Source organism: Henckelia pumila, unplaced genomic scaffold (assembly GCF_033568475.1).
Source record: "Henckelia pumila isolate YLH828 unplaced genomic scaffold, ASM3356847v2 CTG_461:::fragment_3, whole genome shotgun sequence".
Lineage (NCBI taxonomy): Eukaryota > Viridiplantae > Streptophyta > Magnoliopsida > Lamiales > Gesneriaceae > Henckelia > Henckelia pumila.
In genome coordinates, this window is record NW_027331831.1 from 2,980,001 (window position 1) to 3,040,948 (window position 60,948).

At 33.7% G+C, this 60,948-nt stretch overlaps 9 protein-coding genes across 18 annotated transcripts; 4 read left to right on the top strand and 5 right to left on the bottom strand.

Moving 5' to 3' along the window:
• Positions 1-1,010: 1,010 nt before the first annotated feature.
• Positions 1,011-10,381, bottom strand: LOC140872194 (potassium transporter 26-like). 2 transcript variants are annotated; one of them, XM_073274982.1, is made up of 7 exons: positions 9,723-10,380; positions 3,614-4,100; positions 3,135-3,185; positions 2,779-3,039; positions 2,592-2,644; positions 2,091-2,460; positions 1,011-1,985 (listed from the first exon to the last, which is right to left on the bottom strand). In XM_073274982.1, exons 1-7 carry the CDS (start codon positions 9,900-9,902, stop codon positions 1,159-1,161), a joined length of 2,229 nt encoding a protein of 742 aa, XP_073131083.1. In that variant the 5' UTR covers positions 9,903-10,380; the 3' UTR covers positions 1,011-1,158. The 2 variants fall into 2 exon arrangements, with proteins under 2 accessions (XP_073131083.1, XP_073131084.1); XM_073274983.1 differs by lacking the exon at positions 3,135-3,185 and having other exon boundaries at positions 9,723-10,381.
• Positions 10,382-13,081: 2,700 nt separating this feature from the next.
• Positions 13,082-15,845, bottom strand: LOC140871739 (low affinity inorganic phosphate transporter 4-like). The gene is made up of 2 exons (XM_073274418.1): positions 14,173-15,845; positions 13,082-13,647 (listed from the first exon to the last, which is right to left on the bottom strand). Exons 1-2 carry the CDS (start codon positions 15,477-15,479, stop codon positions 13,347-13,349), a joined length of 1,608 nt encoding a protein of 535 aa, XP_073130519.1. The 5' UTR covers positions 15,480-15,845; the 3' UTR covers positions 13,082-13,346.
• Positions 15,846-17,469: 1,624 nt separating this feature from the next.
• LOC140871986 (uncharacterized) lies at positions 17,470-20,379 on the bottom strand. 5 transcript variants are annotated; one of them, XM_073274729.1, is made up of 4 exons: positions 20,323-20,379; positions 19,309-19,962; positions 18,017-19,097; positions 17,470-17,883 (listed from the first exon to the last, which is right to left on the bottom strand). In XM_073274729.1, the coding sequence occupies exons 2-4, from the start codon at positions 19,916-19,918 to the stop codon at positions 17,679-17,681; spliced, it is 1,896 nt and encodes a 631-aa protein (XP_073130830.1). In that variant the 5' UTR covers positions 19,919-19,962; positions 20,323-20,379; the 3' UTR covers positions 17,470-17,678. The 5 variants fall into 5 exon arrangements, with proteins under 5 accessions (XP_073130830.1, XP_073130826.1, XP_073130829.1 ...); XM_073274725.1 differs by having other exon boundaries at positions 18,017-19,100; XM_073274728.1 differs by having other exon boundaries at positions 18,017-19,100; positions 19,309-19,934; positions 20,323-20,366.
• A 7,086-nt stretch (positions 20,380-27,465) lies between these two features.
• Positions 27,466-33,655, top strand: LOC140871393 (dihydrofolate synthetase). Of its 3 annotated transcripts, none has more exons than XM_073273891.1 (10): positions 27,466-27,864; positions 28,174-28,271; positions 28,417-28,546; positions 28,634-28,696; positions 28,954-29,115; positions 29,826-30,017; positions 30,157-30,256; positions 30,545-30,676; positions 30,982-31,113; positions 31,808-33,655. In XM_073273891.1, exons 1-10 carry the CDS (start codon positions 27,586-27,588, stop codon positions 32,140-32,142), a joined length of 1,623 nt encoding a protein of 540 aa, XP_073129992.1. In that variant the 5' UTR covers positions 27,466-27,585; the 3' UTR covers positions 32,143-33,655. The 3 variants fall into 3 exon arrangements, with proteins under 3 accessions (XP_073129992.1, XP_073129991.1, XP_073129993.1); XM_073273890.1 differs by having other exon boundaries at positions 28,396-28,546; positions 31,808-33,654; XM_073273892.1 differs by lacking the exon at positions 28,634-28,696 and having other exon boundaries at positions 28,396-28,546.
• LOC140871395 (transcription factor SPEECHLESS-like) lies at positions 32,029-35,357 on the top strand. 3 transcript variants are annotated; one of them, XM_073273893.1, is made up of 4 exons: positions 32,029-32,163; positions 33,683-34,016; positions 34,120-34,605; positions 35,184-35,357. In XM_073273893.1, exons 2-4 carry the CDS (start codon positions 33,795-33,797, stop codon positions 35,247-35,249), a joined length of 774 nt encoding a protein of 257 aa, XP_073129994.1. In that variant the 5' UTR covers positions 32,029-32,163; positions 33,683-33,794; the 3' UTR covers positions 35,250-35,357. The 3 variants fall into 3 exon arrangements, with proteins under 3 accessions (XP_073129994.1, XP_073129996.1, XP_073129995.1); XM_073273895.1 differs by having other exon boundaries at positions 33,683-33,998; XM_073273894.1 differs by having other exon boundaries at positions 32,040-32,163; positions 33,704-34,016.
• Positions 35,358-37,310: 1,953 nt separating this feature from the next.
• Positions 37,311-40,655, top strand: LOC140871265 (RNA polymerase sigma factor sigE, chloroplastic/mitochondrial-like). Its single transcript, XM_073273696.1, has 6 exons — positions 37,311-37,437; positions 37,750-38,519; positions 38,672-38,818; positions 38,985-39,221; positions 39,549-39,812; positions 40,235-40,655. Exons 2-6 carry the CDS (start codon positions 37,812-37,814, stop codon positions 40,433-40,435), a joined length of 1,557 nt encoding a protein of 518 aa, XP_073129797.1. The 5' UTR covers positions 37,311-37,437; positions 37,750-37,811; the 3' UTR covers positions 40,436-40,655.
• A 1,724-nt stretch (positions 40,656-42,379) lies between these two features.
• Positions 42,380-50,087, top strand: LOC140871264 (ATP-dependent zinc metalloprotease FTSH 11, chloroplastic/mitochondrial). Its single transcript, XM_073273695.1, has 17 exons — positions 42,380-43,181; positions 43,925-44,078; positions 44,797-44,889; positions 45,020-45,108; positions 45,348-45,471; positions 45,715-45,834; positions 45,936-45,986; positions 46,138-46,199; positions 46,490-46,547; positions 46,804-46,929; positions 47,013-47,093; positions 47,437-47,566; positions 47,816-47,964; positions 48,570-48,851; positions 49,198-49,287; positions 49,375-49,428; positions 49,523-50,087. Exons 1-17 carry the CDS (start codon positions 42,601-42,603, stop codon positions 49,685-49,687), a joined length of 2,409 nt encoding a protein of 802 aa, XP_073129796.1. The 5' UTR covers positions 42,380-42,600; the 3' UTR covers positions 49,688-50,087.
• Positions 50,088-51,381: 1,294 nt separating this feature from the next.
• Positions 51,382-54,131, bottom strand: LOC140871801 (protein phosphatase 2C 51-like). Its single transcript, XM_073274521.1, has 3 exons — positions 53,319-54,131; positions 52,811-52,916; positions 51,382-51,927 (listed from the first exon to the last, which is right to left on the bottom strand). Exons 1-3 carry the CDS (start codon positions 54,072-54,074, stop codon positions 51,566-51,568), a joined length of 1,224 nt encoding a protein of 407 aa, XP_073130622.1. The 5' UTR covers positions 54,075-54,131; the 3' UTR covers positions 51,382-51,565.
• Positions 54,132-57,263: 3,132 nt separating this feature from the next.
• Positions 57,264-58,977, bottom strand: LOC140871906 (uncharacterized). The gene is made up of 4 exons (XM_073274650.1): positions 58,008-58,977; positions 57,847-57,867; positions 57,722-57,751; positions 57,264-57,619 (listed from the first exon to the last, which is right to left on the bottom strand). Exons 1-4 carry the CDS (start codon positions 58,795-58,797, stop codon positions 57,462-57,464), a joined length of 999 nt encoding a protein of 332 aa, XP_073130751.1. The 5' UTR covers positions 58,798-58,977; the 3' UTR covers positions 57,264-57,461.
• Positions 58,978-60,948: the final 1,971 nt, after the last annotated feature.

Genomic DNA, 60,948 nt, shown 5'->3' on the forward strand with positions numbered 1-60,948 from the left:
ATTGACTAGTGTCTTGTTGCACGCGTTGCGTGCTAAATAATTCGTTTTTTTATAATAAAATTATATTCTAATTAAATTATCAAATAAAATGATTGTATTACATATTAAATACAAAAATTGAGAGGAAAAATGAAAGATAGAGTTAAATGAAAAAAAGATATGGTGTGTGTTTTTCTTTTATATATATATATATATATATATATATATATATATATATATATATATATATATATATATCTTTAATTTATATTTTGTGGACATACATAATATAGTAGTAATAGATAAGTTTTGAGGAGTGCTTATGTCAAATTATTGGCGCCGGTACTGATCAGGAAACATGTATGACTCGAACTATCGAAATTTAATTAATCAATTGATTATGAAACCTAATATATATATAATCGATTGATAAATTAATTTAATCATAAGAGAACAAGATTATCAAACGTCACTTTAATGGAATAAACTGTGCTATAAGCCGACAAGTTCCATATTATATTAACCTGATAATAATTGATCATACCATAAATATTGTTTCACACCGGCCGAATTTAAACCAAATTAAGCATATGATAATGTCATGAGATTAATAAGCAATTCTTCTTTTACCACCCCCACAATTAACCATTTACAGAGTGATGAAATGACATAAACATCTTGAGCGCCGTGAATTCAAACAACGTACAAGAAAGATAAAAAAAGAAAACCCTAGTTGTTGAACTTGGAAAAGAATTTTATTTAGAAAAAAAATATTTTTTTTTGTCCATTAACTTGTCCATGTTTTGGTTTTGGTCCATTAATTTTTTAAAATTTGGTTTTCGTACGCTAACTTTTAATATTCAATGATTTTGGTCCAACTGCACACGTGTCAGCTATACGTTAGCACACGTCAGCATTTTCCGGGTGACATGTATGTCAATGTCTAGCTGACACGTATGCAGTTGGACCAAAATAACTGAAAATTAAAAGTTAGTGTACCAAAACAAAAACATGGACAAGTTAATGGAAAAAAAAATATTTCCCCTTGTATTTATCTTCATTTTACAAGTTTGATAATTATCATTCGAATACAAATAATACAATGCACCTCTTGGTGACGAACGATGATTTCTTTTTCGGCCTAACAATATTTGTTTCTGCCATGTCATAATAATGCATTTAGATTTCATAAAGCATCCCAACTTGCAGTGTTCTCTCAAGTGGGATTCCCAGTGTTGATATTGCTGATCTGCTGTTCTTCTGCAGAAATCTGTAAATATGATCTATCGTCAATCTTGCAAGAATCCCACCATCCCGATTCGCTTTAAGAATCGTCCTCCCGACAACAAACACAACCTCGTCGCGAGCTGCTGCTGACTCTGATAACATCCTTATTTCATCCGAATCATCGGCAAGTTCTTGAAGTTTTTTGGCGACCGAGGCAACATAATCAACTCCTTCCATTTCTTGAGAATCACCGTATCCAAACCGCACGGTACACCGATAAATCCCTCCATTTCCCAATTTTCCCACATTTAATCTTTCCCGAGGAGGCACAGTTTTGATTGGAAGAATTCTAATGGTAACTATTACCATTACTTCACGTACAGAGTTGGTATGTTGTATATAATGTCGAATGATTGGTGGGATACCGTTGCCGAGATCGGCGAAGAAGAAGCAAGCTCCTCTTGTCCGGTGCATGCTGTTACTCGACAAGATTTGATCCAATTCTTGGGTGGTCATCTTGTTTTTGGATTCATACTCTGTTTTTTTACTTCTTCCATAAGTCCATGATAACATGACGGCGACGAAGAACGCGGATATAGCCAAGGGTACCCATCCCCCTTGTGGGATTTTGTTTAGCAGAGATGTCATGAATATGCCTTCGATTATAATGTAAGGGAAGAAGAAACAGAGGACTAGTAGGACTCTTGTCTTCCATATGACAAGCATGACAATTGTTGTCAAGAAAGTTGTTATTATCATGACCCATATTACCACCACACCTGTAGTATACACAAATCTTTAAAGTTCACAAAGATTCTTGAATAAGGGATAATTTTTTTAAAAGAAAAAATTTAAGTACTATAATATATCCTTACTAGACTTACCATATGCATTAGCTAGCTGCACCCCACCTTTGAAACCAACAACAAGACCAACAGTGAGAAGCATCAATAAGTAGTTGATTTCTGGTGAATAAACTTGGCCTTCATGTTTTGACGAAGTGTGGATTATGTTAACGCGGGGGAAACAACCGAGGGCCAACGATTGTTTCACGATGGAGAAGCTTGCAGAGATCATAGACTGGCTTGCAACGATGGCAGCTAGTGTTGATATAACAAACATGGGCCAGTATACTCGATTCGGGAGGGAACTGTAATATGCATCAGTTATTTTCTCAGGGTTCTTAACTAAGTATGCGGTTTCGCCCGCGTATGAGAGGATCAGTGAAGGGTAAACCACCAAAGAGAAAGCCAACTGGAAAACAAGAATTAAAAATGATAGCCATTGTTTTTGGATAAATTATCCCATATTCTTCCCAGTACTACTAAACTTTGTATATATATTGATGGAGTATTACAATATATCGACTCTTTTTTGTGACCCACCTGAATTGCCCTCTTATTGAAATGGCCCAAATCAGCAAACATGGCCTCAGCTCCTGTTTCAAATTTCATGACAACTTCATTTAAACAAAGAAACTGCTAATAATAATCATACTAAGTTCAAGTTTTTATACTTTACAAATTACAAGGTTCAAAATTACTGTATATATATATATATATATATATATACCTGTGATGCCCAAGAAAACAGATCCAAGAAGATCCCATGCAATCTTCCCATTTTTCAGAAAGAATTTCACAATGTAGTGTGGTGACACAGCTTTGACAACTGAGGGACGGTGCTTTATAATATTATATACACCGATTGAAAAGTTTGTAGCAAACCAAATGAGCATAATCGGAGAGAATAAGAAGCTAACTTTGCTAGTCCCGCAACGTTGGAAGGCAAACAGAGCAATCAGAAGCACGACCGATATCCAAACAACATGATCTAACATCGGAAAAGATCGAAAACGGGCAATGTATGCGTTAGAGACCCCATCGAATAAACTATCTCAAAATTTTTAAAAACATATATATGTCCACCTTGAGTTATTTTGTTGGAGCGAGATTGAATTCCTTGGAGAGCTGAAAGAACTACGGCAAATGGGAAAATGTAATACTTTTAAGAGTCCATATGAATCAAGGAAAAACTGCAATTTTGGTCCTCTATGTTTGTAATTTTGCGATTTCGATCCTCTATATATTCATATTTCAGTTTTAGTCCTGCATGTTTCGATTTTTGACAATTTTAGTCTTTTTTTATTCGAAAATGCTTACGTGACACTATACACGTCAGCTCCACATTAGTGCTGTATTGGTGTCACATCAGCGCTACATCAGAAAAAGGACTACAATTGCCAAAAAAAAAATAAAGATATCGGACTAAAACTGAAATGTGAAAACATAAAGAACCAAAATCGCAAAGTAACAAATATACAGACTAAAAAATCAATTTTCCCTATGAATCATGCAATAAGAATTATGGGAATATTTTTTACTTAAATCGAGGATAAATTAATTACCACAAGTTGCAGGAGTGAGTGCGCCATCTCCAATAACCATACAGGTCCCGATCCAAACAAGAACAGTGAGGCAATTCTGAGCGTGTGGGCTTTTTTCAAGAAATTCTTTAGTCTTGGTGCTCAAACGGCCGCCTCCTCCTTTACCATAATTATGCACCGTGTAACTAATTAGATCCGATTCGGACCGCGTATTCCGAACCGAGAAGTTGCTGTGAAAGTTTATGTGCCTCCGGATATAGGAATACAAGGCAAACGTTCCACCTTCGCCATGATCATTTGCTTGAAGCACGATGAAAACATATTTTACGAGTACGACGATTGTTAATGTCCACATGATAAGGCTTAATGTGCCTACAAGATCATCTTCGGAGAGGTTCGTTAGATTGGTGGCGGAGAAAACATTGACAGGAGAAGTTCCCAAGTCACCATAGACTATGCCAAGAGATTGGTAAGCCAAGAGTAGGGTTTGCATGGCCGCTGGATATTCCTGCAGGAAAAAGGTCTTTTATAGTCCACCAGTATATGTTCTACTAGTCCGTATCATTTTACACCACAACACTTGTAATATCACATGTACAACAACGATATTTATAACAATTATATCGAATTACTCTAAAATGTGTTGTACAAATTTGGTTGTACATATAGCATTACTCTAAAGTAAATGTGGATGGAAAAACTAATAACAAGACCGGGATTGAAGGGAGAGAATCGATCCAATAAAGAGTCAAAAATAATAAAAAGAGAAAACGATGTGAGTCCGCGGATCCGTGATTCAAAACTACTTGTGATTTAAATTTTCTCTTGCTAGTAATTAGCGGTGGGAGAAAATACCGAATTTTCGGTATATCGAAGTTATCGTATCAAAATACTGAATTTTTGGTATATCGGATATTTCGATACGTTACGGTACGGTGCGATAAGGATACCGAATTTTTCAGTACGATAACGGCATGAAATTTGAAAATTTCGTTACATACTGATATACAGAAATAGAGTAACAATATAAAAAAATTTAAAAATATATAATATTTATAAACAATACATTTATACATTTTTTAAAATATGAGGTTTTTTTGATATAAAACGGTATATACCGATACCGTACCGAAGTTTCGGTGTACCGTAAAATTTGGATATGATCGGTATACTATTTATATGTACCGAAAATATCGAGATTTATAACATTTTCTTATTCCATAATTTTCGATACGGTACGATATACCACCCTATTAGTAATAACTACGGTGCGCATTCGATTAAAACCGAACCCAACTTTCTAAAATTAAATTATCGACAAATTAAACCGAATACATTGAAATTTACTACAAAACAGAATGAACCGGACCGAAAAATAGGTTATTTCAATAGTAAACCAAATTACCCAACTTATAGAATTTTTTTTAAAAAAAGAAAGTTTTAATTAAAAAATGTAATATAAAAATTAAATTAAATAAATTTAAATCTTATTTATTAAAATTATATATATATTTCAAGCGTATTTCTATTGTCCAATAAAATTTCATTATAAATTAGCAATATTTATATTCTAATAAACTTATTAGAAAATTTAATATGATTGCCTTTTTTTCGTTATAAAAGTTCGGTTTATCGGTTAACCAAAGTTTTATGTTAAAAACCAAAACTAAACCGAATTATTCAATATTTTTAAAACTAAAACCAAAATTTCGAATAAAAGTGAATCAATTTTTTAAATATATTTAGTTCGGTCCATTATAAAAATCTAATCAACCCAAAAATTTTCAACAAAGAATTAATTTTCAAATATCATAATTATTCAATTTTTTATTATTCTAAATCAAAAAATAACAATACAAGTCCAATAATAATTGTAACATCAATAGTACTTCTCAAATATTTCAACTAATTGATTATTTTCTCTCAAAATTCACAACAATAAAATAGATTTTTAAGGTAAAAATCTAAATATACATCTTTAGTTAATATTATCAAAATTCAAGTAATTGCAATTAAACAATCGACATCATTTTAGAATTGTCGGATTTTACCTCAAAGAAACATAATCTCAAAATTAGGGGTGGGTCGGTACGGTATATCGTACCGAAAATCGAATACCGTACCGAAAAAATCGGTATGGAATTTTTTCATATCGATACCGTATTGTATACCGAATATACCGAGTTTTCGGTATACCGAAATTTCGGTATGGCGAAAATCTATACCGTGTGCCGATACCGAATTCAAAAAAAATTCGGTATACCAGCAAAAAAATCGGTATACCGAAAATTTTCATACATATATTTTTTTAAAAAAAATATTTTTCGGTATGATACCGTACTGAAATTTTCGATAATTTTGATAATTTTTTCGGTACGATTTTTCGGTATTTCGAAATAATACTGCAATCCGCTGTGGCAAAAAGCGGACGCTGCAATATTTTGCAGCGTCCGCTCATGCTGGCAGCTCATGGGGACTTGCAATTTGCACGTCCCCATGTGCAACCTCTTTTTTTTTTTTGGTTTGTTTTTTTATAAATCAATTATATAACTAATTATATTTTATAAAATTATTATTTATTAAGTATCGGTAGGATAATGTTTTCCTCAAAAATCTGAATTTTAATTTTAATTTTCGAATTCGATGATGAGGCTGAAAAATTATTAAGAAAAGAAAACAAAAAATTTATGGTTAAAAAAATTAAATTGATTAAATAATTTTTTTTGAACATATTATTTATAAAAAAATTAGTTAATCTAAATAAACATATTTTCAATAAATGTATTTTATTTTTTTAAATATAAATTATATTTTTAACTTAAATTTGGGTAGCAAAGTTATACATATTCTGCCGTTAGAAAATTTTTTAACCCGAACTCGAGATGAAACAAAATCATCTCGGAAAATATGAACTCGAAATCGATCCAAATATATCAGAATTAATCATTTAGGTCTGTCCATATAACTAAAGGACTTGCAGAGATCCAAACGAATTAAAATAAGTCAAAAAAATTCGTTAACCAATTATTAATACAAAAAATTAAATTTCTATTAAAAATATGATATAAAATAAATTTATCGAAATTTATTTATTTAATTTAACTAATTTGTTTTATAAATATAACTGATTCCAAATAAATTTATTTAATCAATTGAAATTTTTTTAATCATAATTTTTTATTTTTGACTCTTAATAATTTTTTATGCCGTCAAATTCGAAAATTAGAATTAAAATTTAGACTTTTGATAAAAAAAATTATTATACAAATAATAAATAAATAATGGTTTTGCAAAATATTATTAATTATATAATTTATTAAAAAACAAAAACTAAAAAAAAGAAAATATTGTATATGATTACTTTGTGATCAAAAAAATTAGTTAACCTAAATAAAAATATTTAGATAAATATATTTTATATCATATTTTTAAATATAATTTTTATTGTTTTATTAAAAAATTGATTAGCGGAGTTATTGACTTATTTCAATTTGTTTGGATCTATGCAAGTCTTTTAGTTCTATGGATAGATCTAAAGAAATAATTCGAATATATTGGAGTTTATAATTTTTGAGATGATTTCGTTTCGACTCGAATTCGGGTTTAAAAATTTTCTAATAGCATTTTTGAATCAATTTGACACGAATAGATATGAATTAACTCCTCTAGATTTATCCACAGAACCGAGGGACCTCCACAAATCCAAACGAATTAAAATAAATATATAACTTTACTACCCAAATTTAAGTTAAAAATAGATTTTTTTTTAAAAAATAAAATAAATTTAATGAAAATATGTTTATTTAGATTAAATAATTTTTTTATAAATATATATGTTTAAAAAAAGTTATTTAATCAATATAATTTTTTATTTTATTTCCTTAATAATTTTTCATCCCCATCATCGAATTCAAAAATTAGAATTAAAATTCAGATTTTTTTTAAAAAAATTATATATCAGTATTTAATAAATAATAATTTTACAAAATATAATTAATTATATAATTAATTTAAAAAAAAACAACTCAAAAAAAAAAAAAAGAGGTTGCACATGAGGACGTGCAAATTGCAAATCCCCATTTACATGCGCTGCCAGCATTTGCCACGGCGGATTGCAATAGTTTTGCGATTCGTTGTGGCACACATTATTTTTTATATTATTTTATTTTTTAAAATTACAAATAAAAAAACCCCTACTCAAAATCTACAATATAAACAAAACAATATATTGGCGATAAATGAAATGTGATTTGTGAGAGTTGTTTTATTTTTAATTTTTTTAGTATGGGGTTGAAATTTTTATTTCTTTCTAAAAAAATCCATGGGTTGAAAAAAAACTTAAAATATATTTTCCTTTTTTTTTTTAAAGTGGGGTTGGAGTCCATCCTAAACCCGCCTTTATAGAATTACATATTTTGGTCCTGTAATTTGGACTTTTTTCACTTTTGAAATAGTACTTTCAGTCTCGTAATTTTTGTCTTTTTTTCACTTTTGGGTTTGTTATATTAAAATTTCATTTGTGATCTTGTAACTTGTATATTGGTTTAGTTTAATTTGTATTTGCTTTCATTTTTTTTTCTTATTTGACTGAAAGACTCATTTAACTTGTATTTGCTTCACGTTATGTCCTTTTACAACCAACAATTACAAACACGATAGATCAGATAAAAAAAATAAAAAATAAAAATAACATTCAAATTACATAACTAAAAATGAAAATTCGTTGTAACACACTTACATAAATAACAATGAAAAAAATACTTATAGAACTAAAAAAATAAATTCATTTTTAACAAGATAAAAAGTGGAAAAAACACAAATAACGAGACCAAAAATTTAGGGATCCCCAATAAAAATTTATAGTTTAGTTCTCCCGATAAAGAAATATTTAATTTTTAAACCCAAATCAAAATTATTATCCAAAGATATAGGGCCCCTTATTTTCTGCAAATTTGGCATTATCTTCCTCAGTGTTTAGTTGGAATTTTGTCATTGTGCATCACTACAAAGACATATTTGCTCTCCCCAGGCCCAATAAAATAAAGCATCTAATCAAAATCATCATTTTTTCCAAGTATATATATATATATATATATATAAACGTGGGGCTCATCATATATATATATAATTTTTTTTTTTTTGAAATGTAATATATATAATTTTTGCCTGCAATAACTATTCGATTGCAACAATTCATCTCCCATCTATTCTTTTAAGATTGAATTACTAGCTAGTTCCATAAATAAATATGTGCAACTGAAATTTTAATTCTCATGATAAAAAAACAAAGTAAATCGCAATTTTGGTTTCTTATCAGATTTCAGTGCTAGTGCAATAACTTTGTTTATTTAATAATAATTTTAGTATTTTTTTCGATGTATCACTTATGTTATTAGTGTCATATCAACGCTCAAAAAATAATACTAAATTTACCAAAAATAAAAAGATATCAAACTAAATCTGAAATTGATCAAAAATGGTAAAAAAAAAAAAAAAAAAAAAAAAAAAATCAAACATATACAAACAAAATGCAAGTCTCTCGTAAAAATACCTTACAAACAAACCCATGATCTTTGGATATCTCCGAGGGTCCCAGAAATTAAATGATCTTTCTCTAAAGGTGAGTGTGGCTATTGGGTTTACTTTCAGCATTACCAGAAACTAACTGCTGCATATTTGAATCTAATCATTCTGTTATATATAATTTAGTATATTTAAAAACGATAGCTTCGCTTTCTTATGAAATATTTCTAGTTCTTTTTCGCCGTAGCACTACTATAGAGTTTTTTTTTTATTTATAAAAATAACAATTTCCTGTTCAAACGAATTGGATTTTCACGTCAAGAAATGTTAGTGTACATGTTTAGGAAATTAAAACAGGGGCGAGAGTTTTTTCGCCGTAGAATATATATATTCATGTCAATTCAACAATACAGTAAAATTTCCAATGGCTTTAGAAAAGCGCATCTACGCTACTCCATACTTATACGATATTTACTTGTATAATATTTATATTCGCGGATAAATTAATATTCAAACTATAAACGTCAAGCAAATGTTTAACAAATATACCACTACATGATTACTTTTAAGAATAATATTCTATGTAAATAAATAAACATAAAATCACCTTTTCCACTGTACTTGTGGCCACGACGCCAATCTTCTCCCCGGGGAGTGCAAAATCGCCGCCGCTGCTAATTTCAAGCTCAATGCTTCCCATAATGCAGTTGTTTCTAATCTCAATCTCATTTGCATGCAATAAATAAATATTATATATATATACAATACTCAATAATTTATTATGCATGGAACTCTTATAAATGGTGAGCAACTTGCAGCCACATGTAGGGCCCTCAATTCTGGCCTGCCCATCAGGGCGGGTCCGGCTGGCCTAAATTGATGATGAGTTGAAAATATTTCAACTCAATTTAACTCGCAATCGTCCAACACATAAAAAATATAAAAAATTGAAAAAAAAATTAAAAATATCATGTATATAAATAATTATAAATGATATACATAAATAATTAAATTTTCAAAATTAATCAATTAAACATAAATTATAATAAATCATATAAACAATTTAAAGCATATAATCACATATAAAACATTTCAAATATTATAAATTAAATCGTTCAAAACTTATCAATCATGCATAAAATATTTAAAATATTAATTAATATAATTTAAAAAAATGTAAAAAAAAATTGACGAGCCGGCCTGGCCTTCCCACCCGTCTTGGCCCGCATCCCAAACGGGCCGCCAAAAGCATTACTCATCCAGCCTTATTTTTTGTAATAGTGAGACGGGTTGACCTAACAGATTAAACCCAAATTATCGACTCTAACCACATGATAAAAAAAAATGTATGCCCACGAGCGTGATATTCATTGGATGTATGTTCGCCTCAAATTCATGGAGATCATGCATATCACAACATCCTAAAAATTAGGAGTCAGTCAGGGAGACAACCACAATCCAAATTATGATTAAATTATATTTTATTGTAAGTAAATGGATAAAAGAATGCATGCGAGCGGTGTTGGTGTCTTAGTTTGTGTTCCACATCGGTTGGCTAAATAATTTGGGAGTTTTTTATAAAGACAAGGAAAAACCTCCCCTCTTGAGCTAGCTTTTGAGGTGAGTTAGGTCCATGTCTCATTTCTTAACGTGATATCAGAAATTTGGGTCCTTTAAAAAAATTTTGGGTATTGAGATTGCTCGTTCCAAACATGGCTGTATTTGAATCAACGTAAGTATACTCTGGAGTTAAATTTTGATGTTGGTTTGTCTGGATGCAAACCATTTGACACGCTTATGGAACAACACTTGAAATTAACCACGGCTACGTTCGATGCGATTCTTGATTCTCATTTTGTGTTGGTTGCAAATGACTCCCTTCTGCCTGACCCTTCTATATATTAGTGGTTTATTGGTCGTCTCATTTACCTCACACTTACACGGCCTGATATCTGTATGTCGTACAACATCTTAGTAAATTCATGCAAGCTCCTAAATCTTCTCACATGCATGCTGCTAAACGAGTTCTTGGTTATCTCAAGAAGTCCCCTGGTTTGGGTATTATGTTATCCACTTTTTGTGATCTGCAGTTGTATGCCTATTGTGACTCCGATTGGTCTTCTTGTCCAATAAGTCGTAAATCACTTATTGGTTACATCATCTCTCTTGGATCTTCTCCTATTTTCTGAAAAACAAAAGAAACAAAGTATTGTTTATCATTCTTTTGTCGAGGCCGAATATTGTTCCATGGCCTCTGTTGCTTGTGAAATTGTGTGGCTGCATGCATGGTTTACTTTCTGATATGGGTCTGCACTTTGATCATCCACTGTTCTTCATTGCGACAATCAAGCTGCTCTACACATCACTGCTAATCCTAATTTATTTCACGAACGGACGAGGCACATTGACATCGATTGTCATTTTATACGAGAGAATATTCGTGAAAAAATCATGATTGTCACATCTCATATTTTTACTCGATGTCAATCAGCTGATATTCTTATCAAGTCCTTGGGTGCAAACCAACATTGTTTCTTATCTTCTAGCTTGGGATGCTTAACCTTCTTCAAGCTTGAGGGGGATGTTACACAATATATTTTCTTGTAATTAGTTAAGTAAAATTTATCATGCTTAGCTGTCAATTAGTGTTACTTTACAAGGATAAACCTCCCCTCTTGAGCTAGCTTTTAAGGTGTGTTAAATTCAAGTCTCATTTTTTAACGAACGATAAGTTGGGATCTATATAAATGATAGAATTTAAATCCTTAAATATTAATCCCGGCATCTAATTATCTACTTTTCGTGAGTTTTTTTTATTTTAATCACATGCCAGTACAATTTTTTTTATTTAGAAATATAGAAATTAATAATAAATTTGTTTATACACCGTCTTAATTACTTATGTTTCTTTTTCTTTTCAAATATCTTAAATATATATATAGTTCATTTTCTAAATTAGGAAGATCTTTTCTCGGTTTTTACTAACATTTTTGTAAACTTTAGAGACCGTTTAGATTTCATAGATTTTTTTTAAAAAAATGCTTTTTTAAGCTATAATTTTGGGTTTTTGAAAAAACTTTAAATTTGACTTAAAAAGTGCTTAAATGACCATCCAAACACCTTATAAACTAAAAAACATTTTTTTAAAAAAATAAGTGCTTTTCTGGCCTGGATTTTGATACCAAACCGGGCCTAAAGCTTGGAAAAATGAAATTTTTTTAAAATAAATTAAATTTTAATAGAATTTGAATTTTGTTTGCAAAATTTATTTTTCTAATTATTTTTAAAATCTATGTGAAAAATAAAGAAGTGGATATTATATATATTGGAAAAGGAGTACCGGATATCTTATAACACTATAAAAACACTCCTTTTTTTTTTTTGTTTGGAAGTCCACTATAAAAATACTAGAGAACGTTAGACGTGAGTGTTTTTTATTACATTTTTTTAAAATCAAAATTTTGACATATATGTTTTTGGAAAAATTAATTTTTCAGACATATGAACAACTTGAGGAACGGTGGGGAATTTTATGACATTTCAATTTGTGGGAGACTAACTATGATGTCAGGGAACAGTTCCACATTAAATTAACTCCATAAATACTTGGCCAGGAAAACTGGATGAGCTGGGATCATTTATCATTATTAATTACAGCAACAGATCAATAAATATGTACGGACACATGAATAATTCAACATTTATTCTTTTTCAATATATATAATATAGAATAAAGGTCCTCCACTCCCCAACTCGGATCTGTCGATGCTACCCTATCCAGGTAGTGCCGGATAGGGTAGCAACGGCTCGGATTTGACCTGGGGCATTCGGGCCGTCCGATCTGGCTTCAGGGCAGTGCCCTGAAGCCAGCATCGACAGAACCCCCAAACTCAAAAAAAACAAAAAAAAAAATAAAAAACAACTCGTGACACTTACTGATTATTATTTTATCAAGCTCTTATTAATAGGAGGATCATTATTCATTACCAATCAAATGATTGATTCTAGGGTACATCGAATGAAATACATTTTTATGACACAGAATATTATAACCCGTTATATATTTTATCATCTAACTACAACTATTTATGGTAATAGATTTCAAATGGTGCATCATAAAATGTCCTCAACACAAACAAAACATTCTTATGTTGCAACTGATTATCATATCCATAGCAAAGCTAAACTTGACTTGCCGGTCACTTCTTGTATCATCTCGGATTTTGGTTAATCAATAATTCCTCGAATTTTCTTCCCATTTCTCCGACGGGCTAAACGGTGGTTTCGTGGTCGTATGATCCTCGTCGCCACCGTCTCCCCCGTCCTCGCCAGAGATCTCTTCTAGTGACCTCCCCTTTGTTTCGGTCACAAGAAAAGTAAAGAAAAATCCCATCAGATTTGTGATGGCCAAGAGGATCATAGCTTTCTTGATTTTAGATATATCTCCATCTTGGGTGTAATTCTGTATCCCAAACGCGCTCACCATTGCCCCAGCCTTGCCGGAGGCCGCGCTAAGTGCGTGGCAAGTGGACCTATATATGCGCAAACAAGAATGTATAAAAAAATAATTAATATCAGAAAAAAATGATATAAATTAAATATCAAAATGAAATCATAAGAATTGTAAAATTGAAGCTATTTTTCCGTAGAAAAACGGTATCACGGACTTATATTTGAGACACGAGTTGACATGATCTATACTAATCGTGAAAAATGAGACATTTTCATAGATCGGATTGTAATCTGATTGGGTGACGGTGCTTTAAGAGATTTTTTGTGTGTATACAGACATCAATTCAAACATTGAAAAGAAAGTATTGAATCACTCTTTTTATTTATTTATTTATTTATTTATTAATTATTACTAGATAGCTCGATCCAGTTTGGACAAGCCCACCTCGCATAAGCCCAGCTCGATTCACCCAGGATTTAAGGCCTTGCTTCTTGTAAAGGGCTTAGCTCGAATAGCCCAACCCATCATTTCCTGATGACTCGGTTTATATATATATATATATTTTGAAAAAATGGTAATGAAAGGTAAAGCGAAGTCAACTCACCTAACCCTTGTCGGAAAAAGCTCTGCGGGCAAGACGAAGGTTGTGCTATTCGGGCCGAAGTTCGCGAAGAAGAACGTGAGCCCATAAAGCGCTGCAAAGGCCCATTTATGTTCCGTTGTCTTCAGATAGTCGTATTTCAGGCCAATTATGAACATGAAAATCGACATCATGAAAAAGCCCACCAACTGTATGAGGAAACGCCCCACCTTTTCAATGAACGCTACCGTGAACCAGTATCCCGGGAAAGTCCCCAGCAATGCGATCACAAACATGGCACGCGATGTTTCGAACATTTCTCGGAGAGCACTGACGTCTTCAGCTTTGTTGGTGAGCCCCATGGTTGGGAAAATGTCTTTTTGCGTCAGATTTTGGCTGTAGAATGCGATGTCTAGCAGGAACCATGTCGTCGTTGTGCCGATCAGGTGTTTCCCGTGGCGTCTCACGAATTCGAATGAGAGTAAAGGGTACTCGTTTGATGCGTTGAATCGGGCTATTTTGTCGGGTTCAGCTTGGATTTCGATTTCAAGAACTCTGCCCATGTCCGAAGCTGCTTGCTTTGCGTTCCCTTCGATTATGGCCGTGTACCGTGCTGTTTCGGGCATTTTCATACGCCAGTAGAAGGTGAGGATTGCCGGAAGTGCGCCAATCATTAGCACAATTCGCCATACATAGTCGGCCTCTGGCTCAGTCGATAAAACATGTTCATCTTTAAATGATGGACCTCCATAATTGTTAAGGAAGATTCTAGACAAGATCATTGATACAAGTCCAGCAAAAATGATGCCAACTCCTTGCATCGCGAACACTGCAGCAATAAACGCCCCACGTGTTTTCTTGTTCGCGTATTCAGACATGATAGTGGCGGATAACGGATAGTCCCCGCCGATCCCAAATCCAAGCCAGAATCTAAAGAAACACAGAGTTCCCATCACAGCCTTTGGACTTGATCCAAATGATAAACCAGAACAAATGGCACAAAGGGCCATCAGAATCAAAGTGATCCCATAAACTTTTTTCCGGCCTAGCTTATCGCCTAGGTACCCGAATACTAGTTGCCCGGATAGAGTACCGACTAGCGCAACCCCAATAACCAAGTTATTGATTGGATGTGGAAGCTTTCCGGGTTTTCCCGTGGAGGAATCATAGTAGTATAAACGTCCTAAAAGTTTAGAGACAGTGGAGATGCAAAATAGGTCGTATGCATCAGTGAAGAATCCCATTCCTGCAATCACAATAGTGGTAATATGGTACCACTGTGTGCGTGCATTGTCAAGCGCATTAAGCACAGAGATGTTGTTTGAAGCCATTGCTTTTGGTGTGAGGTTTGGTTTCTTGGGCTGTTTGTCTAGTTTTGGTTTGGCTTATTTATATGTACATCATATCTTGCTTTTGAAACATTGGGAAATCAAAAGTATTCCGTTTAAACCAATGTTTTAGAACAAGAAATTGATGGATGGTTTCCTGTTTGGTATATGCTTTTGCATAGTTGAGAAATCAAGGAGATTTGGTTCCACACTTGACGATTGCATCCAATCCATGGCCGCTCAAGAGGGCACTAAAATCTGAAAATCGTTCACGGTCCACTTCTCAATATTGAAAAATGAGATTAATATCAGAAGCGAGTGTTGTTTGTTGCTGTTTTCGGAAGATTGTTGTTCTTTGGATTCGATTATTGTCTCTATCCGATATGTTTAGGCTGTCTTTAAGTTGTCATCTAATATTTTATATTTGCACCCGTAATATCCCCTTTATCATGCATTTATTCTTGATCTTGAGGCTAACGTCCCATACTCAATGATTTTGAGAAATATTTTAATTAATTATTTTACGATTAAATTTAATTGAATTCATGGAAAAAAATTGTCTTTCTATTACTATCAATTTGCACAATTTATTCTTAAAAACAAAAATATTTGCACAATTTAAGTACGAAAACTACAACAAAAAACCTAAGGATTATATCAACATATTTGACATCAAAATTCAAAACCTATAACTGAAGTTTAAAAAGGAGTAAGCATTTTGAATTCATGGAAAAAATTGTCTTTCTATTACTATCAATTTGCACAATTTATTCTTAAAAACAAAAAAATTTGCACAATTTAAGTACAAAACTACAACAAAAAACCTAAGGATTATATCAACATATTTGACATCAAAATTCAAAACCTATAACTGAAGTTTAAAAAGGAGTAAGCATTTGATTGTATATTGGTATCAGAAGTAATGATTAGTATTTAATAGTTAATATAGTATTTGATTTGATTGATTATTATAATTTATTTGATTTGATTGATTAAATTTTATATAAAAATGATAAAATATCATTTTGTTTTTTTAACAATAAATAAAATATGAATAATATTATTTACAAGGATAATATAGTAATATAAATTCAATGATGCAATTGATGTAAAATAAATAATTAATGATTTGATTGATGTAAATAAATAATTAATATATGGATAAATAATATGGCAAGAAAAGCGTGAGATTGAATAAGATAAATTATACATAGATTACTAAATCATCGTATCAAACATATAATTTTTATATACACAAAAACTCATGTAAAATCATTTCACAAATCAATTTGTGAAAATGATCTCTAATTCAATAAACTCGATAAAAATATTATTTTTTATATACATAAGATCAGGTCGATTCGTCTCACAAATGTATATCTGTGATACTGTCTCATGAGAGACAAGGTCTTTGATAAAACTACAAGCACATGATAATATAATCTGTCGCATCATCATTTTTATATATCACTTCATCATTTTTTGATGTCACGTCACCATTTTAATGAAAAATGCCTAAACTTGAAAAGAAGTGCAAGTTAGTGGGCTAAAACTATGAGTCGCCCGACCAATAAATAGGGAAAAAAATGAAAAAATATGTTCTCCCAAATATATATATTAAACTCCTTGCAGAAACCACTCTTTGTATATTGGCCTCGTAATTTTTACCCTCTAAAATACCCATGTATTATATGGTAAATTAACCTATTAGTTTAAAATCAAATTTTGGTATATTTGATGCAATGTCTATTTTCTAAATACTCCTACCTCTAATGTTGATATAAATCATTACCTTTTTTCTGATATCAGTACTGCTTTTGTGGATATGTTTTTATGTAAAATAGCCCTTAAATTAACCGTGATATTACACATCAATTTTTTTTTATATTCTTAAGTACCAATAATTTTCACAAATGTTTAATTTAGACGCGCGCAAAGTATATATTTCAACCTGTAATAAATAAATACTATACATCGATTGAAATACGTTGTTAATATATATTTTCATAATCGACCAACCTTATCCAGCATAGTAGTTGTAATTACAAGACTTGGCCGCAGCAGCAGCAGCACATTGATAGAACTAGAAAGATTCCTACAGAATGAAGATTGCTTTGTTTCAACACCATTATATTCACAGTGCAAAAAAGTTTGATGCCAACATCAGATCATCCCCGTAATATGAATATCTCCATGATGGTTTCAGCACTGCCCACTCGATTGCGGTGACTTAAAGAACGGGTCTTCTCCATTATGATAGATCGCAAATAGCTGCTTCGAGTAGTGTTTTGCTAATTCCCTGCATAGTTCATCCCCCTTGGGATTGAATTCTAGCAACTCTTCCACCGACTTCTTCACGTCACTTTGTGGTTCACCGTCAGTGAGAAACTCAGCCAAAGCGCTGCCCCTGTCAAGTCACCCAAAAGCCAAAAACAAAAAATCTCAATAACTTTATTCTCAAGTGGATAAAGTATCATAATCAGCTCGTGCATGTGTGCAGATAAAAAAGCTAGGAGCAAACAAAGGAACAGACAATATACCTGTGTGCATCACACTGGCTAAACCCTCGTCTATTGAGATTTATTGTTGCTTTGCAAGATTTCTCCTCAGATGTTTGTTGGCGATACAGAGCACACACGGCCTTCATGCATATTTCAGGATTTTTACCGAAATCAGCAAGCATATCTGCTTCAAACTCCCACTTCATTTTATGTTTACTTTCCCTTCTTAAACCAGACATAATTTCCTTGTAGTCCATGACACTATCTAATGAATCTTCAGATTCACCAGAAGTGTCCTCAGCAGAAACATCACAATCAGAATCATTAGAGCTGTTTACAATGAATCCATCCAAGCTTTCACCTTCACTACCTATGTCATCCAATTTCATTTCATCTTCACTGCCTAAGTCATCCAATTTCATTTCATCTTCATCAGACTCATTTTTCAGGGTTCCAACGATATTATTGCTGTCAATGCCTTTGTAAGTACGTTTTCTTGAGGCGCCCATCTCTGCAAAATTCAGCTGCTTGGTTATGCGTTCATCAATTTTGTCCTGGGATTCAGTATCAGACGCAGAGTTGCTGCTGAGGCTCGAATTTAAAACATGTGATCGCTGATTTTTACTTGCAAGTCTACCAATAGGAATATTATCATCACTTTCACTATCACTGGTAACAACCTTTGAAACTCTTCTCCTTTTAGGGGTCAAAAGATAGTGTTTGCTCCCATTATAGCAAGCAACCTCTTCTTCACAACCCTGTTGCTCAAGCACACTAGTACATCTAGCTTTTGATGTCAACTTATTTTCATACATAGCATTTCCCAATCCATCATCAGTAGAATTGAAGGACCCCTTCCTTCCTGTAAGATCAAGATCTTGTAGCTGAATGTCAGGGGCATCGAGATTATCATCACTGTCACTAATATCAATGTCAATAACATGAGGTCTACCACCCGGTGTTGAGGGAGAAAAACTCTTTGAGGCGCTCTTGTCTTCGGTAAAGCTCAAACACTTTCTAACTCGTCTACCATATGTCACATTGAATTCACGTTGCGGGCTATCCTTGATTTCATCAGCTCTTGTATACTTCTTAGATGGCATGTCACCTGGAGGGGTGACTGCTGCACAGGAAAAGGCACGAGAGTTTCAATAAAAATTCACGATTTTAAAGCATCAAATTGATATAAACAATTTTATATGCTGCATATCTGTTTATCATACCACCATCAATTAAAATAACACAGAAAAATCCCATTCACTCTCCAACTAATTTAAATTCATCTACATAAACTTGTCGCAAACTCATCAGCGAGCAAAGAAAAAGACTACCTGTCACATTGTCATCCTCAGTTGATTTATATTCATCAGAATTTTGCACTTGTGATGCCGGAACAGGATTTAGTACAGTTTTTCCCTTCAACCTTGCTGAATCCACATCAGGTAACTCCAAGCCCTTTTTTGACATCTCAGACAGTAATCTCTTCTGCAACTCCAATACTTGTATCTCTAGCTCTTCGCACTTCACCTTCCAACCATCAATCTCGCATTCAGCTTTCTTCTTCTCACACTCCAAAACACTATTTTCGATCACCAGCTTTGTGATCTTGTCTTCCTCATCATCCGCCAATGTCAAATCGACTACCCCATTTTCTTTATCAGTAGCTCCTCTTTCACCATTTCGAATACTCATTTCAAGATCCTCGTTGCTCTGCTTCAACACATTAACCTCGTCCTCGAATTTGAGCCTTTTAAGCTCCATAAACCCGAGTTTACCTTCAAGCTGTTCTATTACATTCTTTTTCGCCTCAATTTCCAATTCCAAGAGTTGATTTTTCTGGTTAACTTTCGTGATTTCATTTTCCATTTCTAAGCATCTCCTGCACTCTCTACAATCCCCCTTCACGCTCACTCCATCATTTACCAAGTCTTCACTATCCATCTCCTCCAAGCTCCAACTGTATCGCAAGTCAACAAAACCCTAATCTTTAAAAAAAAAAAAAAAAAAAACACACACACACACACACAGTCACACACACTTCAGAAAACAAACAAAAATATATATAATTCAAAAATAAATTATTAAACACATTACAACAAGCAAAGAACAAATGCTGCATGTAGAGCCAAAATCAAAGTTTCACTGCGCACCAAACCCGCAAATCCATTTCTCCAAAACTCAGCCAAAAATCGTGACAAATGGCAAACACATCGATTCCAAAGAAAGTTGTACAAAGCCGTAGAAGAGGTCTTTTACGATATTGATTTCAATATTCAGTGCAAGGGCTAAGTGTGCAGGAGTAACAAAATGCATTTAGAATTTGGAAAGCAGAAAGAACAACTTACGATTGACACGACTACAGAGAACAGAAGAGGGTTTCCATGGAAACTGCCCGACAACCGCTTCTCCTAAAATTTTTCTTTTGATCGATTTATTTATAATTAATAATTATTAAATAAATAAAATAAATGCTGTTAATTACTTATATGTAACGTTCAAAGAATGAATCATTACTTGCTAAATAAATAAATGACGATCAATATTCCTCCTTTTTCTAGAGTCTCGTTCAAATGTTAGTAGTGCAACATTTATAAAATAAATTGTAAATTGTAGAATAATTCTTATATCATCAAAAAAAACTCAATATAATTGAAATTTATCAAATCTCATTATACAAAATCTCACGATACAAAATAATTTTTACGATATAATTATAGTAAATATCATTGTATGATATATTAATTGTATCTTTAGCATTTTTATTTTATTTTATGAGAATTACGAGCTTCTTTTCTCTTTTCTCAAAATTTTTTTTGTAGAAAGATAGTTATCTTCAATTGAGCAGAAAGATATATTTCCTAATTTTTTGAGCAATTTTCCATTTTTTTAATAAATATCATTTGTAAAATAAATAATCATCATATATTACTACATATAAGAGGAGGGGAATTTTAGCTAATTGGTTAAACCTTTTTATATTCCAATAATATATTTCTAACTCCTCACTGCCCACTTTTCATATTTTCCTTTTTTTTTTTGGAAAAAAAAAAATCATCCAATCATATTAATCCATAACTCATAAGATAGTTGTCTTCGCACAACCTAACATTCGTACACATAATTTATACATTTTGACTGATTAATCATTTAATCCATTAGTGGGTTTTAAAAATATAAAAAGAAAACCTTATCCTAATGATGTAAGTGTTAAAATTTATTCGGATTTAATTTTGATATAAAATTACATAAAAATCATTTTAAAAAGAAATTAAAATAAAATATTTTAATCACACATAATTATGTGCATTGTCTGATTGTCTCTAGTTAAGTTATAAATTACGAGTGTTATTGTAATTTTGGCGTGCCCATACCAAAGTATTTTTATGTAAGAACATGTTATTGACATATCTATTTTTCTCTCCAAAATATCTCTTTCTCGGGACGAAATCCTCTGCTACATTTGGTGCTACAAACCGTGCTACACTTTGCTAAAAACAACCACGTTTGCAAAAATTATAAAAACTTAAATTCATTAAACAACATGGATGAACAAAATATAATTAATCATTGATAAAATGCTTGATTCACCTATTTTTCAATTAAAATAGGCAATAAATTGTGTTCCAAGCACGATAAATGAGTAAAACAATTTATTGATGATTTTTTTAATTGAAAAAATAGGTGAATCGAAAATTTTATCAATGATTAATTATATTTTGTTCATCCATATTGTTTAATGAATTTAATTTTTAATAATTTGTACAAACGAGGTTGTTTTTAGCAAAGTGTAGCCGGTTTGTAGCACCAAGTGTAGCAGAAGATTTCGTCCCATAATTTTATTATTTTGAACAAAATAAAATTCAATAAATAAAACATGAAATATTAACTTTAGAAAATAATTTAAACCTCAATTTATTAAAAAAAAATTAATTTTGTGCCCAGATTACGTGCAAAAATTTGCTAGTATGAATGATGAACCAAGTGACCAACCAAATCCAAATTTAAGTTAGAATTTGAGACGAGAAGAAATTTATAAGTTATATCTAGAAAATGTCGGCAAAAGAAAAAAAATGAAAACAAGTGGATGGCATTTGGCAGCTTGTGGCAGAGAAAAATTGTGGCAGGCCATGTGTACGTGAGAATTTTCCTTCTCCTTTAAACACCGAAGACTTGCCCTATAAATAGGTGCATCTGCTCTTCATTTCCATCATCCCATCTTCAGTTCTTTTCTCTCGTTCTAAATAGCATTTAATATTTTTGAGTGTGTTTCTATATATATTTGTGAGATAGGTTTTCTCCTGTATTAAGAGAATGAGTGTCTCTTTGGAAAAACAGAGAGAGGTTGTAATTTTCTAAATATTATAGTGGAATATTGTGGTCTTGCCCGTGGTTTTTATCCTAATAATTTTAGGGGTTTTTCACGTAAATCTTGGTGTCTATTTTATTCTTCAATTTCCATAGTTTCTATCTCGTAATGCCGCACCTGGGGCCAACAAGTGGTATCAAAGCCTTGGCATAAAATTTCTTAAAATTCTGAGTATGCTCTGTGGTTGCAGCTGTGACTGATCTTCCACATCAGAAAAGATTTTTTTTGAAGATTTTATAAGGCAGGATTCTTGTAGTCAAGATGACGGCAAAATATGAGATAGAAAAGTTCAATGGGAGCAATTTTTTGCTGTGGAAATTGAAGGTGCAAGCAATTCTGACAAAGGAGCGTTGCTTGGCAGCTATTGGAGATAAACCGGCGGACGTCACGGACGATCAAAAGTGGAATGAGATGAATCACAATGCTATTACCAATTTGCACTTGGCAATAGCGGATGAAGTTTTGTCAAGTATCTCTGAAATAAAAAGCGCAAAAGTTATTTGGAATACTTTGGCAAAACTGTACGAGGTCAAGTTACTACACAACAAAATTTTCCTAAAGAGAAAGCTTTATACTCTTCGGATGGCGGAATCCTCGTTGATGACCGAACATATCAACACACTGAATACTCTATTTTCCCGGCTCACGTCTATGGGGCATAAAATAGAGAAAAAAGAACGTGCAGAGCTTCTACTTCAAAGTCTATCAGATTCATACGATCAGCTCATCATCAATGTTACAAACAATGTTCTTTCGGATAATTTAAATTTTGACGACGTCTTAACTGCGGTTCTTGGAGAAGAGAGTCGTCGAAGGAACAAGGAAGATAGGTTGGCAACGTCGAAGCAATCAGAGGCTTTACCGATGACGAGAGGAAGATTGACGGAGCGTGACTCCAGTGGAAGCCACAGATATGGTAGATCCAAGTCAAGAAGTAAGAAGAAGAATATTTACTGCTTTAAATGTAGCGGTAAAGGGCACTTCAAGAGAGAGTGTACGAAGAGCATCGAGAAGGGATCTCAAGGAAATGTGGTCAGTACTTCAGGAAGTGGTGAAATACTATTCAGCGAAGCAGCAACAGTTGCGGAAGGCAGACACAAATTTTGTGATGCATGGATTATGGATTCAAGAGCGACGTGGCACATGACGTCAAGGGGAGAATGGTTCGATCAGTATGAACCAGTCTCAGGAGGATCTGTATTCATGAGAAATGATCATGTCTTGGAAATCGCTGGGGTCGGTACCATCAAAATAAAAATGTTTGATGACACTATTCGCACTATACAGAAGGTACGACATGTGAAGGGCCTGACAAAAAATCTTTTGTCTTTGGGGGCAATTGGATGATATTGGGTGCAAAACCCGTATCGAGAAAGGGATTATGAAGATTGTGAAAGGCGCACTTGTGGTTATGAAGGCGGAAAAGGTTGATGCAAATCTGTATGTACTGATGGGAGAAACACACAAAGAGGCAGAACTAGTTGTTACATCAATTGGTTCGGGAGAAAAATCGACAGTGTTGTGGCATAAAAAGCTCAGACATATGTCAGAACGAGGAATGAAGATTCTCTCAGAACAGAAGCTGTTGTCGGGGCTTACAAAAGTGACTCTACCCTTTTGTGAGCATTGTGTTACCAGTAAACAACACAGATTAAAGTTTGGCACATCTACTGCCAAAAGCAAAGGCATATTGGAGCTGATTCATTCTGATGTTTGGCAAGCACTGGTGGTATCCCTAGGAGGAGCGAGATATTTTGTCTCGTTTATTAATGATTTCTCTAGAAGATGTTGGGTGTATCCAATCAAGAAGAAGTCAGATGTTTTCGAAGTCTTCAAAGTTTTCAAAGCGCGGGTTGAACTTGATTCTGATAAGAAAATCAAGTGTTTGAGGACTGACAATGGAGGAGAATATACCAGTGATGAATTTGATGCATTCTGTCAGCATGAGGGCATCAAAAGACAGTTCACAATGGCTTACACGCCTCAACAGAATGGAGTGGCAGAGCGGATGAACAGAACTTTGTTGGACAGAACAAGGGCCATGTTGAGTATTGCGGGTCTACCAAAGTCATTTTGGGCAGAAGCAGTCAAAACCGCTTCTTATATCATCAATCGTTCTCCTTCAGTAGCGATTGATTTGAAGACTCCGATGGAGGTGTGGACTGGCAAGCCAGCTGATTATTCTCGATTACATACATTTGGAAGCCCGATGTACGTTATGTACAATGAACAAGAAATATCGAAGTTGGATTCCAAATCAAGAAAGTGTATCTTCTTGGGCTATGCTGATGGAGTAAAGGGGTTTCAATTGTGGGATCCTACTGTTCACAAGCTTATCATCAGCAGAGATGTTATCTTCGAGGAAGATAAAGTAAAGGGAGACAAAGGCACACAAAATTCAGAAACTACTACAGTTCCGATGGAAAATAAGACAGACGAAGATCAAGTTTCGTGTGAAGCAGTACCAGAGCATGAGGTACAAGAACCAGTTGAGTCAGAGGTTTCCAAAGTGAGGGAGTAAAATTGAGAGAGAAGACCACCAGGTTGGCTTTCAGATTATGTCACTGAAAGCAACATTGCATATTGTCTATTAACAGAGGATGGTGAGCCATCGAGTTTCCATGAGGCTACTCAAAGCTCGGATGTATCCCTGTGGATGACAGCGATGCAATAAGAATTGAAAGCATTGGACAGGAACAAAACTTGGGATCTTGTTACACTACCACGAGGAAGGAAAGCTATCGGTAACAGATGGGTCTTTAAGATCAAGCGTGATGGCAATAACCAAGTGGAGCGGTATCGTGCAAGACTGGTTGTCAAAGGGTACGCCCAGAAAGAAGGTATTGACTTCAATGAGATATTTTCTCCTGTGGTTCGACTTTCAACAGTCAGGGTAGTATTGGCATTGTGTGCGGTGTTTGACCTACATTTAGAACAAATATATGTGAAAACGGCATTTTTTCATGGCAATCTTGAAGAAGAAATCTATATGCTCCAGCCAGAAGGTTTTGCAGAAAAAGACAAAGAGAACTTAGTTTGCAGGTTGAACAAATCTCTGTACGGTCTCAAACAGGCACTGAGGTGTTGGTACAAGAGATTTGATTCCTATATCATGAGCCTTGGGTACAACAGACTCAGTGCAGACCCTTGTACGTATTTCAAGAGGTCTGGTGATGATGATTATATCATTTTGCTGTTGTACGTGGACGACATGTTGGTAGCAGGCCCCAACAAAGATCGTGTCCAAGAATTGAAGGCAGAGTTGGCTAGGAAATTTGATATGAAGGACTTGGGACCAGCAAACAAGATTCTAGGGATGCAAGTTCATCGAGACAGAAGTAAAAGGAAGATTTGGCTTTCCCAGAAAAATTATTTGAAGAAAGTCTTGCAGCGCTTCAACATGCAAGATAGTAAGCCAGTTTAAACCCCTCTTCCTATTAACTTCAAGTTATCTTCTGAGATGTGTCCTAGCAGTGAAGCAGAGAAGATGGAAATGTCTCGGTAGCGTATGCATCAGCAGTGGGAAGTTTGATGTTCGCCATGATTTGTACAAGACCATACATTGCACAAGCAGTGAGAGCAGTCAGTCGGTATATGGCGAATCCTGGACAAGAGCATTGGAGCACGGTTAAGAGGATCCTTAGATATATTAAGGGTACCTCGAATGCTGCATTATGTTTTTGAGGATCAGATTTTACACTCAGGGGCTATGTGGATTCAGATTACGCAGGTGATCCAGATAATAAAAAATCTACTACTGGTTATGTGTTTACAATTGCAGGAGGTGCAGTCAGCTGAGTTTCAAAATTGCAAACAGTTGTGGCATTATCTACAACGGAGGCAGAATATATGGCAGCTACTCAAGCTTGCAAAGAAGCAATATGGATTAAAAGGTTATTGGAGGAACTTGGGCACAAACAAGAAAATATTCCTCTGTTTTGTGACAGTCAGAGTGCCTTGCATATTGCAAGGAATCCAGCCTTTCATTCCAGGACTAAACACATTGGAGTTCAATTTCACTTTGTACGAGAGGTAGTAGAGGAAGGAAGTGTGGATATGCAGAAGATCCATACGAAGGATAACATTGCTGATATTCTGACCAAGCCAGTGAGTACAGACAAGTTCGAATGGTGTAGATCCTCAAGTGGCCTCGCAGAAACGTAAACAGCGAGAATGACAAGATTGAAAGAATGTGTGGAGATGTGTTTGATTCTCAATCAAATCTCCAAGTGGGAGAAATGTCGGCAAAAGAAAAAAAATGAAAACAAGTGGATGGCATTTGACAGCTTGTGGCAGAGGAAAATTGTGGCAGACCATGTGTACGTACAACAAAGAGAATTTTCCTTCTCCTTTAAACACCGAAAACTTGCCCTATAAATAGGTGCATCTGCTCCTCATTTCCATCATCACATCTTCAATTCTTTTCTCTCGTTCTAAATAGCATTCAATACTTTTGAGTGTGTTTCTATATATATTTGTGAGATAGATTTTCTCCTGTATTAAGAGAGTGAGTGTCTCTTTGAAAACACAGAGAGAGGTTGTAATTCTCCAAATATTATAGTTGAATCTTTTGATCTTGCCCGTAGTTTTTACCCTAATAATTTTAGGGGTTTTCCACGTAACTCTTGGTGTCTATTTTATTCTTCAATTTTCATAGTTTCTATCTTGTAATGCCGCACCTGGGGCCAACAGAAAATCTACAAATAAAACCGAATTAAAAAATTTTAAATTATATTGAAAAATCAATTTATTTTATTTGACCGATTCTTAGTAAAAAAAAAAAAAGCGAAACCAAATCAAGAGAAAATAATAAAAATATAGAAACTAATAATATTATTTCTACGTCGTCATATCAAATATTTAGTCAATATTAGTGTACTTTTGCACATTTTAATAATTTTGTTATTTTCAATTAATAATGTATATATATATAATTTTTATTAAGAGTAATGAAGTATTTTTTTAAGCCAGTAATGAAGTATTTAAAAATTTTAAAATATAAATAAATAAGTTTGACCACAGTAATATGCATATATGATATATATAAATAAGAATTATACGAGATAAATAATAAGTTTTGGAAATTTTGAAACAACAATTGAAGGCATGATTTGCACAAAATTTGCAATTATAATTTAGAAGGTCACAAAATTTTAGACACTTCTCTTCTTCGGCTGGCGAAGGCTGATCCCCTGTTTCGTTTCTGGTCGATTCCATTCGCTCTTCCCACAGCGAGCTCGACATGTCAATCTTAAAAATGATAAATTGGAGCCTTTTCAAATCGGCTCAGATAATTCTTCCGAAATACCAAGATTTTTTCAGCTCTACCCGTCGAGCATTTTCTGCTGCATCTTCAGATAGCTGTGAACTGAAGGAATTCATGGAATATATGGAAAATTTGAAGAACTACGAAAAATCCGGCGTGCCGAAAAATGCCGGCACGGACTCTGGCGACGGGTTTGATTTGGGTAGGATGAGACACTTGCTGCAGCAATTGGGCAATCCTCAATCCAAGTTCAAGGTTGCATTTTTATCGAGTTTTGATTGACATTGTTCATCTTTTTCTCCATTCTTGTGCTACAAAATCACTAATTTTAATTGGGTTTCGACCATTTTGGGATTTTATTAGTTCCACTCGAGGCAACGTAATTCAGATACAATAGGAAAGTAGGAAGGGGCTTTACTTTATTGACAACTATCTGGGATTGTTTGAAGCTTATAATACTGGTTTCTGTCCGCATATTTGTTTTTATTACCGGCATTGCTGATTTTCTTGATTGGCGAACTTATGGTTCGAATATGTGTTCTGAATGGATTGACGTTGATATAGGCTTTCCATATAGCTGGAACAAAAGGGAAAGGGTCGACTGCGACTTTTTTGTCCAGCATTTTAAGGGCAGAAGGGTATTCTGTTGGTTGCTACACGAGGTATGTTCTGTTTTGTTGATCGACGATGCGTGACACCACAATCATAAGTTTCAGCTGTTGTGACTGATGAACGTTTTGTGTAGTTTATTCATCATTTGACCTTTGGATTTATTTATTTGATCAGTCCACATATACGGACTATCAGGGAGCGCATAACGCTGGGAAAATCAGGAGAGCCAGTGTCAGCAAAAGATTTGAATTCTCATTTCCAGAGAATAAAGAAGGACCTTGATATTGCGGTGGAACTTGAAAAGGGCCATCTTAGTCATTTTGAGGTACCGCCGATCTCTTGTTGATTCTTATTGCCCTCGACTCCAGCAATATTTTAAGCAGGTGCTCCGGTCTTTCATTTCAAATCCTAGGTTCTCACTGCTTTTGCCTTCAGCCTCTTTGCCGAAGCAAAAGTTCAATTTGCAGTCATTGAGGTAGGTTATTGACATTTGGTCCTAACCCATACACGATCCTAAAAACCCTAATTGCTTATTTTTTTACGTTAATCATTTTTATGCCACCGTTGGCAAGTTGTTGATATGTTTTCACTCTATTTTCGGTTCCGATCATCAAGGTTTGTGAAGTTTTATGCTTGACGAGTAATGGCACAATCAGCCCGGTAGCTAAGATTGTTTAAAATTTTTCATTCTAAGTTGGTTGTGTTTTACTCTTTTCTGCATCGAATATACAGGCTGGATTGGGTGGAGCACGAGATGCAACCAATGTAATTACTAGTTCTGATCTTGCAGTAGCAATCATTACAAATATTGGCGAGGAGCATCTAGCAGCACTTGGGGGTTCTTTGGAAAGTATTGCGCTGGCAAAATCTGGAATAATTAAATGTGGACGCCCAGTTAGGTGGTTTTTCATGCCTTTCTGTATCGTGTATGGATCGATACAATTCGCATGCATATTCTGCGTCATGGTGCTTTCGATTCCAAAATAGCTCTTCCAATTTGTTTGAGTATTTTGAGCATGAAATTGTGCGCAATAACTCTGGGGCGTTTTTATGGAATTGGTATGGAATCTATAATGAACCGTGTGGTTATAGGCTGTACTAAGAACACTTGTTTGCTTTATTCTTATGTATTTTGTACATGCCAAATTTCATATGTAGCACATCTGAAGGTCTATACTCTATACTGTACAATGTGTGTAAAACAGAGCATATTTTTCTGGTGTAGATTAGTTTTCAGGGGTCCCATAGACAATTGTATTTAATGAATTTTACCATCACTATTTTTGTCTTTTCTTGCTCCATATTTTTTGGTTTTGGATTAATTTTCTAGTGTCTCATTGGAGACTTCCTGTAAGACGTCTTACAGCAAAACGTGGGTATTTTTCTAGTCCCTACGACTCTTCTGTGCTCATTGATGCTATCGTATTAAATTTAATTCTATATTTCATGCATATTGGCTTCCATATTTCGACAAATGCCATCAATATATGTTCTCGTATTCAACTTCTTTCAGCTATCATGTTCTCGTGATCACATTACTCGAATTCCTAATATTTGTTGCTGAGTAGCAATACTCAAATATGATTAACTGGTTAATGTAATAGCTTGTTTTAGGTGGGACGTTTCTTCCACACATCGAGCGCATGATTATTGATAGGGCAATGTCTTTATGTTCACCTGTGATATCAGCGTCGGATCCTGGAAATAGAAGTATGATAAAAGGCCTTTCGAGAGAATCACAGATGCCCAGACAGTTATGTGATATGGTGCTCCAAATAAAGAGGGACCTTTGTGTGGTAAGCTTTTACATAATAATATTTGGTTTTCATTCCTTTCTGCATTGTCATTCGTGCCAACTTCAATGAATTTGTAACTTAAACATTTTTTAGGAATTTTTTTAGCATATTTCATATGAATTATGCATCTATGTTGCAGTTTGTTGAGTTATTTGATGTGAAATTACGTTTGCTTGGTTCTCACCAACTTCAAAATGCTGCAACTGCTACTTGTGCAGCTCTTTGCATTCGTGATCAAGGTGAGAAATGGCAACCTCTTGTTTTTCTTTCTAATTATTTAGCAAAGCATGTTATTTTTAGACTTGAGCCACTGCATGCATGTATGTTTTTATTTTCAGTCCAAAAACTGATTTCATCGAAGAATTTGAGGCGATCAAATATCGCACAAGCCAAATTGAATTATGGTTTATAACCAGCTCGCATGTAGCTTTCATTTTTCTAAGACTTGCAAAGAATAGTGATATATATTCCCGCAATTTGAGCCTGGTTAGCCCATCAATCACCAATTCGCTTTGTTTGTGTTTCAGGGTGGGCATTATCAGATGCATCTATTCGCACTGGTCTAGAAGGTGCATTTTTGCTTGGAAGAGGACAATTTTTAACATCTAAGGAAGCTGAGGTATTAGGACTGCCAGGAGCTGCTGTGCTACTTGATGGAGGTCTGACTGCAATGTTTTGTGAAAATTCTCATTCACGAGGGAGGGAAATTTTATTAGACTTTGGAGTGAAACTTAGATTTTTGGAGAAATTAAACATAAAATTTGAAAAACTTTTCAGCTGAGCAAAGCAATTCCCCCAACCTCTACCGAATCTGTCCTTGATTTCAAGTATCTTTTTCACATTCACCAGGATTATTAATTACGTTGAAAATTTATTTTTCATGTAGTTGGTTATATGTTCGTGTTTCCTTGGATCTTGTTTTACTTCTAGTTGTTTAATGCTTGTTACACGACTATATTTTCAGCGCATACCAAGGATTCAGCCCAAGCTTTGGCAAATGTTATTAAAACAACATTCCCCGAGGCTAGATTGGTTTTTGTGGTTGCTATGGCAAAGGACAAAGATCATTTAGGTTTTGCTACAGAGCTACTTTCAGGTACAGCATTTGTTTTGCCTCGTATAAGCTTTGTTTCCTTGCTCGTATCTTTAGATAGGAAGAACACTACACATTGGCATATAACATTAGAATATGCTTTGAACTTCTTTAGAAAATTTTGCCCTGCATGTGGAGTAGCTGTCACATCGGTATATAAGTTGCATTCAAGAATGCTTTGCCGACGCCATGGCCCACTTTAGTATATGCATTGGCATATCTGGTGATGGTAATCAGGGTTAATTTCCTTCTCAAATATTCAAATCTCATTCTTGAATTTTCTGAAAATGCAATTTTGTTTGCCGAAATACTTGATTTTGCCCCTCCGCTAAATTGTTTCCAGCTTTTTATGAGGAGAGAAATCTTGCTGCAACTAATTATCTATGGCATCATGTGCATTTCCAGTAACTGGAAAATCTTACGGGTGATGACCGAATGAAGGACATGAACACATGCGCACATCAAACATGTAGAAAATATTCAAAATAAAACTAAGAGAAATGCCCAGAAAAAATGTCACTTTTTTTCACTCCGGTACTAATTAAGGAGGCGTTTATATTTTTCTGTACAGTGTATTAACTGTCATACCCGATGACTCTTTGAAAGAACTGTATTCTCTTTACTTGGCTTGTTATTTTACCTGGTGGTTACGCATGAAATATCCAAATCAAGTAAGATGTGCTGTTTGCTATTGCAGTTGGATGTTTGGAGGCTGTGGTTTTCACTGAAGTCGATATTGCCGGAGACAAATCCCGAACAGCTTCAGCATCTTTGTTGAAAGATTCTTGGATCGAAGCTTCTAGAGAGATGGGTATCGATTTTCTTTATCGCGGAACAACGAAGTATGAAGATCAATGTACTCCATCTACTCAAATAAGGGGGAGTCGACCCATTTTATTTGCGGAAGGCTCATTGGAGGATTCATTGAGCTTTGGACATAGGATCCTCGATGCTAAATCATGTGGGGGGATCATCATATTCACTGGATCTTTGCACATTGTTTCAGCTGTTTTAGGCCATCTTCAGGAATGATGTATACCCGTAAAGGGGAAGGTTAGCATTCGATCTTATTTGGTTTTCTACTGATTCTATAACTATTACAATATCCAACATGCGGAGGCGGACCTAGGAATGTAGCTTAGGGAGGCGATTTAGCAATTTATTCACGGGGCGATATAGTGGTTCCTCCGCACACGCACACGCACTTAGGTAGTTAGGTAGCACTCTTAGCTTTTCCTTCACAAAAATTCAAAATGTCGTGAAGAAAAAGCTTAGAATTTTTTCGAGAAACTCTCTCAAACACTTCCTAAATGCCTTCAAAATCTTCATAACTTGATTCAAATAACTGTATCTATTTGTTCGAAACGCCGGCATAAACCGATGGCGGCTGCACCATGAAAGCCAGCTCACTAATGGCTGAATCCCTCTCCATGTCATACGGGACTTAGATATATAATTTCAGACATTTACTTCCTCCCCACTCAGTCTTCGTGGGTAGAAACCTAATGAATGCATGTTTATGCATATTGAATAGTTTCATCATTCAAATGTTCCAAGTGTTTGGGGTATTTATTGCAGTATTTTATGTTGGTTGAATGAGATATGGTCTAAATTTTCTCGGGCCAGGCCCTGATCTAGTCTTTCCCCGGTTGTTATTTGTAATCAAATTTATGATGAATCGAATACCAAATATATTTAAGTCGGGCCCCTTAACTCAGATAAAGTGATGAACAAATGTTTCAAGTCAAGCCTCCATTGTTGATAATAGATCCTGGAGAACTACTTAAAATTTTAGTGCATACTCATGCTTTACTATCTTGACAATATGTGAGATTTTACATTTAAATTTATTTATTTTGGTCAGCACTTAGGCAGTGTTTGAAAAAGTTTCTAGGAAGCACTTTTGAGCTCTTTCTTCACAAAATTTTTAGGCAGTGTTTGAAAGGGTTTCTAGGAAGCACTTTTGAGCTCTTTCTTCACAAAATTTTGAGAAATTTTGTGAAAAAAAAGCTGAGAAGTGCTCTCCAAAACACTACCTTAGACTAAAATAATCGAAAATTAAAGTTAGTATATTAAAATTAGATTTGAAAAATTAATGAACAAAACCCCAAGTATTTTTCTCACAATTAATTGTTTGATGAGTGATGGGCACTTATAAATTTATGGTTTTACCAGAATCATATTGGATTCTCGTTTGGCATTTATCATGGTTGGCATGCTTTCGCCAACCACTGGGAACTAATTAAAATTTGATATGATCATTAATTATTACATGTATTATTATGGTATGTAAAATTAATTTTAAAAAAAAAAAAACAATTTACGTTCGAAAAATTTATAACAAACAGTTTTTCAAAAACCCCATCAAGAAATTAAAATTTAAACCTACAATAAATAAAAAACCATATCAGTACGAATTTGACCCCCTTCCATGCATGCACTTAGCTAGGTATATATATAAGTACTCTCCCACCCATTCACGACAACTCAAATTCAAATCTAAATTTAGAAAACTACTTGCATCCATCCACGCCATGTTTACAAAAAAGAAAACTTCATCTGAATTTTCCAGGCAATCCCTCTTCTTTGAAAGGTACGTACCGCTTTTCTTGAATCCAGTGCATGAACATTCAACAGCTTGTTCTGCGTATCATTCTGCACTCGGGGCTTTTCAAGAATCTGTAATGGATCAGATAAACGATGTAGCTGCAGCTTCACCGAAGTCGAAGAGACCGAAGATTACGATCGATGGCCGAACAGATCGTCCCGCTTCTGCATCTGGCTCGGTAAAAATGTCTCATATTACGGTGGAGAGAAACCGGAGGAAAGTGATGAACGACCGTCTTTCGGTTCTTGGTTCTTTGATGCCTCGCTTTTACATCAAGAAAGTATGTACATATAATATGGTACTCTTCATGATCATATATTTCTGTTTCTTTATATTGTTCTGTTTCATTTTAAGAAATTCATTACACGAATTAAAATGAAAATGCCGTATTTATATTGTAGAATGACAAAGCATCAATAATCGGTGGCGTCGTCAACTACATACACGAATTACAGCAAACTCTACGATCCCTCGAATGCAAGAAGAGAAGCAATAAGGCTTCGAGCCCGAAACGCCCGCCACCAAGTCTTCCCATGAGCCCGAGTACATCCCGTTCAAGCAGCCCGTACAACCCTATAGTACCTCATCAGCAGCCAGCTAATTTCACGAGCCCGATCGAGCTATTTCCTTCTGATGTTTCTTCAGCTTCTTCCACCAACGTCGACGGTATCGTTAACGAGCTTGTGGCTACGTCCAGATCAGTTGTTGCTGAAGTTGAGGTGAGATTTTCGGGCCCAAATCTGCTGCTCAAGACCACGTCGCGCCGCGTTCCGGGCCAAGCCGCGAGGATCATTTCTGCGCTGGAAGAACTTGAGCTTGAGATTCTGTATGCCAACATCGTAACTCAGCTTGATAATAAGACCATAATATATTCTTTCACTATAAAGGTAAACAATTTAGGTACATTACTTGCAATTTTTATATTTTATTTTTAAATAAGTTTATTTTCACTATTATTTAGTAATTATTAATAATTAATAAATACATGAATTCATTTGTAGCTAATTATTATTTGTTTGTTTCATGATTTATTATATATACTTAGTTTGAAACATATATAGTCATATCATACATTTTCAAATATTTAAGGATATATAGGCCAAATCATTATTTGTTAGTTAAGAAAAAGCCATTATTTTATCATTGCACAATTGTTTCATCTTACAATTAAATTTGATTTTAATTATAATTTAATGATGAATTTTTTTATGGCTGTAGTCATTAAGGTTGGCTTCCAAGTTCCATGTTAGGATAACGAGATAATGACAAGAGAATATTTAGAAGTTTTTTTAATGAATAATTTATTTATTTATTCACCTTAATTATTGAATATCTTGAAAGAATAGTAAGAGTGAATATGAACATTCATTACAAGCACCAATATCGTTTTTTTCTAAACCAAATAAAATAATTTCTAACATGAAATTTAGTACTTGGCTTGATAGAAATCATTTTGTCCCAACAGATTGGAATTGAATGCCAGCTTAGCGCAGAAGAATTGGCTCAGCAAATTCAAAGGACATTCTGCTAATTATTAATCCTCATCGATTAGCAATTGTTTCTGTTTATTAATTTTGTTATGTCCTATGACCATATTTTAATTGCAGATTAATTTGTTGATTGTCTCTTTCAGCTGAAATTTTTCGGCAGTGTATATTCCACTTTTGCTAATAGTATAAATATTTTCAGTTTTCATTTAAATCTCTAATACAATCTATGATTGCTTTAGAAGTTGTGTAAGATGAAACATGAATTTGTTTGTGGACATACTCCGCTTGGTTCAATAGATATGATAATGTATGGATAAAATATATTGGTATTATTGAATGAATTGGATAGGATTGAAATAAATAATGATATGCTTGATTTGGATGATTAATATCAGGATTGAAATAATGATAAATTGAAAAATTATTTTTTTATACTTATCATTATGAATAAAAATTAAATATTATATTAATTATTAAATTTTCATTAATTTTAAATTCAAACCACAAAAAATAACTAAAATATGAATTTTAATAATAATATAAATATGAATTTATTTTGATAATTAAAATATTAATAAATAATATTAATATTAATATTAAATTATAATTCGTAATAATTAAAATATTACTGTTAAATAATTAATATATTAATAATTAATGATAATTAAAATATGGTGAAGAGTAATAAAATTAATTATTAAATTCGTTATTTTATAAATTATATTTATTCATTATTATATTAATGATTACATTTTCACTATTTTCAAACTAAAAAATAACTAAAATATTAATTAAAATATATAAAATCATTAGATTTAATAATAACATAAATATGCCTTTACAAGGAAATAGTAATAATAATCTGAATATTAATTTTAACGTTAAATAAAGGTTTTAACATTATTAATTGTTAATTAATCATAAATTGTCCATTACTAATTATTAAGTAATAACAATTTTCTATTTATCATAAATTGCCCATATTTATTATTATTTAAAAGATATATTTATAGATTAATAAATATTTATAACATCATTGAAAAAATATTTACAGAATCAATTTTATTAAATTAATTTAATTCAAATATATAAAATAAAAAGTTAAAAAAAATTACTTGAATCGAAAGTAAAATAAAACTTATAATAACTTATTTTCATCACGATAATATAATGTTACATTACATTGTCAACAAAATTTTGTTCCTGAATTCTCACGTCTGGTTTACAGAATTTTGGATGAGGTAAATATGAAAATTGGTACCATTATCCTTGTATTGTCAGAATTATCACAGCTAAAGAGGTCGGATGGTTTTTCCACCGTAATCATACTTTTTACCGGACCCCTTAGTTTAGTAGATTTTTCTTATATTTGTACCAAACATGAGATAGAGGTGGACTAATTATATTTATCACCCATTATCCAAGAAGTTTGGGTTGATAGTTTTCACAAATCAAAATATATTATACAATATTTTTTAATTGTATAATAACAAAAAAAATGATATTATGCAACGAGATAAATAATATTTCTAAACATATGTTACACAATATTTCTCACAACATTACTAAAAAAATGATATTTTTAAACCGAAAAATAATATAATATTATTTTGGACATAAATTTTTTGTTTTAATGACTCGAATTTGTCGAAGATCTGTTTCACAAATTTGTTCCTCGAGATAATTTAAAAGATTTTAAGACACGAGATAAATACGGAATAATACAACGAGAGGTTGAATCTTCATATCTTGCACAAGCAATGGCTTATATTTTAATCATCTTTAAGAAATAAATTAATTAATTAAGGAGACTTTCTGACCACATATCTTCTTAAAAATGGGTCCAACAAAATTCAAAGTAATATCTTAAAGACAAATTAAAATCAGACACGTGGCAGAAATAATATCCAAAATTCCCGCTGCATATATCTCCTTCCACTTTCATCTGCCACGTCACGACAACATTCTCACGTGGACATTAGATCTCATCCGTCGGTTACTTGAACCGCCGTTTACAACCGTAGATATTGGTTGCGAAAGGCGTGTGGATGCCAAAATTCGAGCTATTTTATATTTTTTAAAATAATAATTTTAATTGCGGAGAAAATGTTCTGTCCAGCTGAGATTCTCTTCTTCGCCACATTCGTCGCCGGGATACCATATCGCCGGCGGACGGGATCTTTGTGGCTACTCGATTAATTCGTAGCTGGCGAGCCTTCACTTGCTCAGGTATTTCTGCGAGTTGATGCTTGTCAAATTTGCTGGTTAATGGGCATTTGTGATGATGCATTGAAGATTTTGGGTTGAGGAATCTATATTTGAGTAGGTTTGGGGGCGAAAATTCTTGTTTAATAAATTGCGCCGAAAATCATAGGTTTTTTTAATTCGCTTCCTCAAATCATAGGTAGTGTCTGTAAGTTGAAATGGTGGTTGTGTATGAAGCATCTTAACTTTGTCTGTGCTTCAGTCTCTTGACAGTGTCATCAAATGGAATTTTTATTTGGTATGTAATCACTCGTGGATTGTAAATTTTTGCCACAGGATCTGAGTATCGATAATTTATTCTTATTCGCGATTTTACTACTGGATCACACAACATTGGCATGGGAGTTGTGACTGTTTCTAGCTCTGCTGCAAGGAGTCCATTGGGATTGAGCTCAAGATTTTCTACTCATATATCTGTATCGAAAACACCTGTTATATTAGCATTCAAAACTGATAGGAGTAAAAATACTGCTCTAGTTGCACCACTGGAAACTGCACCTTTAACTGTGGAAACAAAGAAAGCAGATGAAAAGAGGTTTATAACCCTGAAAAAGGGGTCAGGATATGTACCAGATGTCGCAGTAGATCAAGCCTCGTCAAGTGCAACAGAGTTAGATTATAATGAAGCTGCTGCCAAATTAGAGCACATATACAAGCATAGTCCCGCAACAGATATTTCTGACAAGGAAGTCAGAGATCAAATAACCAAGAGAAGGCGATCACGAGGGAAGAGGACTGAAGATGCTGCAGAAGTGTTAGAGAATGAAACCGCTGACACGGTCGTCAGGAGTAAGACGACGAGGACAAAAAGATTGAGCCTTGAAAATAGGATTGCTCTTAGAACGAAAAGAGAACATGAACACATTGTGTCGTCCCAGAAAAGGAAACAACGGAAGAATGATGAAAGGGAAAAGATTGATAGGCTTGTGAGGGATTATTCCTCTTCCACCGATTTGATTAGCTTAAACTGGAAGAAAATGAAGATCCCACCGGTTCTTCCTTCTAATGAGCATGCCTGGTTATTTAAGCTAATGGAACCTATGAAGGTGAGTGCATTGGTGTTAAGAAAAATGTGGTGCAAATGCTCTGAAACTTGGTGAAAACAGAATGAAATTTTGAACAAAGATGCCATTTCTTTTCTGTTGTGTTTGATTCTCTTATTATTTCTGGCCTGATAAATTTTATTAATGTCATTTAGGCAATTCACCAAGTCAAGGAGGATTTACAAAATGATCTGGGAAGAGAGCTTAATGACAATGAATTAGCAGAGACATCCAATATCACTAATGCCCGGCTGAAGAAAGAAATTGAAGTTGGTCGAGCTGCCAGAAGTAAATTGATCAAGGTAATTAGCTTTTCTTCGGTTGGGTGGAGGAGGGGGTGGGTCAAGCCAAGTTTTGAAAATCTAACTGCTCCTATTGACGCATCATGCGGAGCATGAACTTTTTCTCCGGCTTGCTTTATGGGATAGAAAATCTAACTGAAGCTTTTACTTTTTTCATTGGCTACAGCACAACCTCCGACTTGTTTTATTTGTGATGAACAAGTATTTTCAAAATTTTGTGAATGGCCCAAGATTCCAAGACCTCTGTCAAGCTGGAGTAAAGGGACTTATGATAGCCATTGATCGGTTTGAGCCGAATAGAAAGTTCCAGCTCTCAACATATGGCCTCTTTTGGATCAGGCATGCAATTATTCGTTCTATGACGCTTTCAAGTTTCACCAAGGTCTCCTTTGGCCTTGAGTCGGTATGCTCTTTTTTCTTGTTGGTGCCACATGATTTAATGCTGTAGACATGAATTTCATTATTGTCTTTGTAGGAACAGAAATTATACTATTTGAAACTAGATATAATTATGAGTTGCTTTGCTTCCTCATAAATGGCCTTTTTTGTTACGTTGAATAGGATTTATACAATTACTTATTTATGAAGCTTCGACAAGATCGTCAATTTTTCTGGGACTGAGCTTGCCGAACATAATACATATGGATCAAACTGATACTTTGGCTTATTTGTCAAAATGTTTCTTCAAATTTACAAACTACTGGAAAAACTGAAATACTTTCTGATGTAGGTCAGAGCAGAAATCCAGAGGACAAAGCTAGAGTTGTCATTTGAGCTTCAAAGACTGCCAACAGAGAAAGAAATTCTAGACACAGTTGGAATTTCCCCAGAACGATACCAAGAAGTGATGAGGGCTTCGAAACCCATCTATTCTCTCCAAGCTCGAAATGCAGTTACCCAAGAAGAGCTCATTAACGGGATAACTGATGTTGACGGTGTTGAAGGAGATAAGAGAAGGCAACCAGAACTTCTCAGGCTTGCTCTAGATGATGTGGTAAGTTCGAGTAAATTTTCATTGCCTTGTGGAGTTCATTTCATTTGCCTATTTGAAAGGGCTCAACAAATTTAGCGTTGTCATTATAATTCGTAACGAAACACGTATGGAGACAATTTTATCCTCCAAGAACATGCATTTTTCTTACTATAATGCAAACAGCGTCCAAATCTCATCCATGTCATGTTGTTCTTTAGTGAGCATTCATTGATCTGGTTGAGCATGCATTCAAAGGATGTTATTGTGTTCACATTCTAAGCTTGTAAATTCAGTGTCCCTCAATATACTAAATCGCCGCCTCAATTTTCCTTGGACCACCATGGCATAGACTGCTCTATTTCTGGCATTTTACTCTGTTTGGCTGATTTTCATGTATAAAAAGCACCACACCAAAATACATTTTTCATATGCTCTTTTGACAGCTCGATTCTTTGAAGCCCAAAGAGAGTTTGGTTATCAGACAAAGATACGGACTTGATGGCAAAGGAGACAGAACACTCGGAGAAATTGCAGGAAATTTAAACATTTCAAGAGAAATGGTAAGGAAACATGAGGTGAAGGCACTTATGAAGCTTAAGCATCCGGCTCGAGTTGACTATCTTCGACACTACATTTTTAAATGAACAAGTTCCTGCTCAAGTGTGTGTTTTCTTAATGAGCCATCTCCAGCTCCGGCTCCTGGCCCCTAGCTCAAGCTCGAGTGAACTTGTTTGCTGTATATTCTGTTATACAAACCAGGTGTCCTGAAGTTTGTCAAATGCAATTCGTGTAAAAAATCTGTAAACTTGTACAATCCATTTTTCCACGCCACAATCTGCTGGTAAATATATACATAATCTAATTTTTCCCATTTTTTATTTGTTTTTTTACCTCATCTCTGTATGTTATTGGGTAAGTTAGATCCTATTTATACCAGCACTACCTTGACTTAGTGCTTCAATAATTGATTTATGATGGAATGGATAATGGTGGACTGACTTTTTATCATTGCATCGCAATTATACATTTAATTATTATCACCCGAACACGTTAGTTGAATTCAAGAGGTCGTTTTTTTTTTTTTTTTTTTTTTTGAAAACAAGAGGTCGGGTTTAAAATCATGGAAATTAATTTCATTATCCAAATTTGTAATATTTGGTTATGTTCTGATTTTAAGGTGGCATGAAAATGGCGATAACAGATTCCAAAAGTAAAAAATGATATATATTTTTTGGGGAGTGTTATTTACACTCCAAAAAATATTAATAACACTTCACCTCATATAATTAGACAAATTCACCCTTGCATATACTTTACTTAAATCATGAAATCTTTATTATCTAAAAAAAATCTAAATATAAAACCTTGCTTTACCACTAAAAATTTTATTTAAAAACAACAAATAAAAATTTAATATTTTAAGAAATTTCCATATTTTCTTAATAATATACAATACAATATTTTTTTATTATATAGAAATAAAATATAAAATAACAAAAAAATTATACCGATATACATAAAATTTTAGTTACTTTTTTGTTCAAAATATATAAAAGTATGAGATGTATAAATTTTGATCTTACAAAATTTTGCTAATCTAACATGACAATAAAAAGATATATCTACATTATACTAATTAAAATCTTAGAATAACGTTTTTCTAAAAATAAATGTATAATAAAATTTATAAGTTTTAATTAAATTAAATTTTTTAACAAAGATAAATTTTTAAAATTTAACTTGATCATAATTATTTAAAATTTTAAATATGTCAAATATATCAATGTTTTAAAATAATATTTATATTGTACACATTTTAAATATATTCAATTTTCCTATTTTGATTATTGGAATTAAAATTTGTGCAATAAACAATTAATTCTAAAAAATTGTTTGAACGTGAATACATTTTATTTAGCTAAATTAACAATCGATATTTTATATATTTCAACATGAATATAATTAAAAATTATAAAATTTATGATACATTTATTTTTTTTTAGAAAAACGTTATTCTAAGATTTAAAATAGAAAATGTAAATATATCTTTTTTATTGTCATGTTTGATTAGAGATCAAAATTTTGTACTTCTCATACTTTTATATATCTTGAATAAAAAATTAAGCAAAATTTTATGTACATTGGTATAATTTTTTTGTTATTTTATATTTATTTGCATATTATAAAATATATGGCAATTTCTTAAAATATTAAACTTTCATTTGTGTTTTTAAATAAAATTTTTAGTTGCTAATGTAGAAAGATTTTTTATTAGATATTTAAGATTTCATAATTGAAGGAAAGTATATGTAAGGCTAAATTTGTATAACAATTGATCAATTATATAAAATGGAGTGTTATTAACATTTTTTGGAGTGAAAAAAACACTCCCATATTTTTATTCTTAAAAACAATATTTTTGTTAATTAAATTATTAAAAAATTTATCTCATTAAATTGATTTATAAAATGATTTTACATGATTTTATGCTTAGAAGACGAAGATCATGACTTTTACTATTGACTTGGTCAAAATTGAAAAAGCAAGTTATTCCCCCCAAATTAAAAAATTCGTCACATTGGTTTCATTCATAGGTCCAATTTCAATCGATTAGATAAGGTTTGTCTCGTCCTCTCTGCAATCTTGTGGTTCAAACTGAGATGAAAGTCTGCACTGTGTGAGCTGTGTCTGTGCTCTATTATCTGTGATTTTGTGGATTGGGTTTCATTTTACAGACGCTAATCTCGGAGACCCTATTGTGATTAGACCCTAAAACTCTATATTGATTTTTGAAATTTGAAGTTTTACAATGAGTATAGCGCTTCAGGCATCCATCATTTACAGGCCATCGCTTCCTCTGTCGAACCATTTTTCTGTTCCTCAAAAATCCCACTTTTCCAAGTTTTCTCCGCCCTTTTCTTGTTCTTTAAGACTGAATTGTTGGTGTAAAGATTCGATTTTTATCAACTCTAGATTCTTAAGGCATCGTTTAGTTGTTTCATCTGCATTGAATCCTGCTACGGGTGATGTAAATTCAATTCAGGAATCAGGTAGCAGTAATTCAAACTCGGTTGTGGAGAATCCCGAAATAAGTGAATACAATAACGGACCTGTTTTGAGCGAAGGTGGGAAGGTGGATGATGAGTCGGGAAAGGAGGGCTTAGAAGTCAATGGAGATGTGAAGAAGAAATTTCCAATAATGGTTTTTTTGTTGGGAGTTTTTGTGAGGTTGAAAAATGGGTTCGAAGGGGTCTTGAGTTCAGATTGGTTCAGTTGGTGGCCGTTTCGGCGTCAGGAGAAGCGGTTGGAGCGGCTGATTGCCGATGCTGATGCAAGTCCTAAGGATGCTGGAAAGCAGAGCTTGCTTCTCGCGGAACTCAATAAGCACAGGTCAATTTTCTCATTTTTACATTACTAAAAAATTAAAAATTTCGGCCTGGCCCTGACTAAATCCTGGAATGCCTTTCGCTAAAGGTTTCTGGTATTTACTATTACTTCTAAGATTTTTATTTTCTCGTCATTGAGCGGATATAAGCTAATTATTAGAAAGGTTATTTGGATAAAATAGCTTTCGAAGGTGAAGGAATATTTATAGACTTTATAACATGTTATAATTCTTTCAACATGGTGCTCTCAATTTTGTCTTTGGATGAAATAATGAGAGTTTCTTAAGGTTTTATTTAATTTTCCATTTTGTTGAATCAAGTGCTTTCTAGTTCACTTAAAGTGTATGGTTGTTTGGTAAATGCTAGGAATTAATTTGAACTTTTGGGAAAAACTATAACCGCAAAATATTGTACCTTTGTTCTGCTGAAATTATTGTATGCAATTTATGTTTAATTAGAAGAATATATTCATTACAGTGGAATAATCTGTGATATCATGATTATCAATTCAATTGGGATGAAATATTACAAGAGAATTAAGGGTGATGGGGTCAAATACTGAGAATCGTTGTTAGTTTGGTTTTCCAGTTGAAAATTTATGGTGAATCAGACAGGGTCACTATGCTGGAAGTGTCCTGTGATGTATGAGATTTATTTAGCATGCAAAATGTTCCTAATTACTTGTGGTAGAATTGATTTTGATGTATTTCTATATTGTTTTTCCTTCTTTTCTTTTTTTTTCTTCAGTCCTGAGTCTGTCATCCAGCGTTTTGAACAGCGAGCTCATGTCGTAGATAGTAGAGGAGTAGCTGAATATATTCGGGCACTGGTGGCCACCAATGGAATTGCTGAGTATTTACCTGATGAGCAATCGGGAAAGGCTTCTAGTCTCCCTTCTTTGGTACTTGGCCTTGTTCAATTTTTTAGTTTAGTTTTGGAAATTTATCTGTGCTTACCAACACCTGTTCTGATTGAATTCATTTTAGAAAGGATCTGAGATTGCAATGACATCGATTTCTTTTCGTACTAATTGTCAATTCTTCTGGTTGCCTAGACACATGCCTACAAATAATATGTTAGTTCATAGTGACCTAAAGTTAATAACCTACTACTTTACACATATGGTCTCTAGATATGGTGTCGAACCAAGTCATACATTTAGCAGTCAATTAAATGTTGCTTTTTGAAGGATCGTGATTTGTGGCCAGAATTGTGAAAGAGAGAAATTTGGGGGGAGGTCTTTTTTCCAAGTGACTGGAACTATGGAAGAACTGATAAAATACACAAGCTTATAGAACTATCAAGCCTTGTAAAGAATCCAATTTCATGAGCTCTCCTATGCATGAATAATGATCTCAACCTATCCTTATTGTTTCTAATTTGCATATACTGATATACTATTACTACGCTGGAGTTGATTTGAATTTTTTTCACCGGTCTCTCCGCTGACCTTGATATACTGTTTTAATTATTAGTATACCAGTGATTATTTTGGTAAATATATGGACATTTTCTGTTTGGCTTCTAGAAATATGTGACCAATTTGTTTGTTCACCACCAATTTTTATCGAGAAATTTTCAATTTTACTTCTCTTGCTAATTTTAATTATCATATACAGCTTCAAGAGTTAAAACAACGTGCATCTGGGAACATGGATGAGCTTTTTGTGAACCCTGGTATATCTGAGAAGCAGCCATTACATGTTGTGATGGTAAGAGACAACAAAAATTGCAAAAAGGAAGGGGTTGGGACAAGGTTTTTTAACTTATTTTGGGGCCTGCGTTTCATACTTTAATTGTTACTCGTGTTTTAAATTGTTAACATACTTTTATGTGATGTAGGTGGACCCCAAAATTGCAAACAGATCTTCACGTTTTGCACAAGAAGTCATTTCAACTATACTTTTCACTGTTGCTGTTGGTTTGATGTGGTAATAACTTTTTCTTCATTGGCCCAGTTGTAGTTTTTGAATACTCTATAATACACTTCACCAGCCCAATGTTTTACATTTGACAACTTCGGTGAAAAACAGCATCTTTATATGTTTGAGGAGAGAACGCAGTTTGGACATGTTTTTCTAATTTTTTTTAATGCAATTGACAAATGTACATCTTTCTTTTATTTTTTTCAATTTGTCTATTGAATCTGGAATTATTTGTAACTTCTCAGGTTAATGGGTGCCACTGCACTCCAGAAGTACATTGGTAGCTTAGGAGGGATAGGAGCTTCAGGGGTTGGTTCAAGTTCTTCTTACTCCCCAAAAGATTTGAACAAAGAAATAATGCCAGAGAAGGTGATTCTTTTTTGTTAGTTGCCTAACACACGTTTTTTTATTTTTATGTTTTCTTAGTAATTTAACTTCGTGATTTGTGTTTCTCTTAATGTATAGGGAGTTTGAAGGTGCTAGAGATGAAAAATAATAGTTGGACAGTAGATAATTTTACTAGAATAATTGCTCTGTTGCAGTTGTTTGCTTGTATTTGTTGTGTTGAGTTACAGTGATGTGGCATAATAATTGAATTTTATTTTGTTGCAGAATGTAAAGACATTTAAAGATGTCAAAGGCTGCGATGATGCTAAACAAGAACTTGAGGAGGTTGTTGAGTATCTAAAAAATCCTTCAAAGTTTACTAGGTTAGGAGGAAAGTTGCCCAAGGTTTGTATTGGTTTGGTATATTTGTCTTGTTATTGCCATTTTGTCATCCTCTTTTGTATCACTTCCCTACTGTGGTGTCACTTAAGATTTGCAAATTTCAGGGAATTCTTCTGACTGGGTCACCGGGAACAGGGAAAACTCTGCTTGCCAAGGTACTTTTTTTTTTGCTGTACTGAGGAAAGAATTTCCATATTTATATACTTTCTATTTCTAGCCCCTGCTGAACTTAGGTGCATGAGTGATTTGGTTAGCTGTCTTCAATTGACTTTGAGTCTGACTTCTTTTGCTTTTTTAATGTACAAGGCAATTGCTGGAGAGGCTGGGGTACCATTCTTTTACAGAGCTGGTTCTGAATTTGAGGAAATGTAAGCTGTAGTTAGAGAAATTGTTTATATCTGTTTGCTGCGTTAAAAATTGCTTTGATTAGTGTAATTTGATTTTGGTTTTTAAATATCGTTTGTTTCTGAATTTGTGCTTCAATATGTGTGGGCTGATCTTTTGTCTGGGAAAAAAAGGACATTAATTAAAAAACATCCTTTGAGACGAGCAACATACAACTTTTTGGGTACCGAAGAACTTTACAGTTTTTTATTTTAAATCTGGGCTGATTCCTTCTGACTTGGGAAGAATATTTACCTCTCTTTTACCTTATTAGGTTTGTGGGAGTTGGAGCTCGAAGAGTGAGATCTTTGTTTCAAGCGGCTAAGAAGAAGGTTGATTTCTTATCCCTTCTGCACTCAATAGTAATGTATACCATGTACAATTGATAATAACTTAAATATAAAGTGCTGTAACAGACCTTTGAAAGCTGTATTGCTCTGTATTAATGTTTTATTAATCTCTTTGCCATTCTAACTCGCGTGAGATATTAATTTGGATGCCATCAATAAATTAAGTTTGCGATGAGATCTATTTTTGGGTTATACGTGGTATCATCTCCAGTCATTATGATTTGTTTTACATTTTCAGGCTCCATGCATCATATTTATTGATGAAATTGATGCTGTTGGGTCAACTCGGAAGCAGTGGGAAGGTCATACAAAGAAAACACTACATCAACTGCTTGTTGAAATGGACGGTTTTGAACAGAATGAGGTGAATGCAGTTAAAGTCATGTTGTTCTGCTAAATATCCTCTTTCGCATCTTAATGATATCAGAATGATATCCTTTTTTGCAGGGGATCATTGTCATGGCTGCAACCAATTTGCCAGATGTACTTGATCCAGCTTTGACAAGACCTGGTAGATTTGACAGGCATGTAAGTTTTACTATCTTCTCACAAGACCTTTTTGCCATTAAGTTTTGAAGCCCTTGCTTTCTCTCTCGCGAGTAATTTGATTTATATCTAGCATTCTGTGATGTTTAAAAGTTTTTTTTTTGAATAAATGTTTAAAAGTTCTTTTTTTTTTTTAATAAATTTTTAAAAGTTCTTAATCAGGAATGTATGTGTTTATTAGCTTGGATTTGTTCATCAATGTACTTTGCCATCAAATTTGTGTTGATGATATGTCTGTTTTGTTTGAGTAATCTCTTGAGTAAATGAACTTGATTTCAGTTTCCCTTTTCCAAGAAAAACTAACACCTGGAAAATCTGTTTTTAGATTGTTGTCTCAAATCCTGATGTTCGGGGTCGTCAAGAAATATTGGAGCTTTATTTGCTAGACAAACCATTGGCAAAGGATGTTGATGTCAAAGCGATTGCTCGTGGTACTCCAGGATTCAACGGGGCAGGCATGTTTTGTTTTGTTTGTCTTTTACCATAGTGTAACTTGTGGTATTTTGCCACTGATTTTGGTCTGAATTTGAAGCTGAGTGCCAGGACAATTCTTTAATGCAATAAGCCCTATGGATTTTTTTTTATATACTAATCTTGGCTATGGACAGTACTCAAGTGGTTTCTGTCTCTCTGGTCCCCTAACTGGAATAAATGAATATTTCCCCACCCATTTTTCTTGTCCACTGATTTTCCTTCTGATCCAGATCTTGCAAATTTGGTTAATATTGCTGCAATCAAGGCTGCTGTTGAAGGTGCTGAGAAGCTGACTGCGGCACAGTTAGAATTTGCCAAAGATAGGATAATGATGGGAACAGAAAGGAAGACGATGTTTCTGTCTGAAGAGTCAAAGAAGGTATGTGCTATTTTATTTTTTATTTGTTTTATGGATTTTGTCCATCTTTGGATAAAGTTCTACATCAATGATATGATATAGCCTGGATCGTGCTCATCAATCATCTAGGCAGTACTGTTTTGCACTTTGGGACCTTATTTATCCGGCCTTCTAGCAAATTAAAAATCACTGACTTGAATGGGAATATTCTCTATTGGACTTGTAAGTCTCGAGAGATCTGGTGGTAATGTCATGAGATGGCAATTATTGTAGAAAATAAAATTTCATTAACTGAGTGAATAGTGACACAAAGACAGGATCAGCCCCGTAATACAAAGACATTTTCCTCCCCCAAGGTCGATCCCGTTGTCTCAATCAAATGATCAACGTACAATCAAAGGTACAAACTTAAGATTAAAGAATGAGAAAATTTATAAATATTTTTGTGTGCAGTTTATTTTAACTTTGCGGTTACTGACCTTCCTTAAAAATGTCTGTCGTAACCTGAAAAAAAGTATGCTTTGAAAAACTCTTTACGTGATGAGGGTATTTTTATTGGATTTTGAACTCAGAAAGATTGAGCATCATCTACTTATTCGAAATTGAATGATGTATTTCTTTCCCAGCTCACCGCATATCATGAGAGTGGTCATGCTATTGTTGCCTTGAACACCGAAGGTGCACATCCCATTCACAAGGCTACAATCACGCCACGTGGATCTGCTCTGGGCATGGTTACCCAGCTTCCCTCTAGTGACGAGACTTCAGTCAGCAAGAAGCAATTGCTAGCACGTCTGGATGTTTGTATGGGGGGAAGAGTGGCTGAAGAACTTATTTTTGGCCAGGACCATATTACCACTGGAGCAAGCAGTGATCTCAATACAGCCACAGAGCTTGCTCAATATATGGTAGTCTCCATAAAACTTCAAATGCTTTTTAGAATATCTCGATTTTCTTGCATTGGAAAAATGCAGTCCTTTGCCTTTCGTCCCAACTACCAATCCTCTGTAGTTTGGATTACTCAGCATTCATCTGATTGTTCTCATAGATGTTTCCTTCTTAGTATTAGATTTCTATGTGTAGCATGTCATCTGGAATCGTAATTTCTGTTTGTTCTCATATATGTTTCCTTCTTAGTATTAGACTTCTATGTGTAGCATGTCATCTGGAATTGTAATTTGCCACGCCAAATTTCAAACTTTGACAGATGATGTTGGCAAGAGTGAAAATATGTTAACTAGTTTTTCATTGTAGGTTTCAACATGTGGGATGAGTGATGAAATTGGACCCATTCACATTAAAGAACGACCGGGTTCAGAAATGCAATCCCGTATTGACGCTGAGGTATGCTTCAATTGATCCACTGCAAATATGAGAGAATCTTTTAGACATATTACCCCCCAATATGAATTTGTTGCTCCGTCGCTCCAGGTGGTTAAGCTGTTAAGGGAAGCTTATAATCGTGTCAAAGCCCTGCTGAAGAAGGTATCTTTAAACAGTTCCTCCTTATCATATATGTCGGTTCCATCCGATTACTGCCATTGTATTGCCTTTACACGTTATCTTTTGGAATATGCAGCATGAGAAGGCACTGCATACACTAGCGAATGCTCTTCTGGAATATGAGACGCTTACCTCAGAAGATATTAGACGTGTTCTTCTTCCTTATAGCCAGGGGCGTTTATCCGAAGTCCTGGAACAACAACAACAACAACAGGAGGAAGGAGAGCTCGTCTTGGCTTAAGCAAAGTAAGCATCTGGTCAAGATCATTCTTCTCAAATGCAGTTTTGTACAGGTGCAAAGCCAGCCAGCCGTCGGTCCGGCCTTCGATTTAACAAAATAATTTAATCCTGCCTATATGTTCTTGTAACATAAATTTTTTGTTAATTTTTCTATACGAAAAGTAGGTGTCAAATGAAAGTGTTCATACACGAACCCAATTCGGGTCAAAGTTTTGGATGTAGAACCAGAACCACCCATTAGTTCGAAGGCCATTTTCTTTCTCTAGTGGTTCATTTCTTCCCATTGTGTTTGTCAAGTGTCTGAGTTGTCTTGGTATCTGTTAGTGGGACAATAATTGTATTCAACTCCAAATAAAACATTATCTGTTTTTTTTTTTTTTTGAAGATATAAAGCCAATTTATAATCATATAGAGATATGATATTCCAAATTTGAATTCGATTCTCTCTCTCGTTTCTTGTTATATTCCGTAAATTTATTTCATATATAGTGTATTTATACATTATATTAAAAAAACCTTTCGAAAAACAAAAATATGTCCATTTATAATTCTCTTCTCTGTGTCAAAATTGAAATTGATTATGCTATAGATTTTGTTAAAATTTTTAATTTAAGAGAATTTAATAAGAAATAGTGGATATTAGTCTCCATTATAACCAAATTATATCCAAACGGCGTACTTGTATAATTTGTTTATTTTAACGACAGCCAAAAAAATTTAAAAATATAAGTTGAAATAAAAAAAAATTCAAAATTGATATTTTCGTAAGCAAATATCTACTAAAAGAATAATAAATTTAATAATAAAATGTCTCATGTTTATAATTAAATGAATGACTAACAAAAAATCTACTAACGCCTATATTATTATGTGTATAACTAATCTTAACGTCTATATTATTAATCTATGTATAACTAATCTTATCCAATCACATGTTCTTCTCGTCATATTATTTATCCATCTATTAATTATTTATTTTACATCAATCAAATCATTAATTATTTATCTTATATCAATCAAATCATTAAATTTAAATTACCATATTAACCACTTATAAATAATATTATTCATATTTTATTTATTATTTAAAAAATAAAATAATAATTTATCATAAATTATTAAATTTAAATTACTATATTGTCCCTTATAAATAATATTATTCATATTTTATTTATTGTTAAAAGGACAAAATAATAATTTATTATTTTTATATAAAATTTAATCAATTAAATTAAATAAACTATAATCCATCAATCAAATCAAATATTATATTCATTATCATTTTTTATTTATTTTTTATTACTTATCTATGTATTATTTATCTCATCATATCTATCAAACGGTACCACAGGTCGTGACACACGTACCTCATATATTTAATATAAAGATTAGATATATAATGAAATATATATTTTTTAATTTTGAAATAAATTTATTATTTTTTTGAAATTCAAATGATAGAATAAAATAAATACACATAAAAATATAATATAGTATATAGTTGGATAACTGAAAGTATCTCGAAAATAAAAAAAAAATAAAAAAAAACTTTACCACCCTACCTATCAAAGTTAATTAGTAAAAAAATTCAACCTAATAAATAGTATACATATATATATACATATATATATATATATATATTAATTTAATATCTTCCTATACACTAATAACAAATATTGGTGCCAAGTACCAAATTTATATACAAATGCCACGAAAAGAAAATTTCCAACGGGTGCAATATTATTAAATTCAAAAGAATTAAAATTATATACGTCAAGAAAAGGGTTAAGTTGACCAAATCACTTCAAAGGGGGAAAATTTCTTTGCACTGAAATTCTCATCCATATATTAACCCGGGCTTTATACACAGCCCGAAAAACTATCTACTCGATCGACCACTCTTCGAGTGTCTCAAGTCCACGACGATGGCACTTATGTTGTCTCTACTACCTCGAGCCATAGCCAACTCTACTAGCATGGTCGCCGCTACCACCGCGGGATTTTCTTTTTCCGTCTCGTCGACTTGGTCGAGTTCGATATCTTGTTGAACTACTGAAACATGGGAGGATGATCTTTTCAAACGCCCATCTAAACATTTTCTTACGACATGGCACGCTAGATCATTAGAAACTACGTCCCATAAGCCATCGCTTGCTAGTATCAAAAACTCGTCGAAATCAGTAATATTGACAACTTTTACTTCTGGCTCTGGTGTCACAAAAGGTTTGAGGCATCTATCACCTGCAATATTGAGTCAATTTGCATTCGATCAGGACGACAACTATATCATCATGCAAATTTTAATCACACCTATATCAATCAAGATTATTAAATTATGTACATACAAGGCATTTGGGTTAATCTAATTGGTTTCTTTTTTCTTTCTTTTTTTTTTTGGGGAAATATAAACTGATGACCCAATTATGGTCAGGGTCTGAGCTCTGATACCATGTTAAAAAATGGATTTGAACCTAACTCAACCTCAAAAGCTAGCTTAAGAGGGGAGGGTTGTCATTGTTTATATAAAAGGCTCTTAGGATATTTATTCAACCGATGTGGGACACAAATCAACACCCCCTTGAGCTAGCTTTTGGAATTAAGTTAGGTCCAAGTCTTATTTCTTAAGATGATATCAAAGCTCAGGTTTCGATCCTGGCTCATGTTCCACCATATGTGTTGGACGTTCCATAATTGGATCACCTGTCCCATATTTGGGTAACCCGTTAATGTCCCCACGCTCTAGTCATTTCAGTCTTGGACGTGGGAGATGTGTGTCGTGTTAATTTATATCACAAATCAATTGGAAAAATATTCTGGAAGTTCTTAATATAAACAAAGGCGATCCTTCCCCTAAGCTAGCTTTTAGGGTTGAGATAGGTCCAAATTTTATTTCTTTAAATGATACTTTTAAGAGAAATAAACTTCTCATTGTAATATGGGTACGTCTCAAGGATATTTTCGTCTAATAAGAGACCTACTCTGTGGGTTATGCAACCTCCAAAAAGAATCCAAAACGGTCTCAAGTGCAATGCATGACATATAGATATTATGAATACATGTGCAAAGTTTTAAAGCACAAATATAAAATATAATGATAAGTATAAAGAGGAAGTAGGATGCTAACCAAAAGATCTTGAAGTGGCAAGAACTCCCAAGACCCTTTGTCCATTCCAATCAATGACCTTCCCTCCACAGCCTACAATTCTCTCCAATTCATCGGGTCTATCGGGCTGCAAATTAGTAGTCATAAATCGTGTCACACACCAAAAAAATGTTGAATATTGGTCATACAAATGAATGAAGTCCAACGTAAATGGCATATGTTTCCGGGGATAGTCATCAAAATGAGCTTGATCAAACCTTTTTTCGAAAACAAACCATTGGCTTCGCCAATGTATTTGAAACACTAGAGAATGGTTATTTTTCCGATCGAGGCCGTTTATCAAATATTTCCATGTGTTCCCATGTGTGTATGAAAGATATGCACCACAATTACATTACTTACAAGTTACAAACCAACCAAGAAATCGTGACAAATCTACTACTAGTTTCTTCATTTTGCTCATTTGAAATCTTTGACATAAAATATGCACTAATTATTAATTTATACATCATCACACAAGTGCACGTACCTTGTGATCTTCGGACAACTGTACGGCGACTCCACCACGTGAAATCACCGCCCTGGAATCGCCGCAATGGGCAACAACCACCTCCTCCTCACCGACGACCGCCACCACCGCAGTGGACCCCACCATCGCCACCGCTGCTCCATTCTTATTCACCTCCTCATCCATCTCCCGGAAGCCCGCCTCCATCACCTTCCCCCAATCGATCTCTTCGCCTCCTTGTTCCTCCACAATCCTCGCCACCAATTTATGAAGCGTCTCCCGGCAAGACTGCGCCACCCGAAACCCCCCATGGCCATCGTACACCCCGAAGAAATCGTACGTTCTCTCACCTCTGGTCAGAAAACCTAATTCCACCGCCACCGCGTCCTCCATTGCCCTCCTCCGCCCAATCACGGAAACACAACCATGCGTACGACACTGGACACCGATGCTCAAAGTCGATTCTCCTCCTAACGCAACGTCGTTTCGAGGAAGCCGATCCACCAACGCCTCCGGGATCAGTTTCGCCTCTCCGGAGGCCGCATCAGCACACTTCCACCGCTTATTTCTCAAACCCACATCACAATCGGGGGAGATAACCGGATCTTCTGCGGGTTTCGCCCGACCCAGCAACTTAACTCGCCGGAGCTCCCTCCTTTTACGGCTAACATCCTTCATGGTAACTACATCATCACCTCCTCCGCTGAACACATTTTTCCTCGGGAAGAAACTCTCCGGCGCCGGAGTAGACCCATGCCTCGCGCTATCAAAAATCATCAGCCCACCATTTACGAAATGAAGCTCATAATTGAGTAGAGGACAAGGAAATATATATGGAATGGGCGTACGTGGGGGAAGGGGAGTGGCGAAAGAGACACGTAACGAGGAGTGTGTTGGCAAATGATTGGAAGAAGCTGAGAAATGCGGGTCCCACGTGCTTCGCCTTGATATTTATATTTGACGTGGGATACATGGGACACGTGCTCGCATTTACGATCCTCGTGGCAACTGCTTGCGTTTTCTTTTCTTATCTTTTCTCTTCTTTTCTTTTCTTTTCTTCTTTTTTATATTTTTATTATTATTAATTTGCCTTTTGTTGTACGCGCAAACAGTTGTCCATACTCAATCTAACAAGATGGTGGGCGCCTTCTAATTCTCCAGTCAATTAAAGACCAACGCACACGCGATATTATATCTAACTTTTACAATGTAACGTATTTTTACTATTTTATAATAGTTGATTAGGGTAAAATAATTGTTGGGTCGAGAACACCAATTTTTTTCCTCATTTTATCCTCTCTTTATATTTTAATTTATTGATATTGTTTGATTTGATGTGTTATTAATTTATATATAACTTATCTCAATTAATTTTGCCTTATTTTCGTCATATTATTTATCTATTTATTAATTAATAATTTTACATCAATTAAATCAAATAAATTATAATCTATCCATCAAATCAAATAATGTATTAGCTATTTTTTCTTATTTATTTTTAATTTACATTATATTAATTATCTATTGATTACTTATCCTATCACTCAAACGAAATGGTGTCTAATAATTTTTATACATTAATCCTCACTCTCACAATTTTACAATTACGTGAGTTATGATCACCCAATCCATAACCTCCCCACTATCCCACTAAATCCCCCACTTATTCAATTTTTTAAAATAACTTTTATTTTACACACGTACAACGTGTGCATTTTTTTACTAATGTTAATAAAATATGCAAATTTGATATCCAAAGAACTGACTTTGATTCCTGGAATAAAATGATGATACATTTGGTGTTTTCTGGTGTATATTTATTTAATAAAAAAAACTTCACTTTTCAAAATGTTAATTTATCTATCTTTATTTCCAGTTTCTGCGTGCGTTAAAGCTTTTGTATTTGCCTTTAAACCCCCCCCCCCCCCCCCCCCCCACCCCATATCATATTGCCATCATTTTTTTTTGTCCCTCTTTTGGGTTTTCGCGCACCGGATTATCGATTTTAAAACTATCAAACAAACACACACGTTGGTAATGAAAAAATTAATTGTTCTAAATTCATCCGAAATTGATCGATTTTTTTATGTGTTCAACGGGCTGGAAGTTTTGATAGTTCTTTGCACGACAATTGTTTGTGTTCTTTAAGTAATTTTAGTAGAATTTTTGTGTTGAGTTGAAAAAGAGATTTTATCTAAATCTAAAAAATAAGAAAGATGAATGAAATTTTAGATTCTCTATACATTTGAGATTTGATAAATAGTAAAAGATCTGATATGAAATAGTTGCTTGAAAAAAAAAAAGAAAATCTTAAATTCAACCGCAATTATTATTATTAGCTATATAAATATAATAACCGGATATGTAGCATCTTCTGTTAAGGGTCTGTTTGGTTCAATTGATGATATTATTGAATGATTAATAAATAAATGATAAAAGATATGATAAATAAGGATTGGTAATTTGTGCTGAAAATTATATTATGTTTGGTTTGATTTTTAGGAATAAGATTAAATAATGGTTTAAAATATTTTTGCCAAAAATACCCCTTTATTTTTTATTGCATAATTGAATTAATAGCCTTTTTTTTAACTTCTTCCCCAACGATTCCTCCATGTACTTCAAAAAAAACATAACCTATAGTATTGTGCAGAAGATTGAATTCCACATATAACAGTTTACTTAACAACAATTTCAAACTTGATAATGAAATTTAATGAGATTTTCATTTGCACATAATAAATTAAACAAAGCAATAAAAAATAAATATTTCAAAAAAGAAAAGAAAAAAGATAAACGCATTGAATACTAGCAAATGAAGTAAAAAAATGAGAGAAAAACGAAATCATAGTTCCTCCGCCAAAAACCAGGAACCAAATTTCATGTTTGCAAGACCATACGAAAATAAATTAAACAGAGTTTTTTACAATGATTTGTCGAGACAGAGAGACATTAATGTGTGATTTTTAGCCGACGAGGACTCCTTCAATTTCTGAAGATTTCGCAGCTGTTAGGGAAGAAATTTCAAAGTACCTAATTTTTTTTTGGTTCATCAATGAGATGTAAACGAAGAGAACGGTGGGTTTTTTTGGGTTAGGGTAAGGGGCATTCTAGGAATTAACATAGATAATTAATGTATGGTTTATTAATATTGAGGTAGTAGAAGGGTTTATTTTATCTAGTTGAGTACACCCTTGTCCTTCTCGAGATAGATTCGATTGGTTTAATTAAAATTGTACCAAACGTGAGTTTATTTTAAAAAAAACCTATAATTACAATTAATCACTAATACCAAACACAGCCTAAGATGATTATTTATAGAGAAAAGTTGAATAGCTTCAGTCAATCTCTCACCACTACTACCTAAGTACATTGTCAATGAGCAATTGTGTCCTCTAGATTAACAGAGACGGAGTCAAAAGAGATTTAAAAAATAATTTTAGCATTATTGCCTTCTTTTCATTGAGTCGAAATCACTCATGATCTTATTAATTCTTAAATATGGATTCCCAAAGACACAATTTCTCAATAATAATTCCTTTACCATCGGTATTTTATTTAAATATTGTTTTGGAAAATACAACAATAAAATTCCATCTTCTCAATGAAATTTTATGACTTGTGTTCCCTGATTGGATAATTTGATCTTAGCTGCTTTATCCACAAAAAAATTGAATAGCTCCACTCACACTCTCACTATCATTTTTAGGTAGTGTTTGAGAGAGTTTTTAGAAAAAATATCTTAGCTTTTCATTAACAAAATTTTAAAAATTTCAGAAAAATGCTTCTAAAAAGCTTTCTTAAACATTACATTAATCATGAGCGGCTCTTTTAAGAGGCAAGGGGCAGTTGTCCTCCTTATATTTGATGTAAAAATATTAATATACCTCATATTTTTTAAATTAAAATTATACACGTAAAATAAAGTTGATGATTTAGAAGCCAAAATATATTAAATTACAATCGTAAATATAATCGGTAGCTTTCCAGTGACAAATTTAATTTTGCGTACAAGATTGATAAAATACTTAACATAAAAATTTGTATTCATACAAAGATTAAAAAAAAAAAACTATATATGCACATTGTTCAAACTGCTGCAATACACATAACATAAACTGATGCATAGCAAAAAACAAAATATATTTTGTACGTGGTGTTAATTCATCTTTTCTCTAGCTCTACCGCACTCGACTCCGGATCCAGCCCATGCTCGATGGCTCCATTTTTGTCCTGTGATGATCGTTGCTTTCTCCTTTTATACAACAAGAATCCGATAACGAAGATAACACCAAGTATAAATCTTAGTCCCAGGAGTGATGCTGTGTGATTTCATAAAACATCAAAACAGAACAAGGTTAGCAAATTGTCGTTATTGGGTGATAAAAATATTTGAAATTCAAAACCGATGGTCTAAATCTTACCGATGCCGACACCCACTACGAATATCAAAGCTGTAAAGGAAACAAGATATTAGCTAAATCGGATTAATAGAGAAAATCAAGAAAAGATGGAGCATATATATATATATATAAGTTGAGAAATGTACCCCCATAGTAATCCAGTTTGCCTGCATTGCAAAAGTAAAAGAAATGTCAGCAAATTGTTCTAATTACTTGCTCCCAAGTTTTCATTTTTTTTTTCCAAAGATCATGTGTAACTATTGTTGATCAACTCAAGTGATATATATGACATGAAAATCAAGCTTACATCGAAAACTGCGCTCCTCAAATGGGGTATCTTCGTAACAATAATGGTGGCAACGGATCTTGTTATCCTCCAGAGAGCAAAATCCATTACTCCTGTCACACTCCCCACAGAGCGCACGAAACCAAGACAAGCCCATTCCGTACGCCATCGAATCATGAATCATCGTATAACTAGCATTATTGCCACTCAAGGCATCCGACGAAACCAGAGTTCTCCTGTCCTCCCTGCAAGAGTTCTCCGCCAATTCCGAATCCGGAACCCACCCGACGACCAAGTAATTGTAAACCCTCGAAGAATTCAAGAAATCAGTCCGGTTCCCACAGGCGGGATCCTCCACGTACAGCGGACGATTCACGGGATTCAGACAGCTGACGAGTATTATATCCTTGTTAGATTGTAAATAGAGGGACATGTAATTAGTTGTGTCCCATAGACTATCCGAAGAGTAGGCTGGGCAAGAAGTGTAGTTTTTCTCCACGATTCCGAGATCCGACACGCGGACGGAGAAGTTGGCGTAGGAGATTGATTGGACGACGTATTTTCCCGATTTGGGTTGAAGGATGGGTCGATTTTGTAGGCACTGGAGCTCGAAGATGGGGTCTGGGTGGCCGCAATTGGGGGGATCGGTGGCCAAACGGAAGGGGTAGCTTATGCTGATTTGGCCGCAAGAAGAGCTGACACATGAAGATGAATTCTTGGCTCTGGTTCCGGCAGGGAACCAACAACAGATGATCAAGATTGTTAGAATCGAGAACAATATAGTATTAGGAGGCTTCCCTTCTGACATCATGGAAGAAATTTATGGAAATTGACAGCTTCTTTTGAATGATTTTTGTGAAGTTGGCCAAGTTTCTTATTTATACCCAGAAAGGGGCTTAATCAAGAATCAACTGGGATTTGAGCAATTCAAAGGGAAAGCTTGTAGCTTTGGTTAAGTTGATGCAATCCACGTAATTATATAACTATGGACGGCGTGACGAATTTTGATTGATTAAAATCATAGGATGCGAATATATTATACGGGTGGCGTGAATAAAACCTGTAGCTTGTTCTGATCAGCAACGCGGTTGAATTGGGTCCAAGTTGGACTTGTCCGCTCAAGTGGTTGGTGGCGGGCCGGTGGGGTCCCTTTGTCAAATCATCGTCTCGTCTCTTTGACTGCATATTTCAAACTTCAAATATAGTTGATCATTTTTGGTGAATATTTTAAAATCTTAATCTAATTCATAAAAAAAAAATATTACCTCCACGAATTAAGGATCTACGGAACATAAAAGAAGATTCCAAACTGTCAAATTTTCGCTTAAATCTAACCATAAGGCATAAAATCATCAGCTCATCCCTCGTACACATGATTTCGAGATGTCCAAATATATAAATTACCTTCATCAAATTAATATTTTCTTTTTATTTATTTCGAAATCATATCTAACAATTAAAATATAGGAGAAATGTAGGTGAGTTATGTATTAACTTATTTTTTTGTCAACTTTGAACCCGGCTTCTTTCTTTCAACATATCAAAAAACGCAGCAGTTCAAAAAACAAAATAAAGAAGAAGAAGAAGAAGAAGAAGAAGAAGAATTTTTTTAAAAATGCATTATTTTCTTTAGAAAAAAATATCAAAGAAAAACCCGAGGCATGTCGAGTTGTATTTCATCACTACGTACTACTCATTTCTTGAACAGTTATGCTCTTCTAATACAAATCATAGGTTCTTTTCTATAAATGAAAAAGTTACCTTTTCAACCACCTCTCCACTTTTTGAGGGCAAAAGAATAGGAAATGAGCTTATTGTTTTTATTTTTTAAAAAAAACGAGGAGGAAATTTTTTTCAATTATTTTTCAGTTGAGGAAAAGAGTTTGTAACAAAACATTGATGGTGGTCTATGATTTTATTTTAAGTTTCACCCTGAGAGTTATTTTTACATTTTGAAAAAACAATTAATTTTATTTGTGTTGAAATCATAAATTAGAAAAAACTTGAAAAAACAATTAACTTGTTTGCGATTGGAAATTTTTACGTAATTTCTCCAATCATAAAACAGATGGAAATTCAGTGAATAATTTTATAAGCCATCAAATCCTTCTACGATATTTTTTACTATGTGTAAGAATATGTCGATTTTGAGATAGTCACGATCCTCTGCTCATATTTACAAAAAAAAAATATTTGATATAAAAAAGAAATTTTTTTATTAATGACCCCTTATTCATATTTATAATAAAATTTGACATAAAAAAACACTATTTTTTATTAGTGACCAAAAAAAATTAAGCTAAATAAAAAAATTTATCTCACAAAATTGAACCCTAATATTGTAATACTTGTCACGATAAATTGTAGTTTGGATAGTAAATTTTCTATTAAATATTATTGAGTATTCCATTTCTTTTTTTTTTTCGACAAGAAAGTAAAATTTCATTAAGTCAAAGCAAACGAAATTACACTCGAAATCTTCCATCCTATTCGACTAGGCTTAGAAACAGCCTCTCGTGCTAAAACATGAGCGGCTTGATTCGCTGATCATTTAACAAAAACAAAGTTACAAGATTGTATATCCATAGCAAGAATTTTACAATCTTCTACAATGAGTCCCAAATAAGAGTAATCATGTTCTGTATTGCGTAAAGCATCAATCACCACAAGAGCATCTGATTCGAAAATTACATTTGACAAGTTCTTGCTCTTGACCCAACTTAGAGCCTCTCGAATTCTCATCGCCTCAACCTCTATTGGAGAATATCTACCATTGAGAATTTCATATACAACATCAATAACTATACCATTTGAGTTCCTACAATAAAGCCAAACCCAACAAATGGAATATTGTCAAAAACAGCGGCATCTATGTTACATTTCATCATATATTCTGGAGGTTTAATCCATCGTTCTTGCATGGTCTGTTGTTCTGTATTAATCTGAGGAGAATAAAGTTTTC

What these genes read in the sequence shown, in the direction of transcription:
- LOC140871395 (XM_073273893.1), top strand. Translation starts at nt 33,795, where the DNA reads ATGGATCAGATAAACGATGTAGCTGCAGCTTCACCGAAGTCGAAGAGA. An exon ending in AAGTATGTACATATAATATG is followed by an intron (nt 34,017 to 34,119) that starts GTACTCTTCATG and finishes TTTATATTGTAG; the next exon opens with AATGACAAAGCATCAATAAT. An exon ending in TATATTCTTTCACTATAAAG is followed by an intron (nt 34,606 to 35,183) that starts GTAAACAATTTA and finishes TTGTCCCAACAG; the next exon opens with ATTGGAATTGAATGCCAGCT.
- LOC140871264 (XM_073273695.1), top strand. Translation starts at nt 42,601, where the DNA reads ATGAGTATAGCGCTTCAGGCATCCATCATTTACAGGCCATCGCTTCCT. An exon ending in ACGGTTTTGAACAGAATGAG is followed by an intron (nt 46,930 to 47,012) that starts GTGAATGCAGTT and finishes CCTTTTTTGCAG; the next exon opens with GGGATCATTGTCATGGCTGC. An exon ending in TCCAGGATTCAACGGGGCAG is followed by an intron (nt 47,567 to 47,815) that starts GCATGTTTTGTT and finishes CTTCTGATCCAG; the next exon opens with ATCTTGCAAATTTGGTTAAT.
- LOC140871906 (XM_073274650.1), bottom strand. Translation starts at nt 58,797, where the DNA reads ATGATGTCAGAAGGGAAGCCTCCTAATACTATATTGTTCTCGATTCTA. An exon ending in TGAGGAGCGCAGTTTTCGAT is followed by an intron (nt 57,868 to 58,007) that starts GTAAGCTTGATT and finishes TTTGCAATGCAG; the next exon opens with GCAAACTGGATTACTATGGG. An exon ending in CGTAGTGGGTGTCGGCATCG is followed by an intron (nt 57,620 to 57,721) that starts GTAAGATTTAGA and finishes GAAATCACACAG; the next exon opens with CATCACTCCTGGGACTAAGA.
- LOC140871265 (XM_073273696.1), top strand. Translation starts at nt 37,812, where the DNA reads ATGGGAGTTGTGACTGTTTCTAGCTCTGCTGCAAGGAGTCCATTGGGA. An exon ending in AGCTAATGGAACCTATGAAG is followed by an intron (nt 38,520 to 38,671) that starts GTGAGTGCATTG and finishes AATGTCATTTAG; the next exon opens with GCAATTCACCAAGTCAAGGA. An exon ending in CCAGAAGTAAATTGATCAAG is followed by an intron (nt 38,819 to 38,984) that starts GTAATTAGCTTT and finishes CATTGGCTACAG; the next exon opens with CACAACCTCCGACTTGTTTT.
- LOC140871801 (XM_073274521.1), bottom strand. Translation starts at nt 54,074, where the DNA reads ATGATTTTTGATAGCGCGAGGCATGGGTCTACTCCGGCGCCGGAGAGT. An exon ending in AGTTGTCCGAAGATCACAAG is followed by an intron (nt 52,917 to 53,318) that starts GTACGTGCACTT and finishes ACTAATTTGCAG; the next exon opens with CCCGATAGACCCGATGAATT. An exon ending in TGCCACTTCAAGATCTTTTG is followed by an intron (nt 51,928 to 52,810) that starts GTTAGCATCCTA and finishes TCAATATTGCAG; the next exon opens with GTGATAGATGCCTCAAACCT.
- LOC140872194 (XM_073274982.1), bottom strand. Translation starts at nt 9,902, where the DNA reads ATGCATAATAAATTATTGAGTATTGTATATATATATAATATTTATTTA. An exon ending in CCACAAGTACAGTGGAAAAG is followed by an intron (nt 4,101 to 9,722) that starts GTGATTTTATGT and finishes TTTTTCCTGCAG; the next exon opens with GAATATCCAGCGGCCATGCA. An exon ending in TCAATAAGAGGGCAATTCAG is followed by an intron (nt 2,461 to 2,591) that starts GTGGGTCACAAA and finishes CTTGTTTTCCAG; the next exon opens with TTGGCTTTCTCTTTGGTGGT.
- LOC140871739 (XM_073274418.1), bottom strand. Translation starts at nt 15,479, where the DNA reads ATGGCTTCAAACAACATCTCTGTGCTTAATGCGCTTGACAATGCACGC. An exon ending in CTTTTTCCGACAAGGGTTAG is followed by an intron (nt 13,648 to 14,172) that starts GTGAGTTGACTT and finishes GCGCATATATAG; the next exon opens with GTCCACTTGCCACGCACTTA.
- LOC140871986 (XM_073274725.1), bottom strand. Translation starts at nt 19,918, where the DNA reads ATGGATAGTGAAGACTTGGTAAATGATGGAGTGAGCGTGAAGGGGGAT. An exon ending in TGAGGATGACAATGTGACAG is followed by an intron (nt 19,101 to 19,308) that starts GTAGTCTTTTTC and finishes TTTCCTGTGCAG; the next exon opens with CAGTCACCCCTCCAGGTGAC. An exon ending in AGCCAGTGTGATGCACACAG is followed by an intron (nt 17,884 to 18,016) that starts GTATATTGTCTG and finishes GTGACTTGACAG; the next exon opens with GGGCAGCGCTTTGGCTGAGT.
- LOC140871393 (XM_073273890.1), top strand. Translation starts at nt 27,586, where the DNA reads ATGTCAATCTTAAAAATGATAAATTGGAGCCTTTTCAAATCGGCTCAG. An exon ending in TCTGTTGGTTGCTACACGAG is followed by an intron (nt 28,272 to 28,395) that starts GTATGTTCTGTT and finishes TTATTTGATCAG; the next exon opens with TCCACATATACGGACTATCA. An exon ending in TTCAATTTGCAGTCATTGAG is followed by an intron (nt 28,697 to 28,953) that starts GTAGGTTATTGA and finishes TCGAATATACAG; the next exon opens with GCTGGATTGGGTGGAGCACG.